The sequence below is a fragment of the Myodes glareolus genome, chromosome 25, assembly GCF_982192425.1.
Source record: "Myodes glareolus chromosome 25, mMyoGla1.1, whole genome shotgun sequence".
Lineage (NCBI taxonomy): Eukaryota > Metazoa > Chordata > Mammalia > Rodentia > Cricetidae > Myodes > Myodes glareolus.
This window is the reverse complement of record NC_142050.1, coordinates 46,103,792-46,173,806: the sequence shown is the minus strand read 5'-3', so window position 1 is coordinate 46,173,806 and position 70,015 is coordinate 46,103,792. Positions and strand designations below refer to the sequence as shown.

Below are 70,015 nucleotides of genomic sequence, written 5' to 3'. Positions count from 1 at the left end.
AAGATTATGATGATGGGATGCCCCGGGCAGCTGGCAGCCAGGCAGAGGCTGCCACCAGAGCAGTGCAGGGTCCCCGGGCGAGCGGCAGAGTCAGGCGGCTGCATGCGGTGGTCAGCAGAGTAAATGGACATAAGGCTATACATAAAGCTAAACATAGACAAACATAGAGAGAGACAGAAAACACGTGTGCACATGGCAAGGGACAGACAGAAAAGGGGGAAGCCAAGATGGCGACGAGGTCAGAAGTGGCTGTGGGGTGGGCATGGCTAGCTCTTAAAGTGACCGCAAAGGAATAACATTCTCATCTTTGCGCGACCCTACTGGACCCAACAAAAAGAATTTTTACAACCTTGCCCTGACCCTTGGGTTGGTCAGCAGAGACCCTAACGAGGGGAGTGAGTGCTAATGTCAATGGGTAATTTAGGCAGGCATCATGAAATATGTTTTAGGGGAGATTACAACGAAAGCCACTAATTGTGAGAAAACAGATATCTTTAGCAATTAGTCAGAATAGGGGCTGCTTGTAATACTAGAAGGTTAATATATTAGGATTAACTGGTTCTTAGACTGAGAACTTAGGAGATAGCAGAAAGCTTTTCACATTATCTCAAGGTAAAATTCAGATACTGACTGCCATATTTTATAACCTCCATTATCAAAGCTCATTAATTTAAACCATTGTATTTGTCCACTGTCTCCTTGTACCTCCGGGTGTAAAGTCTTATATGGTATGTCTTATGTCTTATGGAATCTTATGTCTCTCCTCTGGTGGTGCCAGTTTCCCATAATGGAGACAGTGTCTAACCCAGAGGTCACATATCTCTGTCTCCTAAAGGTTAACTCAGTTCACATCTGCCGTTTATCAAGGATGGCCAGGACACTACTCTCAATTTGTAGAGAGAGACACTCTGGCCTTGTAAATAAAACAGTCAGTTGTAAATTGACCTAAGCTTCCCAAGCATCTGAGAAAATAGCTCACTGTGAATGAATGATCCTTGATCTGCTGAGATAGCTGCTGACAGTCTGTTCTCATTCTCCTAGACTTATAACTTTATATTTCTTTATTTCTTCATTCTTATTTTTGGAATCTACATTTTTATTTTCTTATTCCTGGACTCTTCAGTTGTTGGTGGTGGTATTTTGTTTTCTTGTTTTTAGAGACAGGGTTTCTCTGTAGCTTTAAAACCTGTCCTGGAACTAGCTCTTTCTTTGGTTTTTCAAGACATGGTTTCTCTGTAGCTTTGGAGCCTGTCCTGGAAATAGACCTTGTAGACCAGGCTGGTCTTGAACTCACAAAGATCCACCTGTCTCTGCCTCCCAAGTGCTAGGATTAAAGGTGTGTTCCACCAGCACCAGGCAGAACTAGCTCTTGTAGACCAGGCTGGCCTCAAACTCACAGAGATCTGCTTGCCTCAGTCTCCAAAGTTCTGGGAATATAGGCTCCAGGCTAGATTTTTTTCCTAATTCTTAAATGGGGTAACTATCAAAGGCATTTCTTCCTACTTGGTTTGTGTTTGATTGTTTGCTGTTTTGAGTTTTTAGATCATCTGTTCCCTGGGCCCTAAGCTCCACACCTGTCCCCTGAGGGCACCTGGTAGGAGTGAGACTCAGACTAGTAAGATTCAAGGTCACCACCCCTTGCTCCTGTCTTGAGCTCTTGCTTGAACCATGAAAGGGTGAGGCTACAACTTGACTGGTCTGCTTAGATATGCTGGGTTTTTTGGCACCTCCTAATAGTGCCACACCCTGTGGGTGTCAATTTCTATCAAACCACCATAATGACCAATCAATATGTCTAGAAGAATTTTGAGGAATTGGCAGAATGTTTTTAGAACTGGTAATTCAACAAAATCACAAAAACAGGCCAACACAGGTCACATAGAAGGAACTCACCACACAGCTGCACACCAGCCATGCACAGGGAGGAATCCAGATGAGAGCATCAACTAAAAAGCACATCAACAGGAAAATATGCAGATACAGCCATTCAAACAGTCATCATTCTGTTACATGCCTTGTCCCTGCTCTCCACAGTGTACCTTATCTTTTCTCCAGAGAATTTTAAGGAAACATCTACTTAATAGGTAAGACAGATAGCAGAAATCATAACATGTAGCTAAAATGAAGGAAAGTCAGTTGATGTAGAAATGGCAGGTTTGTGGATAAAGGACCAGACTTTTGAAATTGTCCACACAGGACTCAATCAGCACATCCATTCCATTACTATGGGCAGCAGTAGGAATGCTCATGTCACTGTCCCTATTCAGGTTTGATGGACCCTGAAAACAGTACAGATCAAAGATAGGGAGATGGCCGTCCATGAGCTGCCTGCTGAGAAAGCACGGAGACCTAAAATGGAAACCCCGCATTCATATTTTTAAAAAATGGCACAGTTGAATGCATCTGTTACCCTATATGCTAGAAGTTTCTATCTTTCTTTCTTCCTCCCTCTATTCTTTTCACTCTTTTTTTTTCTCTCTTTCTTTCATTGTCTTCAGCTCAATACAAAGGTCAGTAGGGAAGAGGGAACCTTAGTTGAGAAAATGTATCCATCAGAGTGGCCTGAAGGGAAATATGTGGCGTGTTTCCTTGATCAGTGCTTGGTTTGGAAAGGACAGCCCTCTGTGGGTGGTGCCTACCTGTAATGGTCATTTTGGGTGATATAAGTAAGCAAGCTGGGCAAGCCATGAGGAGCAATCCAGTATGCAGTGTTCCTTCAAGACCTCTGCTTCTGTTCTTGCCTCCAGGTTTCTTTCTGAGTTTCTGTCCTGGCTTCCCTTTATGGTAGACATTTATCTGCAATTTAAAAGAAATGTCTGCTTTTCTGAAGTCAGTATTCTATCACAGCAAGTAGAATGCAGGCAAAGACACCTGACAAGACAGCAGGGCACCAGAGTTCACTGGTCAGTTTTCCCAATTGGTGAGCTGTTCAGTGACAGAATGTGGTTCATTGAAAACTAAGAGCAGACAAAACAGCCAATTTTAGTCAGTGCTCACCAAGGACAGAGCTACTGGAAATAATACGCATGTATACAGACACAGACACACATACAGACACCAACACAACATGCATGCATACACATAGCCTACATCCACAAATGCAGAAACATATATACTTAGGGCTGTTTATATTAGTCGTTCACAAGCAGAGGTCCAGCTAGTCCTACACATGTGGTCTCCAGATGGAAAGGACAAGCACATGGCAGATCTTCAGCCTAGGAACCTGAATGTCTCAGCAGTCCTTGTCAGTTGCAGAACTCCCAAGTGAGTCCCAGAGAGCTGCTGGAATTCAGTGTGCATTGAAATCCCAAAGCAGGGTCTAACACCAGTGAAAGAATGCCTCAGGAGAGATGGATTTGAAGAGAGTGAGGACAAATAGACAAAAACACAGAAGCTTCCCTCTTCCATGTTCTTTTCTGTGGGCTGACTCCAGAAGGCGTGTGCAAGATTTTTAGGGTGAGTCTTGCCACCTCAAGTTACCCAATCAATAAAATCCCTCACCAGTGCCTGAATGCATGCATTAGAGATGTAGTGGAAATGACCACCAAGATTAGCCTCCACAAACCCACACATATGAAATAATAAGGAAATTTTAAAGACAACTTCAAGGTTAAGCAAGGACTTTCCATCTAGGTGGAGACTTGCCCTATCTCTGCCCTTAAGGATTACTCCAGGGTGGCAGGTCAGGGGGTCAGCTAGGAGATTGCCTGTAGGAATGCGGGTTCACCTGCTGATCATGCACTTTTCTCTCTCAGGAGACCACTAGCCACCTCCCCACCTCTATCCTTACCCAGTATAGTCCCTACAAGCCAGTCTGTCACCATGAGGTTCTGTTGGGTGTGCTGCCTTTCTGAGTGTTGACTTTGTAAGGCACAGCTGTCTTCTCCTCCCATGTTCTTCTTTAGGTTGTTGGCCAGAGCTCAGTGAGCTCTTAAAGTCCCCCAACTGTTTGGCCTTCTCTTTTTCTAAAGTTCTATTCACCACCAAACAAACCCCTCCCTAGACAGGATGACAAGGATGTGGGAACTTGCCGAGCTCTCCTTTCCCTGCACTTCAGCCACGAGATGCTCCCCACAGCACAACTGGACCCACGGCTGCATCCCACCAGCAGGTGACCAATACTTAGGAATTCATGAAAGCACAAAGGCAGGCACCCCTCTAGTGCATATCTAGGTGTTTTCCAAAACAGCTGAAGCTGGAACATTAGCCACCTCGCAGGGTTTACCTGGATACTTCCTGAGAGAATCTGTCCAGCACACTGACTGTAATGCATGCCATGGTCAGCAGAGGGCACTGACACTCAAAGAACTTCTGAAAGTCATGCTAGTTAGATAGGAAGGAGTCTAATACACCATCAAAACCACAGGAAGAAAAGAATTCCTAGTTGACTCACAAACCCACACACACAAATGCCATGCAAAATGGACTGCACAGAGGAGCCATTGAGAGAAATGTCAGGCCAGCCTGCCAAGACAAGTGACAGGCAGCCAACCACCATATAGTGGGTACAGCACCCTGAGGACATCAGCAGAGATCACTATTCAGACACCTGGGGGACTGCTGCTTATTTTCAAGGGTCACCCAGGCATTCTGTGTGTCTCTTATTTAGTATTTTTGTAATAACAGGAAAAGATACATCAGAGCCAGGACTGTATTAAAGATTGTGTGTTTCTATGGGTTGCGTTCATCTCCTATGTCCCTCCCCTATTTATCTTAGACTCTTGTTGGATAGAAGAACCAATGCATGGCCTGCTGTAAAAATTCTTATTGAGACTGATGAGTCATGTTCTTGCTATTTCTTTTCCTATGAGTGCCTTCTCTGGGTACCATCCACACACAAAACTGGGCAGAGCTCTGTCAATCTCATCGTGAAGTTTCTTCTGCACATCCTGATGGGTTGCCAGTATAACATAATAAAGGAAATAGACGTTCTGGTGGGCTTACGGCCAGGGAAAATAAAAAAAACTGATTGGGCTGTGGTCTCAATATCAGATTGAGATAAAAGTAAAAGAACATTGTAGATAATGTAGATCAAATCAGAACATCCCAGTGGAGATGAGAAGAAATTCAAATGGTGCCCTCAGCTGTCTAGGGAAGAACAGAGGAAGGAGGTCCAGAGTCACTGGGACTGAATTCCACTCAGATGCCCACCTGTGACCCATCTGTCCTGTTAGATCAGACTCAACCACAACAAATGTGTAGCTCTATCCACCACACCCTGTCCTCATACATACTTATAAACATAAAGAAATGCAGTGGTTAATACTGACTGACAACTTGACAGGATCTAGGATGGCCTAAGAGTCAAGACTGAACATTACCATGTGGGATTATATTCATTGATGTGGGAAGACCCACACCACTAGAAATGAATGAATATATTTTTGAATGACTGTTTTAAAATGTCATTTTTTTAAAAAGCAAATAAATAAGGCTTGAAAAACTTCCCATACTGGAAAATAACTAGAAATATGGGATAAATATGAGAATTTTAAAATCCTTCTGTAGTTATAATACTAATAATAGTTGTGTCACAGACCTAGAATGGATGATGTTATAAACCAGGGTCCTGAAAAATAAAGAAGAGCAGGGCATATAGTTTGCTGGATGCTGTTTACACAGAGCAGAATAAATTGCAGACTAAACTGTTAATCACAGTTCAATCACTCACTCCCAGAGATCACCCCCACTGCTGGAGAGTGCTCTTCCTGTTTGGAGCCCAGATGCAAATTCCCAGGTAGAAATCCAGAATCAGTGTGATTGGAAGGGACTGAGAATCAGAGAGATGACCTAACACCACTGAAGACTCTGAGCATGAAATTGTCTCTGTGACTGTTCTAGAAGCTCTGGTTCATTTACACCAGTGGACATCTAGAAAGCTCCAGTGGACACCAAAGATATATCCCTGTGCACACCTTTCTGGAATTTGGCAGAAGTGCTTCCATCCTATAAACCCACCCCATACATATCTCCTTACAATCTCTTCTTTCTGGACTCTTTTATGGGCTGAAAATCGATTTTTAATAATGAAACCTTTCAGCCAGTCCTCAAAATTAACATAAAAGAAATGATAAATTCTAGCTTCATTATTACCACCACTGTGTAACAAGCCCTTTTTACAACACCCATCTACTGTCTCCAAAACATCCAATAGATGTTTTGTCATCTAATTAACTACCAACAGATGAAATTTTAGGCAAATCTATACCAGAAAACTGTTACCAGGGATATGTCAATCACATAGCTGAAAATATGGAGAAAGGACAGGTAAAAAAAAATCATTAACTGGTAGTAGTCTTCTTGCTCTTTTAAAATTTCTATAAAGTACACCAATTTGTGAAAGTAAAGAATAAAATGGCATGTTGGTATCAACTCACACAGATGAAAGCTGATGTCCACTCTTTTTCTAACTAAAGTCTATGTCTCCCAAAGTTATTATGTTATCTGGATATCCTAGTAAAGTATCTTTTGATTCAACACAAAGTAATGTAATATACGGTGATTTTATATTACAAATGGTTAGCAGGAATGATTCCTCTTCCAATCACATTACACCTGCTTTTAAGAAAATTGAATCCCTTGCCTTTACTTGATTCTTCAATTCATGTGACTATTTCCTAGAAAAGGAAAAGGTATGTTGACTTCCTTACTTAACTTACCCACAGGAGAAACTTGGAACAGTTCTTTCCCTTGTTTTGTTTGTTGGGCTTACCCCCAAGATATTTTTATACTACATATGGATATTTTAAAGGGTATTCTTTCTAGATTTACTATATTTCAAAATGTTTGAATATGTAAAATATGTGTAACTTTAATATTTGTAAAATATTTCATGTTGTGATTTAATATTTGTGTAGTCTTGGAAATGAACAATGGTGAAAATATAATGTTAACTCTGATATCTTTGTGTGTCAAGTTGATAAGGGGTAAATTTTCCTGGACAGCTTTTATGTTACTTTGACATAAGCTAGTGTCATTTGAAAGAGAAGAATACCGATTTAGAAAATGCCTCTATAATATTTAGATATAGGGCATTTTATTTTTTAATTTCATTAAAAATATTTTTTTCTAATGAAATATATTCTGACTACAATTTCCCCCTTTTTCCCACTCCTTCAAGTTCCTACCCACAACTCCTCCCATTTTATTTCTTCTATCATTAGAAACAACAGGCTTCTATGAAAGTAACAAAATAAATTTAAAAAAAAAGATAAAGCAAATCTGGCACATCCAAATTGGTTAAAGTAAAGTTAAAAAGGAAAATAATCCCAAGAAAAGGCATAAGTATTAGAGACCTGTTCCTTCACACACTGAGGAGTCAAATAGGAATACTAAACTGAAAGGTATAAAATATTTACATAAGATCTGGTACAATATAGACCCTGTGCTCACTGCTTCAGTCTCTGTGAGTTCATATGGCATTTGTAGAGATTATTTAGACATCTTTGCTCTCCTGGTGTCCTACATTCCCTCTGACTCTCACGTCCTTTCTGCTTCCTCTTTCATAGGGTATCCTGGAAGCAGAGTAGAGTAATTTGATAGAAGTAGTCCATTTAGAGCTGTGTATTTAAGTTTTTGTTCACTCTCTCTCTCATCCCCTTTCACTGCATATGTGTATACGTGTGTGTGCATGTGTGTATATGTGTGTTTGTCTCTTTGCCTAATATTTGATATGGGTTTCTTTATTGATTCCAATCTACTGCACAAGCAAGCTTCTCCAATGATAGCTGAACATGGCACAGGTATATGCATATGATTTGGAGTCATTTTTATCACATTTTACACTAGTTTTTGATGGAGTAAGTCACAAAACAAAACAATCCCACGCAAACTCAGAATTAAGATTAATAAAAGGGTTATTTATTTAAAAGGAAAAACTTACAGATCATCGTCCTAGACAACACCCTCCTGCAGGAACAGGAAAATCATCTGGTAGTCAGAAGCGGAATCCAAAGTAAGCAAGAGAGTGCAAGGGCTGCCGTTGCTTTTTTTTAAAGTGAAAGACACCACACCCCAGTGGGCTGGTACCTCAAAGGCTATTGGTTGAAGTAGTAGAAGTAGCTCCTGCAGCAGTTTTTATTCAAGGTTCCTGGCCTCTCTAGTCTCATGTTCTTGGTCATTCAAACTGTGCCATATATTGGTTCCATCTCCTGTACCTTAAGTCAAATCAGTTCTTTCTTCCTCCCACATGCTTTGTAACACCATTGTCCTAGCATATCTTCCAGGTAGAACACCATTGTACATAAAGAGTTTGTGCCTGGCTTGTTATTTATGTGTCTCTTTTGAGAGCATGCACAGTATTTTCCTATACTAGAGACACTGGGTGAAGGTACTATGTAGGAACAGCTCAGTATATGCATGTTCATCCTCTGCAATGGCTCCCTGCTGCCAGATTTTGGAGAGTAACCAATCTTAGAAACAGTCCAGGAAGTTTGGGGATTCCCTTGGGTCACCTTTGGCCAAAAACACAGTAATATTTGCCAAATCTCAATAATGAAAACTTGGTGTCCATGGATGACCAGTTTGGACTCTGTCTATCCCATTATATACAATTTCATTTAGATTGTCTTCATATACATAAATACACACACACACACGCACACGCACACACACACACACACACACACACACACACACACATCTTCTGTGATGATTTCCAGAGGCAAGTCAAATTTCTGCCTTCTTATTGGTGTTTATCTGACAACCAAGGGAGAATCTGGAGGCAGTATTGATCCAAAGGTCAGAGAATGGGAAATATTCAACTTCCTTTCTGGTTTCCATTGCAGGAACGTCAGGTTTTACTTTTGTATCTCCCCTAAGTATGTTTGTGTGGTCTTGTTTATCTGTCCTTTACTGTCAGATTTGTTTTTGGTTTTACTTCTGTGTGTTAATCTCTGTCCTCTTTGAGATCATGGGACCAGCTTCTTTAACTTCCTCTATAGTCCTAGACCTTGTCTTGCAACATTTAAAGGATTTCCAAGAGAAGGTAAACATTTAAGGAGCTACAGTCTTTCCAGGGATGATGCCTTCTCTGCCTCTTGGGCTCTGCTAATAGAGAAGTGAGATGTCTGGTTCCTGCTGGCAAGATATTTTATTCTCTCCCATCTCCTCTCCCACTCCATTTGATGTCCTTAATGGCATGCCAGTCTATCCATGTCTGTCAGGTTTTGTTTCATTTAATTGATTGCTTGTTCCTCTGAGTTTCATATTGTGCAAAAAAATTGGTTCCTGTATAAAAACTTACAATAAAATAGATTAATTTATAATTTCAAATGAGTTAATAATCAGAGGGCTACATAGGTAACCTTAAAACAAAGATCAAATATATTAATATCTATTGTTCTGGCAAATATACTTACTGTTCTTACTTTGCTTTTTAACCCTTTTTAGTTCTGATTCTTACAAACTGTCTTTGTTAACTGAAATATGTCAACTCAAAGCATGGATTTTATGCTTAATACCTCACCAGGAGAAAAGCTCAAGATGATTCTGCAATTCCAAACATCCAGTATAGTCATGGGGCAACTAAAATTAATTGCACAGCTAAGCACCAGATACTGAGATATTTCTATCTTTTTTTTATTTTTCCGTTCAAATATTTACACTTCCTTCCCTCCTCCCAATCCCCTCCGGCTCCCCCACACCCTTCCTCCCTCTCCCTCTCTGCTTGAGAGAGGGCAGGGAACCCTGCTCTGTGAGAAGTCCAAGGCCCTCCCCCCTACATCCAGGCTTAGGGAGCTGTACATCCATATAGACTAGGGTCCCAAAAAGCCAGAACATGCCGTAAAAACAAGTCCCAGTGCCTTTATCAGCGGCTTCTCAGTCAGCCCCAATTGTCAGCCACAATCAGAGGGTCTGGTTTGATCACATGCTCATTCAGACCCGGTCCAGCTGGATTTGGTGAGCTCCCATTAGAACAGACACACTGCCTCAGTTGGTGGACCAACCCCTCGCGATCCTGACTTCCTTTCTCATCTTCTCCCTCCTTCTGCCTTCAACTGAACCTTGGGAGCTCAGTCCATTGCTCTGATGAGGGTCTCTGTCTCTATTTCCATCCGTCGCCGGATAAAGATTTTATGGTGTTATTCGAGATAATCATCAGTGTGATAGTGGGGCAAGGACAGTCCAGGTACCCTCTACTCTGCTGTCCAAGGACCTAGCTGGGGACCGCCCCATGGAGACCTGGGATCCCCTCTAGAGCCGGGTCTCTTGTTAAGCATAAATGGATCCCTTAATGTAGGTATCTTCTTCCCTGCTCCTATATCTGCCCTTCCTCCATCTCCACCCTCCCACTCCCCCAAGCTCTCGCCAGTCCTTCCCTTCTCCCTTCCCTCTCCCCCTCTCCCCTTCCTTCAACCTCACCCCCACCCTTGCCTCCAGCCCCAGGCTTGCAACTTTTGCCTGGCAATCTAGTTTGCTTCCAATTTCCAGGAGTATCTATAAATGTTTTTCTTTGGGTTCACCTTGTTATTTGGCTTCTCTGGGCTTTTGAACTATAGGCTTAATTCCCTGATTTATGGCTACAGTCCACAAATGAGTGAGTACCTACCATATTCATCTTTTTAGGTCTGGGTTATTTCACTCAGGACCTCTTCTTGTCGTCCTGGGCATCAGGCATACAAGTAGTGGACAGACATATATAGAGGCAAAACATTTACACATAAAGTAACACTGATACATTAAGAAAAAGTTTACATTCATTTTTGTTCTTTTATTTATGTATTTATCTTTTTAAAAAGAAAGCAAACTTATCTTTTTTCATTATACATACCGGTCCAAGTTCCAACTTCCTCACCTCCTCCCATTCCCTCTACATACCCTCCCACCCACCCAATTCAGTCCTCAGAGAGGGTAAGGAACATTGCTTTGTGGAAGGTCCAAGGCACTCACTACTCTATCTAGTCTGAGCAAGGTATCCATCCAAAGAAACTAGGCTCCCAAAAAGCCAGTACATGCAGTGGCCTCTCAGTCTGCCCCAGCCATGAAGTTGTCAACCGCATTCAGAGGGACTAGTTTGGTCCTGGGCTTGTTCCTCCCTAGTCCAGCTGGAGTTGGTGAGCTCCCATTAGCTCAGGTAAACTGTTTCAGTGGGTGTATCATTGTGGTCTTGACCTCTTTGCTCATATTCTCATTCCTCCCACTCTTCAGCTCAGTTCAATGCTCCAACGTGGGTCTCTGCCTGTTTCCATCAGTTGCTGGATGAAGGTTCTATGGTGATATATAAGATAATCATCAGTCTGACTACAGGGCAAAGCCAGTTTGGGCACCCTCTCCTCTTTTGCTTAGGGTCTTAACTGGGGTCATCCTTGTGGATTTCTGGGAATTTTTGTAGAGCCAGGTTTTTTGCTCACCCTATAATGGCTCCCTCAATCAAGATACCTCTTTTCTTGCTCTCATCTCTGTCCTTCCTCTGTCAAAACTATCCCATTCCCTCAAGCTCTCATCACCCCTCCCCTTCTCCCCTCCTCTTCCCCTTATATTCTTTCTTCTCCCCCCCACCCATACTCCCAATTTTGTCAGGCGATCTTGTCTGTTTCCAATTTCCAGGTGTATCTATATATGTTTTTCTTAGTGTTCACCTTACTACTTAGCTTCTTTAGGATCATGATCTATATGCTCAGTATCCTTTGTTTAGCTAGTATCCACTAATGAGTGAGTACATACCATATTCATCTTTTTCGGTCTGGGTTGCCTCACTCAGGATAGTGTTTTCTATTTCCATTCATTTACATGCAAAATTCAAGATGTTTTTTTTTCCAGTGAGTAGTACTCTAATGTGTAAATATGTCACATTTTCTTTATCCATTCTTCAGTTGAGGGGCATCTAAGTTGTTTCCAGGTTCTGGCTATTACAAATAATGCTGCTATGAACATAGTTGAACAAATGCTTTTGTAGTATGATTGAGCATCTTTTGTGTATATGCCCAAGAGTGGTATTGCTGGATCCTGAGGTAGATTGATTCCAAGTTTTCTGAGAAACCGCCATTACTGATTTCCAAAGTGGTTGAACAACTTTGCATTACCACCAGCAATGGATGAGTGTTCCCCTTACTCCATATCCTCTCCATAATAGTCTATCATTGGTGTTTTTGATCTTCGCCGTTCTGACAGGTATAAGATAGTATCTCAGAGTTGCTTTGATTTGCATTTCCCTGATCGCTAAGGATGTTGAACATTTCCTTAAGTATGTTTTGGCTATTTGAGATTCTTCTGTTGAGAATTCTCTGCTAATTTCTGTATCTCATTTTTTAAATTATGTTGTTTAGAATTTTGATGTGTAGTTTCTTGAGTTCTTTATATATTTTGGAGATCAGTCCTTTTCTGTTGTTGAGTTGGTGAAGTTATTTTCCTTTTTGTCTTATTGACTGTGTCCTTTGCTTTACAGAAGCTCCTCAGTTTCAGGCAGTCCCATTTATTTATTGTTGCTCTCCATGTCTGTGCTACAGGTGTTATATTTAGGAAGTGGTCTCCTGTGCGCATGCATTGAAGGTTACTTCTCACTTTCTCTTCTATCAGGTTCAGTGTGGTCGGATTTATATCAAGGTCTTTAATCCATTTGAACTTGAGTGTTGTGCATAGATGGATCTACTTTTTATTCTTCTACATGTTGACATCCAATTATACCAGCACCATTTATTAAAGATACTTTCTTTTTTCCATTGTATAATTTTAGCTTCTTTTTCAAAAATCAGGTGTTCATAGGTGTGTGGATTAATATCTGGGTCTTCCATTCATTTCCATTGGCCAATGTCTCTGTTTTTATGCCAATACCAAGCTGTTTTCATTACTGTAGCTCTGTAATAGAGCTTGATGTCAGGGATGGTGATGCCTCCGGAAGTTCCTTTATTGTACATGATTGTTTCTGCTATCCTGGGTTTTTTGGTATTCCATATGAAGTTGATTATTGTTCTCTCAAGGTCTGTGAAGAATTGTATTGGGATTTTCATATGAATTTCATTGAATGTAAAGATTGCTTTTGGTAGGATTGCCATTTTTATTATATTGATCCTTCCTATCCAAGAGCATGGGAGATCTTTCCATTTTTTGGTATCTTCTTCAATTTCTTTCTTCAAGGACTTAAAACCTATTCTTGTCAAATAGGTCTTTTACTTACTTGGTTAGTGTTACCCCCAAGATATGTGATTTGTGGCTATTGTGAAAGGTGATATTTCTCTGATTTTCCCCTCAGCTTCTTTATAATTTTTATATAGGTGGGCTACTGATTTTTTTGAGCTGCTCTTGTGTTCTGCCACATCACTGAAGGTATTTATCAGCTGTAGGAGTTCTCTGGTAGAGTTTTTGGGGTCTCTTATGTATACTATCATATAATTTTCAAATAACAAAGTTTGACTTCTTTTTCAATTTGAATCTCCTTGATCACTTTTTGTTGTCTTATAGTAAATAGCAAAAACTTCAATAACTAAGAAATGATGTGGAGAGAGTGGACAGCCTTGTCTTGTTTCTGATTTTAGTGGAATCACTTTGAGTTTCTCTCCATTTAATTGTTGGCGGTCACTTGCTGTATATTGCTTTTATTATATTTAGATATGTTCCTTGTATCCCTGATCTCTCCAAGACCTTTATCATGAAGGGATGTTGGATTTTGTCGAATGCTTTTTCAGCATCTAATAAAATGATCATTTTTTCTCTCAGTTTATTTATATGATGCTCTCTTCTACTCCTCCTTGACCCAGGTGTGATTCAGTGGCTCATTGTTCAATTTCCATGAGTTTTTAGGCTTTCTGAGAGTAGTGTTGTTATTAAATTCTAACTTTAATCAGATAAAAAGGGGATGCTCCAAATTTTTTGTGTCTGTGGAGGTTTGCTTTGTTACCGAGTATGTGATCAATTTTAGAGAATATTCCATGAGGTGCTGAGAAGAAGGTATATTCTTTTTTTGTTTGGGTGGAATGTTCTATAGATGTCTGTTAAGTTTATTTGATTCATTACATCTGTTAGTTCTCTTATTTCTCTATTAAGTTTCTGTCTGGGGAGAGTGGAGTATATTGAAGTCTCCTACTATTGGTGTGTGGGGTTTGATGTGTGATTTATGCTTTAGTAATGTTTGTTTTACATTTGTGGGTACTCTTGTATTTGGTCATAGATGTTTGGGATGGAGACTGCATCTTGATGAATTGTTCCTGTTATGAGTACAAAGTGTCCTTCTCCATGTCATCCGATTGATTTTAGTTTGAAATCTATTTTGTTAGATATTAATGTAGCCACACCCGCTTGTTTCTTTGGTCCATTTGATTGGAAAAACTTTTCCCAACCCTTTACTCTAAGTTTGTGTCTATTTTTGAGACTGAGGTGTGTTTCTTGTATACAGCAGAAGGTTGGATCCTGATTTTGTATCCATTTTCTTAACCAGTGTCTTTTTATAGGTGAATTGAGTCCATTGATATTAAGTGATATTAATGATCAGTGGTGGTTATTCTGGTTTATATTTTGATAATAGTGTTTGTTTTTTTCTTCTTTGGTTACACTGGTGGGGGGTTGTATGTTGCCTGTGTTTTTGTGGGTACAATTAACTTTCTTGAGTTGGGATTTTCCTTCTAGTACTTTCTGTGGGTCTGGGTTTGTGGGTATGTATTGTTTAATTCTGTTTTTGTTATGGAATATCTTGTTTCTTCCATTGATAGTGACTGAAAGCTTTGCTGGGTTTAGTAGTCTGGGCTTCCATCCCGTGGTCTCTTAGTGTCTGTAGTACATCTGTCTAGGACCTTTAGGCTTTCAAACTTTCCATTGAGAAATTGGGTGTAATTCTGCTAAGTCTACTTTTATATGTTACTTGACCTTTTTCCTTTGCAGCTCTTAATATTTTTTCTTTATTCTGTGTGTTTTGATTATCATATGTCAAGGCGACTTGTTTTGTTTTGTTTTGTTTTTGATCCAGTCTATTTGGTCATCTGTAAGCTTCTTGTACTTTCATAGGTTCTTTAGGTTGGAAAAGTTTTCTTCTATGATTTTATTGAATATATTTTCTGTGCCTTTGAGCTGAATTTCTTCTCCTTCTTCTGTCCCTATTATTCTTGGGTTTGTTCTTTTCATAATGTCCCAGATTTCCTGGATGTTTTGTGTTAAGAATTTGTTGGGATTAATGTTTTCTTTTGCCAATGAATCTATTTTTCGATAGTATTTTCAACACCTGAGATTCTTTTATTTCTTGTATTCTGTTGGTTATACTTGTCTCTGTAGTTCCTGTTCATTTACCCAGATTTTCTATATTCAGAATTTCCTTGGAGTGTGCTTTCTTTATTCAGTCTTGAAGTCTTGAAGTCTTGAAGACTTGAAGTCTTGAAGGACTTCAAGTCCTTCACTTGTTTGATTGGTTTTTTTGGGGGGGTGGTTTCTTTGAATGATTATTTTCTCCCAATTTTTTGTTTGTCTTTTCCTCTGTTTCATTAAGGGTGTTTTTAATTCCCTCTTTAAAAGTCCCCATCATTTTCACAAAGTTAGGTTAAAGGCGTTTTCTTCTGGGTTAGGATGATCAAGTCTTCCTGTTTCATTTTTGCTGGGTTCTGGTGTTACCATGTTTTTTTTTTAAATTTATTTATTTATTAAAAATTTCTACCTCCTCCCTGCCTCCCTTCTCCCTCCCTCCTCACACCTCCCCATCTCTCTCTAGTTCTAAGAGCAGTGAGGGTTCCCTGCCCCATGGAAAGTCCAAGGTCCTCCCCCCTCCATCCAGGTATATAAAGGTGAGCATCCAAACAAACCAGGCTTCCACAAAGTCAGTCCATGCAGTAGAATCAAATTCCAGTGCCATTGTCCTTGGCTTCTCAGTCAGCCCTCATTGACAGCCACATTCAGAGAGTCCAGTTTGATCACATGCTTTATCAGTCCCAGTCCAGCTGGCCTTGGTGAGCTCCCATTAGATCAGTCCCACCGTCTCAGTGGGAGGATGCACCCCTCGTGGTCCAGACTTCCTTGCTCATGTTCTCCCTCCTTCTGCTCCTCATTTGGACCTTGGGAGCTCAGTCCAGTGTTCCAATGTGGGTCTCTGTCTCTATCTCCATCTATTGCCAGGAGGAATTCTTGCATTGGTGCCTACCCATCTCTTCCGTCAAACGAGGCCTGCAGTGTCTTTGTGTCTTTGTCCAATCTTTGGAGTGTTTGGGAGTTTTTCTTGGTTTGCTCTGTACAGTCAGTGTCTGTCTCAGAAAGCCTCTGAGGTCTCTCTGAGCCTGCTTTCTTGGTCTTCTCTCTTTGTTCGCTCTCTTGGTCCTCTCACTTGGTCCCCTCAGTACTGTAGCAAGTTCTTAGCTCATAGGCAGGGGTCCTCTAAGCTCATAGCTTAGAGGGCCCGGTAGATGGAATTGGTTTTGGGGAGCCTACCTGCAGGACATTCTTCTGTTGACTGGCTAAAAAAGCCAAGGGATTTGGGGAAGGGACCCCGGGGTTTTGTCCTACTGTGGATGCCCTAGAGAGTGGGGTGTCCCACCGCATGGCTGTTCACCCACCTCTTAAGTTCCCTTAGTATTGGAGCAAGCTGTGTTTCAGAGTGCAATAGAGGTTGCAGGAGGATAGGTGTGTTTGTCTCGGGTTTTCATTCTAGTTGGTAAAAATTATCACAAAATGATAGAGAGGCAACATTTTGAAATGTGCCATAAAGTAGGCTGAAAATCAGTACTCATTAATTGTCATGTTTTTTTAGACAGTGGCATTTATCCCAGGCTCGTGTAGAACTCTTATTTTTAAAAAAATTAAATTTATTTTTGTGTGAATGTTTTGACTACTTGTATATATATATGTACCACTTGTGTACTTGGTGCTGTGGTGGTCAGAAGAGACATTGGATTCCTTAGAACTGAAGTTTGTGGTTGTGACCCATCATTTAGGTGCTGGGGACAGAGCCCTAATCCTCTGCTGTAGCAACAAGTGCTCTAGCCCAGTCAGAGCTCTTGATATTCCTGTCTTGTCCTCTCTAGTACTGATGCTATAGGGATGTTTGATCTTTTTCTGTTATTGTTGATATTCAGATTACAGTGAAAAATTAAGTGGAGCTCGTAGCAATAGATCCAAAATTTAGTTCTGATTCTGCTTTTGATCTTAAAGACCTCAAGTTTGCTCATCTAGTTTCATTATATTTCTATTTTCTCATCTGTCAAATTGGAAAAATAAAGTAACATTTATCTCTCAAAGTTGTTGAGGAAAAATAAATTTGTTTTATTGACATTTACATTAAAAGTAAGGAAATGTTGTTAGTATTTTTGTATCATAATTTATGTTGGTCTTTATATTTATAGTCAAGGGTAGTTTTTCTCTCTTTGGTGGTAATGAAGCTGAGCTAATAAAATATCTTAGGTTTTAATCTTAATTTTCAGATTGCCTTTTAAGTAAGCATAGTGTTTAGTTATTTTGAATAATAGTATGACTTTTTATTTTCCCTAACTCTAAACCAACTTTGTTTTGAACCTTTGTGATGCTTCATTTCCTGATGTTGCCCTTTGTCCTTCTAAATCTGGAATATGTATACAAAAAATGATGAAGTCAGACACATGGATTTCCCTAGGAGAGAAATACAATTTATGGGTTAACTAAGGGCTGGGGAAATGATAAACATAGGATCAGGTGGGGAGGGGAGTGTAGATTTGGGTGAGGGATAAAATGCAGAGAGAGGCAGCTGAATTTGAGGGACATTTCAAGGTGGTATGGAAAATTAGTGCAGGAAAAACTCCTTCAAATAAATGCAGGTGATCCTAATGAAGTCTAGTAAAGAAGACAGAATCCCAACTGGCCATCCCTTGTCACCAAACAAGACTTCCTGTACCTAGACCTTTTTCTATTCAATTGACTTGTTGGTCAACGGGTACCATAAAAATTCCCCAAAACAACCCAAGCTGTTGCCAGGACTATATGTTGCTCTCCACAGACTGACAACAAGGTCCCATTGCTGAGGTCTACTCCACATAACTCAGTGGATATGGAGAATCCGAGCTGCTGACTACATGGAGCCTTCACCTTACATTGAGGTGTCTTTGGTGCAGGAAGGTGCTCTATAAGCTACTAAAACGCAAACACAACATGGCCACAAAACATTTGACCTAAATCTGTTCTGTCTGCAAGATGTGTTAGGGCAATGGGGGCACAAAATTTGTGGGAGAATCCAACCAATATCTGATTTGAATTGAGGTCCACTCCACAATCTAGAACCCACACCAACCACTGTTTGTGTGACCAACCAGGAATGACTAGATAGCCCGGGGTCATTGGTAAAGCCAAACACTACTAGTCAAAAGTAGGGGAGCAGTGGGGGGCATATGGCAGAAACATGGAGCTTTAATCCCAGCAATCAGGAGGCAGAGGCAGGTGGAACACTGAGTTAGAGTTCAGCATGATCCACACAGCTAATTCCAGGAAAGTCAAAGACAGAACATGTCTCAGAAAAACAAACAAACAAAAAACACCCAAAATTCTTAAAGAAAGAATCAGTTTCTATAAAGAAAAATGCATTCTATAAAATTGTCTTTGTCCCTACAGTTTTAGCAACTGTACTGACTTACAAGGAAGGACAGATTCTACTTGTAGTTTTGTAAATCCCATCAGCCATGGTGTTTGCTTGGATCACTAGAACACTGCAGAGTTGAGTCTCCAGTATCACCATGCCAAGGATATTTCTCCTGCACAAAGACAGGCATTAGTATGCAAATCCCTGTCCTGTAAGGCCCAAGGGGTAACAGAAGGAAGAATGAATCTTCTTAAAACTAAGGAAGGAAGTTCACATGACTTCCAGTTTTTCATGTTTCTTTCACATTCCTGGATGCTTCACAGTCAGGACATTTACTCCACAAAATAGAAAGAAAATCAAACGGTATCAAGGATTTCCTTTTGCCAGAGATGATGAAAACATTTTTTGAAAGTCTCAATAAAGATCACAAGGCAGTATTTCACATTTCCTGAAAAAAAATAAAAATGGTTGAAAATCATAAGTGAATGAACTGAGCCCTGCTCATCACCTGGATCTGCAGACAAAATCTTCTGATTCAGAGGACAGATGTGGGAGCAAAACACAACCAGCCATGGAGCAGCCAAGGAAGAGGACAGGACACTGAAGGGCTAAACCCAATTGCTGGGGGATAAACAGCCAGCTGATTATATTAATCAACTTTGAAGGATTTGTGCCTGAGAAGTGAGTGTGGCTCAGATGAATGCCCAGAGTGCTCATATTCTAGAGAAGTCCCAGGTACCATCCAGGGGGTCAAAACATGGACACAGAACATACCCGGCCCCAAAACAACATGGACATACAGTAAAGAATATCACTACTGTTGGGTGCTGTGGACCCCAGACCTTGAATTTTCGATGATGCCCAGCTTGGTGGAGTAAGCAGCTTATTTTCCTATGCTTGCAGCTGCCCTGAGCAAACAACCTGTTTTCCAGTTGCTCTGAACATGAGACCTGCAGGAGTTTGTGATGGCAGGTTAGTGGTTTCTGGTGGGCTTACATTTGAGAGTTAGGCATGGCCATTAGTCAAGGAGACCATGTATAAGCTGCACCAGAGCACAATAAAGGGGGAATTTCTGGTGTTACAATCTTGGCCTCAACTATACTACTCCTTTTCTGAGCGTACTGGAAGTTGACATGCTCAACAAGAGGTGTACGGATTGAACCCACATACTTCATTCGATGCAGACTACACCCTCAACACATGGAACCATGTATGAACCACCGCCGTAATGTGCCATGGGCTCACGGAAATGATATATCAATCTAGACATAGCATAGGAAAAAGAGAGTCATACTGTGCCTGCAGCTGTCTGAGGCATAACCTTACCTTGAACTAAAGGGATCTAAAACTGAGATCTTTAGGAATGAACAGATCTCAGATGTAACTCACACAACAGCCTGTTTTCTAAGAATTGCTGCCTAATGCATATTTGGTCTTCTTCTGAGTGACTGACTCCTGGACACATCATATCTCCTGAGATCCAGATCCCGGTGATGACCTGATTCCTAACCTAGGGGCCAGGCCATGATCAGACCTCAAAGGAAACCAATCTGCTCCCGAACCGCAGGTAGCCTGAGTGATCATCTTCAAGGGTGTGTGGGCCGCACCCTTGCTCTCTGCATTCCAGGACCAAATCCCACCACGCAGGAGCCAGGCCTTAAAGGGACCAAACCCCATCATAAGGATCAAAGTAAATGGATGCCCCAATAACCAGGACCTGGTCTCAAGCCAGACATTATCTTCATGTCAACTCTTTTGACCGCACCACAGCCTCATTTGTGACCAAGGCCATGCCATGTTCACCAGGACATTTCAAATCTTCACCAGTGAGGAACATCAGATCATAGGCCATGAACTCTGATCAATAATGAGATCATCTGAAAGCTCCTTTTGGTTCTGTTCTGGCTTGTGGATTGTACTTGTGATCGTCCCAACACAGGCAAACTACTCACAAATGTGCCAAGGCAGCATCATGGTTTCGAAATAATCTGGGCCACACATTAATGTCAAATGATGAGGACACAGCTTGGAATGGAGGGTGAGTGGGCCGCACCCAGGAAATCCTCTGTGTCTAGGTCAAGAAGAACAGTTTGACCTTTGGTCTGGTTTGGACATGTACACACTATAACACCATGAGTTGGTTGTCTGAAAATTAAGGTAGTTCAAAGGCCATAAACTGATTATCAGTGGGGCCCTGCAACCTCCCTAATTACCAGTAAGTCAAGTCAATGTTAAATTTTTGGTGTATGGGCCACTCCCTCTCTTTACAAGACCCAATACTTTTCTGACAGTAAGGGAACCGAGACTAGAAACCATGACTCTAATGTGAGAAGGACTCTCTCTCCTTAGTGATAAAACCATGATCATACTAAATATCAAGAGTGATTACAAGGCACCTGACCCTATAATGACTTTATCTGATTTTTATACGAGTCTAGACTCTGTTCACCAAACACATGAAATGCAGAAATAAGGCTACCTGAGTTGATGACAGACCCCAAATGGACAGCTATGTGGGCTGTGGCTCACTTTCCACCAAGAAGCCTGTGTCAAATTTGTAGTCTCTTCCTCAAATCCAAGAGATATTCTAAACACGGAGAGGACTCAGGAGTACAAAACATGGCCTTCATCATGTATGATAGACACCAGAGACATAATCTGGACAATTTTGGCAAGATGGGTGTGTGGGCTGCACCCAGAAGCCATCATGTACCCAGCTGTCTCCAATAGATCCAGGACAAGGGATCATGTTTGTGTTGGCCAACACCACAGTCAGAGAAAAATGGAATTACCAGAGTCGGTGTTGTGGTATGTGATATCAGCCTCACAAACTTCCAGAATGTGGCCTCAATCTTCATTTCCTGATATAGCAGTTTCCCCACCTTCTCATTGCTGACTTTGTCCTTCAGCCTGACCTGATTAGAAACATCAAGTAATCCATTGGATTAAGATGACATGACCCAGGAATACAGATATAACTTTAATAAACACGTGTAATGAAAAACCCTGAACTTCTTCCTCTGGAGGCATATTTGGTGGCTATTCAAAGACTAGACATATGTTCCTATGTTTCTTCACAGGAGTCCACCTAGAAGAAGCCAGATTTATAACCTGATGACTATAGATCCCTTATAGGTCTAAGGCCTTGTAGTCATCAGTCTTGCTGTGAATGTCGTTCCTACATTTTATATATAGTTTTGAATAAATATGTCGATATACTATTATGGTTCAACTTGAAATTTCTATTTGGCCCTTCCCTTTTCCTGAAGATTGGTGAACCTCCACCAATGGTTTGTGTTTTTGTCATTTGCAGGAATTGCTTTAAAAACCAAAAATTTAGTGAAAGGGGCCAAGTAGGCCAGATCCCTGACCTAGCTATAAAATCACTGGGATAAAATTTCTAATTTGGTGGGGCTGCTCCCAACCCCATCTGGTGCCAAAATCTGATTCAAGTTGCTGAGGAAGGTGTGGGAGGCAGAGGAGTAACTGAAGGTTCAGTGTGGATCACAGGACACCAGCATCTGGAAATTGTCCTTCAGTGAGACTCCACATGAGGATGAATGGACTCCCACTGACATCCTCTGCATGGTGCCACAGCACAGTCAGGTACAGTCCCTGTCAGAGGAACAGTAAAATGTGCTCTGCTCCTTCCATTAGAGGCCCTAGAGGCTGACCTGTCTCATCTCTGGATTTGCCCCTCATGGTCTTTGGAAGCACAAGTTGCAGCTTTGTTGGTGAGTTCCATACTGTCATAGACACAGTGAGGGTGTCTCCTAGAAATGACATGGTATCTACACCAAGAAACCACAAAATATGGGAGCCAAAATGAGGCAGAAAGACAGATAGTCCTATTGGACATGCTTTTGTGGGTGGAGGAAACCTCATGAGAACACAACCCAACACAGAGAGCTATAGGCAACTGAGGATTGCTGATAGAGGGAGAATTAGCTGTCCCTAGAGATGAGTCCTCCACCTGGTTATCCAGTATCTAGTACTCAGAGCTGACATCTACACATGCAAGCATCACTGAACAGGCACAGCCTACTGGAGTCATACACTTATGCATTTTTCTAAAGATATATATCAGTAAGAAAAAAAATCAAAGCGGAGGAGAAAGATAAGAGGGCAAGAAGGATAGTGACAATGGTGAGTTTTTATATTCAGTTTACAAATTAAAATTGTAAAATTTTAGGAACTATTTAATGGGAGATTTTGACCATGTCATATACTGAATATTGTAACATTCATGCAGTGAATCAGACTTCCTGTGTAGGTATTGTATTTCAACACTCTTGTCTCTACACCTAGATCTCTCTTCTCCCAAGGAGACACAAACACAGACATTGCAGCATCATGTTAGACATACGGGTTTTATGGCGACAGGGAGAGTCATCTCGAGCCTTTAAATCAGCTGACATTAGGGCATAAAGCTCTATCCTCTCCTACAACCCCTCCACCCATACATTTCCACAATCCCATCTCTCATAGTAAACCAATGGCTACTATGCTGCCTTCATCTGGAAGGAAAGCAACACAGAGAGAGGACCACAAGCACAGTCAGCTTCTCACTGGAGCAGCAGAACCATGGTCGGCCTTTTGTTTCAGATTTATACAGGTACCTGAGTGAGTCAGATTTCAGAAAACCAGGAGTTATATATATATATATATATATATATATATATATATACATATATATATATACATATATATATATATTCTTTCAATTTCACTTTGATATTTAGATATACACACACCTCAAATACATTTACAATGCTTTTGTATTATCTACAAAGAAACTAAACCATTTTCACTTTTTATGCAAATGAGTTGAATAGGTAGTCCATGTCAGGGATTAAACTTTTGAGACCTATGTAATTCACTCAGGAGAAATTAAAGAAATAAGAAACCCTGGGTATATAAAGAACTTGTTTATATTGTTACAAGTTAAGTGCCATCTATTACCTGAGTGCCCAAATCGCAGAAGAATTTTTAAAAAGTAGTTTTCAGTATCCAGAACATCAGCCTCTTCATTCAAACACTACGCTGTCAGTATGTAATCTCTGGTCTGAAATTTGACACCAGGTCAGAAATTGATTGCTAAACAAGCAGTTCTGACCTTGAACTCACATCTCTCCTCCTTTCTCTGACTCTCAAGTTATGAGATTCCCCGACCACCACATGAACACACAAGGCTTGCAGTCTTCACACCTGACATCAATGTGGAGGCTTTTAAATGGTTCTGCAATGACAAGGAGGATCAAGAACAAGTGGAGTAAACACCAATACATCGTGAACCAAGCCCCTCTGCCTATCTACCTAAAGGTTACATTGATGAGTGGCACTTATGTTGTACACAGAAGTGTTGAATATCAAGAATATTAACTAAATTTCACATAAAATCAATGAAAATTAAGCTTGTACATACAGTTCTACCTTACATAGGAAGCAGCTTTAAAAATCATTTTGTAAAATTATTTTTTACCTACATTTTCTGTAACTATACTGATTCTATAAGGAAGGGTTGCCTCTATTTGTAATTTTGCAAATCTAATCAGCCAGGGAGTTTTTATTGGAACACTGCGGCATTGACTTTCCACTCTTGCTGGGCCTAGGCTGTTTCACCTGAACCAACACAGGTGTCAACAGCCACACAGTAGTGCTGAAATGCAGCACTCTGTCACATAAGGCACACAGGGTAGAGAAGTGATAACGAATCTCCTTAAAACTAAGTAACAGAATCCCATGACTTTTCATTTGATCTTGTTTTAATTGGGTCCCAGGCTACTTCATAATTTAGGCATAGAAATAGAAAGAAAATTAATAGCAATTAAAATAACCTTTTCCCCAAAGATGAAACATTCCTCTCGGGCCTCAGTAAGATCCACACGGCAGGAGTTCACATTTCCTGGAAGAAGGATATAGTTGAAAAGCATAAGTGAATGAGCCCATCATCCGACTCTGCAGCCAAAATCCTTCAGTCCAAAGCCCATAGAGCTGAGCTGCAGGGACAATGACTTCCACTGTACATAGAGAAAAATTCAGTAACAGTGAATTCTCACCCTGTTCCTTTAAAACATAAAAAGTTTTTATAACAATTTTAGCAGCATTAATCAATGACTTTCAAGTAATACATTTAGTTAATTTCTGAGGATTTCATACATATAGTGTATTTTTGACATTGCCTCTTTAATCTCTCCACATCCTCCCTGATCTCAGAACCATCTGTGACATCATTTCATGTTCTTATTCTCGTGTGTGTAGGGCTGTCCACCAGATGCTGCTCAACTTACCCTTGCATCAGCACCATAAGGAAAGCCGACTCCTCCTCCTCTAGAAGCCACCGTCAACATCTTTCAGTTAGGGGAGGGGCCAGTGAGCTCCTTTCCCTTCCATGCTAGAATACTGACTGGCTTGATCACAGTGTTCCTAAACACAGCAAGACTCTCATATTTAGAAGACACAACTTCATTGCAATTCTTCGATCTCTGGATCTAAAATCTTTTCATCCTTCTTCCTGGATGGTGTCTGAGCCTCAGAAGAAGGCACAATAGGAATAATACATTTATGCCTGTGAATTCCACAGACACTCCTCTGAGTTTTGATGGTTTTTTTTGTGTGTGTGTGAAATACAGATTCCTACATTAAGAAACTTCTCTGATGAGGACAGAGAGCTCCCTAGCCTATGAGTAGAGAGATGTGAAGTCAGGGGGCAATTTGATGTGGCCATTTAAGATAATAATTGTGGTAGGTCCACCATGGAGGCCTGGGAGTTTGCCAGACATAGGTTTTCTACAGATTAAAGTTATAAGATTATATATAATTATGTGTTTCCAAAAAGCATCATACATGAAAAAATTACCAAAATATAAAGAACCAGCAAGAGGAAAGAGAGTTCTGCAGGTGGAAAGATAAAGAACAAGCTGCCAGCAACTGGATTCCAGAGTCTCAGACCATTTGCTGTTGTCCTCTCACATAGTGATCGATAGAAGAGACGTGAGTGACAGGCACCATGTCATTACATGGCACTAGGGTGACACATTCACTCCAACAGGCCCTCATTACAATGACGCCAGTCCTCCATGAGGATGAGAACAGGAACCTCTCCCTGAATGTTCACCTCCCAGTACTAATGCTCTGGTGAGCAAACTACCAACCCTTGTCTACTTGTGGACACATGGGGGACATACTTGACAGATGGGAACATACACGTGGATCTATTAAATAGTTGAAAAACTCAAAAGCTTGTGATATGGCCTCCTGTCTCCTCTGTTTCCAGGACCAGCTGTTCCTGAAAGAGACTGAAGATCATTTATAGTCTCCTCAAAACTACGTGGCTGTTAGGGCCAAAGCCTGGGTTTTTTTGTTTTTTTTTGTGTGTGTGTGTGTGTGTGTGTGTGTGTTTTGATTGTTTGTTTCTTCCCCCCATGATCGGCTGCTAGAGCAATGCTTTCCATCAGTTTCCTTCCCTGGAGTTCCCAAAGGATCTCCTGTGATCCTCATGTCTGGGACTATCTGAGCCCATGTGTTTTGGTCGAGCTTTCTGTTTGCCTCATTCCATAGCTGTTCAGTCCCAAAGAAACACACAGAGGCCTACATTAATTATAAACTACTTGTCCTATTAGCTCGGACTTCTTAATAATTAACTCTTACATCTTACATTAACCCATAATTCTTGTCTAAGAGTCTTGTCTAATAATTCTTGTCTAAGAAAAAACAGCTCATTAATTTGAGGGAGAGAGAAGGAAAAAGATAGGAGTTAGAGCAAGAAGGATAGTGCAAACGGTGAGTTTTTATTTTCAGTTTACAAATTATAATTGTAAAATTGTGGGAACTATTTACTGGGAGACGTTGGCTGGGTCAGATACTGAATATTGTAGTGTTTGTGCAGTAAAACAGATCTCCTGTGTAGGTATTGTATTTCAACACCTAGATTCTCCTCTCCCAAGGAGACACAAACACAGACACCGCAGCATCATGAGGTACATGCGGGTGCTATGGCGACAGGGAGAGCCATCTCGAGCCTTTAAATCAGCTGACATCCAGGGCTTAAAGCTCTATCCTCTCCTACAACCCCTCCACAAGCCCATCTCTTATAGTAAACCAATGGCTACTATGCTGCCTGCATCCGGAAGGAAAGCGACATGGAGAGAGGACCACAAGCAGTCTCAGCTTCTCACTGGAGCAGCAGAACCCTGGCCGGCCTTTTGTTTCAGATTTGTCCAGGTACTTGTGTGAGTCAGACCCCAGAAAGCCAGAAATTGGCCTATAATTTTTTTAAATTTCCTATTTCAGTGACCTGAGAACAACTGATTCAGATATGACATTCAACTATTTTCCCATGCTGTGAATACACTTAAAATGCTTTTTTAAATCTTTCTGTATTTTAATCACCTTTATAGCTGTGAAATACACAGCTCTTGTGTTTTTGTCTCTGACTAATGAAATTGTCTTTTGCAACTTACAGTCACAACCTCTTTATTAGGCTGGGTCACCTGCCTCTCAAGCTCACTCGCTGGCCAGTATCTTTACATTATATTTTATCTTCTGATACCTCCTATTGGAAGAGAACCTGCATGTAAATGAGCAGTCAGGATGTATTGTACAAGAGAAGAGTAAATAAAAAGAAAAAAGTTCCTGCTTCTACCATAGTATATTCCAAAAGTTGCAGGGACAGGTCATTCCATGTAGAATCATATTTCATGCCAAAATAACAGCAGTCATAGTCTAATGACTTTTTGATCCAATAAGTTTTTTTTCATTTATTTTAATCCTGGTCACAGTTTCCCCCCTCCGTCTTCTTCCGTTCCTTCCCCTCTATCTGTCCCATCTGCTCCTCCTCTGTTTCTGTTCAGAAACGGGTAGGCCCCCCCGTAGGTGTCAGCAAAATATGGCATATCCAGTTGAGGTTGGACTAAGCTCCTCCCTCTGTATTAAGGCCGGGAGAGGCAACCCACTATGATGAATAGATTCCCATGCTCTAGTGCACGTGTTAGGGACAGGCCCTGATCTCACTTCTAGGTGTGGGACCAAGTGTAGAACATGCTACACAACTGTCATACATGTGCAGAGTGCCTAGGTCAGTTCCATGCAGCCTCCTTAGCTGTCAGTGGAGTCTGTGAGCTTCCAGGAGCCCAGGTTATTTGTTTCTCTGGGTTCCCTTGTGATGACCTGAACCCCCAAGGCTGACACAATCTTTCCTCTCTGTCATCAACTGGATTCCTGGAGCTCCTCAGCCCAGGGCTTGACTGTGAATCTCTGCCTCTGCTTCCATCTGTTTATTGGATAGAATTTTTTCTGATGGCAATTAGGAAAGTCACCAATCTGCTTACAGTAGATGGCCAATTCAAGCACTCTTTCCACCATTACTAGGAATCTTAGTTGGGGTCATCCTTGTGGGTTCCTGGAGGGTTCCCTGGCAGCAGGTTCCTCCCTAACCCCTAAATGGACTCCCCCATCAAGAAATCTCTTTTGTTATTCTCCCCTCTGTCCTGCCTCCACCCAGCCTCTTGCACCCAGCCCACCAAACCTGCTTCCTCTAGTTCCCATCCCACCATCCCCCAACCACACCCCTCCCAGTTAGCCCAGTAGATCTCTTCTATTTTTCCTTCCCAGGGAATCTTCTCCTCTGTTCATTTCTCCCTCTACTTCCCCACGCCCCTGACAACAGTGATCTTCGAGGTCTTCACAGTTGCCATCTCCAAAATGCGGCTGAGTTGTGGTCCAGCCCAGAGCCTTTCCAGAGCAGCTTCTTTTGCTTAGCAGCATGCACATAGGTTTCCTCTGGGTCTCCGTGCGTCTCTTTCTGGTTTCTGCTGTCTGGATGTGTCACCTCGTCTAATTATCCATTCACCTAATAAAAAATATCTGTGTTGCCTATACATTTGGACATTGTGAACAAAACTGACCTAGGCATTCATGTTTGGATTCTTGTGCAGGCATAGCCACGTGCTTTTAAACAAGGGATGAGAAAGGACTCCCTAGGACAGCAAGTCACAAAGAAAACATTGTTGGGGCTGGAGAGATGAGGGCAGGAACCCTTGCTGTGCACAAGTATGGGCACCTGAGTTCGAGCTCCAAGCACCCAGAGAAAGTCTGGGTGTGACTGAGTGAGCCTATGCTCCCAGCACTGGACGTCAGAGACAGGAAGACCCTGGGGCTCCCGGCAGCCAGTCTAGCAGAGAACAACGATTCAGTAGAGACCCTGTCTAAAAGCCAAAGGGTGGAAGAGTGGTAGAAGACACCTTCAGTCAGCCTCTTCCGGCCTCCCTGTGTTAACTCAGGAGTGCACATGCACACATGCGCACACACACACACACACACACACACACACACACACACACACACACACCCCTCAAAATATTGTTTAACATTTCCAGACTGGGCCAAAAGCAAAACAGCAAACTTAAGAGGTAACCAGCAGGGGGCAGTGTTGACAAGACAGTGACAACAGTTACTAAGTAGCCTATTTGAACTTAAGAGTTTCTAATTCTTTAATTTCTTCACTATATCACTTAAAATTTTTGAAATTCTCTCTCTCTTCCCCCTCTGTATGTGTGTGTGAGAGAGAGAGAGAAAGAGAGACAGAGACAGAGAGACAGAGACAGAGAGACAGAGACAGAGAGAGATAGAAACAGAGAGAGAGAAACAGAGAGAGAAAGAGAGAGAGAGAGTGGGAGAGAGAGAGAGAGACAGAGAGAGAGACAGAGAGAGAGACAGAGAGAGAGACAGAGAGAAAGAGAGAGAGAGAGAGAGAGAGAGAGAGAGAGAATCTATAAGGTCACATTGTCAAAGAAACAGCCACAACAGCCTGGTTAGAGCAGCGAAGGCCTGGACCAAAGGCAGCGTCCCTAGTGCGCAGACAGGTGTGGCTCGAGGTCATAGGCTTCTCTCTGTGGCTCTGACGCACAAGGATTAGCCTGCAAGTGTCAAGGCTGCTGGACTTGACTTCTCTGAGGAGGCCCTGTGAGGCCTGGGTGGCCCCGGAACTGTCAGTAGCATTCCATTCCCTTCTCATGTATGACATATTTATAAAACACACACAGAGGCGGCTTTGAAAGCTGGCCTTGGTGGGGAACATGGTCGTGACAACCCACGTACATTATTTCAATTTTAGAGATGATCTTTATTAATTGGCAAAAATAAGACACTAGACAACGTTCTGGAACTTGTTGTGGGATATTCTGATCACACGCTGACATTCCCGAGCCCACCAATAAAGCTTACTTTGAATCAAAGAGCAGAGCTAGCTACTAGTTGACTAAAATTAGCCATAAGCATTTTAGAGGACAGAGGAAAGAAAGAGAAAGAGAGAAGGTCACTGACTGCTTCTCTGCCGCTTCCCTGTTCACTCAGGTTCTTATCCTGATAGCTGACTATCAATTTTTTAATTTTTACCAAGTTTTTGATAAAAATAATTAGATAAACATTTCAACAGCTAAAAGGAGAAATGCTTTCTTACTGGGTCACAGCCTACATCTCACTCAACATAATGCCCACAATGATCTCAAAAGTTAAAGTTGTATTCGAGAAGGCGTGTGGAAGTCAAGCCTGGCTTTTCCTGCAAAATGCTACTTGTGTGTGCTCCTGCATTGGAATGCCCTGCTCTCTACACTCAGCTGGGGGTCCGAGTCACTCACATCCCACCTTCCTGCCTAGACTTTCTTAAACCATCTGAACGTGGTACTGAAGGGATGGCTCAGTAGTTCAGATAGTCTTTATCACTGTTGATAGCTCCAGTTCCAGGGGATCCTGCAGCCTCTCTGTCTTCTGCAAGCACTAAGCTTGTGTAAAGGGCTTTTACATACATGTAGGCAAAACACGCAGAAAAAAAGACTATTATCTGAACTCAAACATACCAGAAAGAGGGGGGACCTGAATAGTTCTCCAGAGAGGAGATCTGGCTCACCCTAACAATCCTGAGCCCAGTAGAACAGCAAGAAGGGACAGGAGGGACCGGGATTCCCTAAACGCTTGTTGCTTTGCCTAAGTCAGACCATTGCTTGGGTCACTAACTCCATGGGTCCCGTGGAGACGAGATCTGCCCAGGTGAGAAAATCTAAGCTCTGTCCTCCCACATTCTCCTCAGAAGCCAGGGTACCATAGCCTGGCTCAATCGTGGCACCTGCTGGTTTGTCCAGTGGGCCCCAGAAAGCCCCTTTAGTCTCCATTGTAGGGCAGATGTGAGTGCAGGGGCCGGGAGATGCACGCTCTCTACCTGACCCAGAGGTGAGAAGCTGGAGGCTTGGGATGGCGTGCTTCTAGGCTTCTCTACTCTCTTAGTCTTGTAGAGAATGAGTCCTTCACAAGAGCATCTCAGCGGTGTGGGCGACGAGGGTGGGGCAGGAAAGAGAACTGACTTTTATTTAAAAAAAAAAAAAAAACCTCAAAAAACTCTTCCCTGGTCGCTTTTTTAGTAGCCCTTTGAGCACAGCTTTGCCAAGAAACCTGTGCACACTGCTCTTTCCTGTGCCCCACGGATGCCATCTTTCTCCCTCCGGCAGACAGATTTTGTGAGCTGTTTTTTTTTTTTTTCTTCTCATAGCTCTTGTATTTTCATGAAGACATTAAAAACCAATGTGAAAGACTGCCTGGGACAGGAAGTTGCTTCACAGTGCATGTAGACCTTGAATTGAAAGATCCTCCAGCACCCACCAGGTAACGGGGCTTCTCTGTGTGTGTGTGTGTGTGTGTGTACATGTGTATACGTGTACATGTGTGTGTGAGAGTGCATGCAGCACGTGTGTGTACTTGTGTGTGTGTGGGTGTGTGTGCGTGTGTGTGTACGGTGTGTGCACTTGTGTGTGTGTGCGTGTGTGTGTACGGTGTGTGTACATGTGTGTGTTTGCATGCGTGCACACACTTTCCTCTCTCCGGCTTACCCTTAGATCTCCAGGTAACAATTAGTGTCGACCTAAAGGGCAAGGCAAGGCACTTGATCTCTTTATTAACTTTAGGAAAGTTGGGGAAGCCATAGCATCTTGTGCCCCAAGGATTCTCCCAGAGGACTTCTAGCCTGTCTGAGGCATCAGTGAGTTTTCTCTCTCAAGATGACAAGCCTAATACCCGACTAGGGGCTCAGGGAGGTGGACTCTTAGAGACTCTGTTTCCTGCCAGGCGTTTCCAGGGAGGGAGAGGAATGGACTTAGTTTTAAAGTAATTTCCCCATGACTGTTCAGCCAGGCTGTGTTAAGTGTCTGGAGGCTAGGGAGGAGCTGGCTGAGGGGAAGTCACTCTTCAGGACGGAGCAGCCCTACTTCCTGTGATCTTGGAAATTAGTGTTGGGCTGGAAGATGGAGCACTGGTCTCATGTGTGATTTGAAATTCCCACACTACCCATGGTCCAGAAGGAATTCTAGACTCCCTTAGGAACATCTGCTCCATCCAGTCCCAGTCAGGAGCACTTCCATGGGTGAGAACTGCCCTGCTTAGGTTCTCACTGCAGGAGAGCAGGGACATCTCACCCTGTCTTCTATCACCCTCCACATGCATTTGACACAGGGTCTCACTCGAGTGGCTTCACCCACCACTGCCTGGGTTGGCTAGAGGGATCTAAAGGAGCCCCAGGAATCTGCCTGCCTCTATAGCACCTCGTCCCCCCAGTGCCAGGGCTAGAGATGAACACAGTCACACTCATCTCTTATGTGGGCTCGGAGAACACAAACTCCACTCCTTGTGTGTGAGCCTGAGGCGTCTCTCCAGTCTCTCTGTAGTGTCTTGAAACAAGGGTCCATGAATCCGGCACTCACTGATTGGCTGGACTGGCTGTCCCATCGCCCCGTCCCCTGGAGTTTTCATCTTATTTCTTTCCCATTGCTTTCCTTTTTCTTGGTGAGTGTTCACAGTGCTGGACAGGAGGGAAATGGCTTTCATTTTAAAGACGGAGAAGGATGTCAGGGTGCTACTCGGGTTGATCTGTTCACATAAAGCATTCGATTTTTGTGTTTTGGATAAAGTAATATACTAAAAAAAAAAAAAAAAGATCAGGCAAAGCAAGCAGAATGAAGTTACAAGCAGGAAAGGTTGTTTCTGGAAGTGACCCCTATGACCTTTGCACAGTGGTTTGTCTTCACAGCCCGTCGTGCTTTTCTGATCAGGGACCATTTCTCTTCAAGACGCAGTGGTCAAGGACATGGGAAAGAATAGTATAATTCCTTTTGTCAGATGAGACTAAGACAATCCACTCAAGGCCAACATTTGAGACCTTTCAGAGGGTTTCCAAGCGTGGCCTAAACCTGCTCTCTCCTCCAGTCTCTCCCAGTCCTGCACAACGCCAGGGAGCGCGCCCTAGGAGGGGCACTGGGAAACTCTTCCAGTTTTGCTAGCTCTGAGGTCCAACCAGGGGCAGGAAATACCTGATGCACACCCACCAATCCTTCCGCTGACCACTTAAAAGTGAGCGGAAGGCCTGATGGTTGTGAGGTGGGGAGGGGGTTGATGTCTGGCTTCCAGTGGGGGAGGAAGGCACAGAGCTGTCCCAAGAGGGTGGTGGCTTAAAATAAGATCCCCGAAGGGGACAGAATGCAAAGAGGGTGCAACCTGGAAATAGAAAAGGCGACAGGCACTTTGCTTGAAGTGTGTGGGTTCCAACTAGAGAAAGCACAAGAGAGGGAAACTCTGAACCTTTGAGAGGTTCTCAAGTCTAAAGAAGGTTTAAGAAATGGGAAAACCCCTGATGCTCTTGACCTTGCTTTCATTTCCCTTTCTGATCAGACTGGATCCTAAGATAGCAGCAGTGTAAGGCATTCACTTTGGGAGAACGACCCGCTACCTGTTGCTTGGCCAAAGGACTACCTGAGTAGTCATGCCTGAGAGACCGCTGGTCAGCACCTAGGAGCAACAGGCAGCACAGAGGGAGACCCCATCCTATCAGCCTAAGTTGGGGACACACTGTCCAGGAAGCTGTGGTGGTATCACCCTTGCTCTTTCGTGCAGTGTTGTGTGGAAAGTCTTGGTCTCCTCACAGGACTGTAAAGCAGCACAGGGCCTCCAGGGTACCCAGATCTTGGCTTAGAAACATCAACACCACCCCCTTCGCTCCTTTCTGTAGTTGGCTGCACATGCTCCCTCCTACCCTTTGAGGTACTCGCCTCCCCAGCCTCTTACCTGGGCCTTGTACTTCCCAGCACAACTGTAAGGTGATCTGCATACGACAGCCCTCATAGCAGCAGCATCTGCATTCCTGTGTGCTCAGATTGCTGGCCCAGCAGCTGCCATCAAGCTGAGCTAGACTGACTCTCTGAAAACCCCTGAAAGGGCAGGAAGACACTAATGCTCAGGGCCAGGTCTCCATGTGAAAGCCCACACCAGAGATACACAACTAGCAGTTTTTCTGAGACCTGTGAGGGTTCTGGGCCTCTCTGTGAACCAGATTACATTAGTTTCTGTGGGACTGGCTACAGAGCCAAAAGGCCAAGGGACAGGGAGTTGCTGACCCAAAGGGAAAAGACCCAAGAAATGGGGACGCGTGACGTGGTCACAGGGACAGACTCAGAGTCACTGCTACGTCTCTCCTGGAGCCATATCTTCATGCAAACATCTTCAGCATGAACGACAAAGAAGTTACTGAGATGAATGCTGTGTTCTGGCATTCAGTATCAAAATGAAAAGATCCCAAACTTGCTTATTAATTTATGTTTCTTGCCCAGTTGGTGTCTGGCCAGTCTCATATGTAGAGGGCACCTAGGAAATGCATCTATTCCCAAACGTGTTTTGTTCTAAAAATTGTTTTGGCTTAACAAAGACCCGAGATTCTGTAATTAGAAGTTCATTTTCAGGCCCATTTTGCTGATTCTTGGTTGTCAACTTGACGACATGTGGGATTAATAAAACTCAAATTGCTGGGCACTCCCGTGAGGGATTCTTTTTTTCTTCATTAAATTCTTTAATTTAGATCTGATCTGGATCTTTGAGGTGGGAAGGCCACCTTTAATCTGGGTCACCCCTTCTGCTAGCAAACTATAGAAAGGACGTGGAAGAAGGAAGCTCTCTCTTCGCCTGCTAGACCTCATTCTGACCTAGTGAGTCCATCCCTTCGCTGGCATTGGAGCCTGCGGCTGGATTCCAGTGTGTACCGAAGACCAACTGAGACCCCAGCCTCGTGGACTGAACAACTAGTGACTCCTTGGGCTTCCCACTGTTAGACAGCCATTGTTGGAGCCCAGCATGTAAGCCATTCTAATGAATTCCCTTTTTATTCCACATATACATAATATATGGGATAGAATATATGTTTAATGTGAATATGTTTGGTAAGTTCTGTTCCTCTAGAGAACCCTGACTAATACAAGGCCTGCTCCTGGAACCCGGTTCAAGGAAACACCTAGAAGCTTTGACCAAGCAGGGCCCTGCATTGCATTTGGAGTGTCTGTGCAGGTACCTTCCAGCGAGGAAGCTAGGAAGTCGTTTTCCTGTGGATCCCCTGCCTGGTACAGGAGGTAGGGAGAGTGGGGCAGGACAAGGATCAAGAGAGGCTTGTGAGGAACAGGGCAGAAGGAAAGGAAGGGCCCTGCAAGAGAGGTACCCTTAAGGTGTCTCCAGTCCAGGACTGAGCTGGAAGCAGGGCCACTGTGACCTTGGGAGCACAGGAGCCACTGTGACCTTGGGAGCACAGCACACTGACTGTGCAGCTGCAGGGCTTAGCCCTTCCTTCTGTTTCCTGGGTACAACCATTACTCCCCAGTCTGGCCCCACAACAGCCCCCTATTCCTGGGTGAACAGCTGGTCCTGGTTTGTCTGGGGCTTTCCCAGTTTGGACAGAGAAAGCCCTGTGGTCTGGACTCAGCTAAGCTCCGGGCAGGGCAGGAGGGACCAGATATCCATGTGCTCAGTAGGAAATAACTGGCCAGCATCATTAACTGTTATTGTGGGTACACAGCCCACTTTCATTCTGCTGGGCTGAAGACAAGTCATGGTGACGACGCCATGTGATCACATTACACGTACCCTCTTCTTGGGTCTTTCTCCTTTGGGTCATTTAGGGCTACCCCTAAGGACATGCATGTGACTTCAGCAGTTCCTTCTTTGGTCTGAGGTCCCTTTCTACAGAATATTGTGTTTGGTGTTGCGTATCATATCCAAAGCCAGTATGAACACTCTTTGTATATTTTCCTTTCTAGAAATAAAAAAAAAAAATGGAGATGCTTCAGACAGGTGTTAAAGATACCTTCCCCACAGGTAAGAATCCTGCTAGGGGTGGGACTCTTTCTTTTCAACAGTCAAGGACCACAGCTCAGTGCTTAGACAAGGACAAGCTTCCCTCCAGACACCTACAGCAAGGCAAATGGACCACCAGATAACTGAGCGCCTTAGGCCATTAGCTGCCATGCTTCCCAAGCAAGTTCCCCAAGATAAAACCCCACCATCCTGTAAAAGAGAGACCAGGGACAGTGGGAGGAGATGAAGACAAGGGCAGACAGACAGAACGGCCAGCGCTAGACTGCCCTGAGCCATCTGCAGGGGCTTACCGCTTTAGACCTGGACAGAAAGAAAGTCCCGGAAGAACGGTAGGCACTGGGTTGATGAATCCCTAGGGGAAATGCCCTGGCCTCTGACCGCCAGGAGCACTTTATCTTACAAGTGTGTGGTGTGTGGTGGATGTGCGTGGTTAAAACAGAGCGGCGAATCCTGGTTGGTTTGCACTATTTCCTGTCGGTTTTTTTTTTTTTTTTTTTTTTTTGTCCTCTTCTTCATGAATCATTTCTGACGCCTGAGCTTCCCTTTACCCCCAAAGGCAGAAAGGAAGATGGCTGCATCCCAGGGTCAGGGCCACTGAGGATCCTCCTGGTGGGTAAATCTGGCTGCGGGAAAAGCGCCACAGGGAACAGCATCCTCGGCCGACAAGCGTTCGAGTCCAGGCTCAGAGCCCAGTCAGTGACCAGGACCAGCCAGGCAGAGATGGGCACATGGAAGGGAAGGAGATTGCTAGTGGTAGACACGCCCCCCATCTTTGGGTCAAAGGCCCAGAACCAAGACATGGACAAGGACATTGGAGATTGTTACCTGCTGTGTGCCCCAGGACCCCACGTGCTGCTGCTGGTGACCCAGCTGGGACGCTTCACAGCTCAGGACACCCTAGCCGTGAGGAGGGTGAAGGAGATCTTCGGGGCAGGAGTCATGAGGCACATGATCGTCCTCTTCACCCACAAGGAAGACCTGGCAGATGAGACTTTGGATGAGTTTGTGACCCACACCGACAACCACAGCCTGCGCAGCCTGGTGCACGAGTGTGGGAGGAGGTACTGTGCCTTTAATAACAGGGCCTCAGGGGAAGAGCAGCAGGGACAGCTGGCAGAGCTCATGGCCCTGGTGAGGGGGCTGGAGCAGGAGCGTGAGGGCTCTTTCCATAGCAATGACCTCTTCCTTCATGCCCAGGAGCTCCTTAATGGTGGTTACAGTGAGTCCCAGGAAGCCTACAGGTGCTACCTGGCCAAGGTGAGGCAGGAGGTGGAGAGGCAGAAGCGGGAGCTGGAGGAGCGGGAGAGCAGCTGGATCCTCAAGCTCCTCCTCAGAGGCAAAGCGTGGATGGTTTTGCACTCTGGGGCTTGCGCTTGTTTTGTATTGGGCGTAGCAATCCTCACTGTTATTTTTATGCTCATATATTCTAATGTTTGATGCTTTGTACTTTAGAGAAGTTTCTAAAGCGTCCTGCAGGATTCCCAGCTATCAGCATCACCTACAGAAAACCATGCTCCTGGTCTGCCAGACTTTGCTGCCCTGAGCCTCTTCTGTTTCCCCTTTAGAATTCTGGTTGGGATTAGGCAGAGTTGGGGGAATCCTGCAGAGCAGGGGCGGGAAGGATCAGAGGAACCAGAGGAGTCAGGAAACACAGCCCATAGAATCAACTGACTGGGATTCATGGGGGCTCACAAAGATCAGGGAGCCTGTAGGGGTCTGACCTACTTCCTCTGTGTATATGTTATGGCTACATAGCTTGGTGTTCTTGTGGGATTCCTAAGAGTGGGAGTAGAAGCTGTCTCTGACTCTTTTGCCTACTCGTGAGACCATTTTCCTCCTGCTGGGTTGCCTTGTCCAGCCTTGAAATGATAGTATGAGCCCTGGTCTTACTGTTGCTTACTATACCATGTTTGGTTGATGTCCTTGGGAGGCCTCTTCTTTTCTGAGGAGAGGTGTGTGGGGATCTGGAGGAGATGGAAGGTGGTGGGGGGAAGACTAGGGGGAGGGAAGGGAGGGGGCAACTATGGTTGGAGTATACAAGAAAAGAATAAAATAAATAAATGACGTACTTTTAGCATATCCCCATATTCCCTACCTTTCTCCTCCCATTGGTTCCTCTGCTCCCCTAGAAAATGTCACTTTTTCCGTGTCAGATAGACACACATGATTTTTATTTATTTACATAAAAATTTAGAATCCACAAAAATGATATGCAATATTTGTCTGAAACTGACTTAATTTAATTAATGTAATTAACTCCAGTTGCATCTACTTTCTGCCAACGACATAATGTCATTGTTTTTCATAGCTAAATAAAATCCTATTGTGATGTCCACAGGTGTTGTGTGCAGGTCTTGTTTAGGTAATCATAATGTACTAAGAGAGAGGCGGTCTCCTCCAAGGATGAACTTCCCAATAGGTTATCAATCCCATGTGGTCATCCCTAAACACATACACATATTATCTATGATACATGGACTCGACAGGTAGTATTTATGTATACATATGTGTACATGTGGGTATATAGGTATAATACAGGATAAGTGGTCATGAGGTTGGGAGGAAATAGGGAAGACATGGATGGAGTTAGAGGGGTTAGAAATGACTTAACTATAGTTGTCATACTAGAAATTCTCAAAAATAAAATAAACGTAAAAGGGTTCCATTGTGCCATATATTATCACATTTATTTTTCCAGTCTCCCATTTTAGACCACTTAGGTTGTTCCATTGTTGATCTGTTGTTAACAATGCCGCCACAAACACTGATGTGTGGCTGTCTCTGTGGTGTGTTGACCTGAAGTCTTGGATGAATACGCTATTGAATATTTCATGTTTCAACTTCCACCACACTGTGACACACAGCAATCATTCACATTCCCAAAGGAAGAAGAGGAGAACAGTATGGGAACACTGGACCAAAACTGGGGAAGTCGGGTGTATTTTCATTCTATATGCTATAGCTGGATTACATGCGCTATCTATTTTTAGTGTCTTGAAGACACTTCATGCTGACTTCCGTGGTAGCTGGACGAGTTTACATCCCCACCAGTATCCGAGGGTGTCAGGTCCCATGGCCCTGGAGCTACAGGCAGCTGAGAGTGAGTGCTGGGAAACCATGCTGGTCCTCTGAAACATACACTCAGCTGTTGAGCCATCCTTCCAACCCCCAAGAAATTTGCATTTCTCAAATGGTTAATGATGCAGACATTTTTCTTATGCTAATTGGTCATTTGTAGTCCATCTTGAGAAGAGTCTGTGTGTTAGCTTTAGCTAATTTATCAGCTGTGCTGTTGGATTTCTTTCTATCAAATTCTAGCTGTTTCTAGGTATTCATCTGATTTCTTTCTTTTTTGAGTTCTTGTTATATCTGGATCTCAGTCCTATGGCAAATGAATAGCTGTGAAGGTTTTGCCCCACTCAGAAGGCTGTCTCTATTCACTCAGTGATTGTTTATTATACTACACAGAAGTTTTTTAATTTCATAAAACCCCATCTGCTAATCATTGGCACCATTTTCAGAGTGACTAGAGCCCTTGTGGAAACCCCTTACTTGAATCTTGAACTAGTTCCTTTGCTTTTTCTTCCAACAGTTTCAGCTCTTACATCAAGATGATACAGTTTGAGCTGATTTTTACAGAGAGGCAGGGGTACAGCTTCATTTTTCTACACAAGGACACCCAGCTTTCCCAGCATCCCTTGCTATCTTTTCTCTGATTTTTTTTTTTTGCTTCTTTGTCAAAAGTCACAAAGTCACATGTGTGGGTTTGTGTTGTGGAATATTAGTTGATGATGTGTTACATTTGTTTATGCTACGAAACATTTGTTTAATGATGCAAAAATATGTTCTTTTATGTTGCATTTGTTTAAACCTGGGATGCTGTGTTAGTTCACCTTTCTAAAACATCTGATTCATTTAATAAGGAGCTGAATGGCCAATAGCTAGGTAGGAGAGAGACAGATTGAACTGCCAGGCAGAGAGATTAAATAGAAGGAGAAAAAGAGAAGAGATCAGAGAAAGAAAAAAGGAGGAGAGAAGATACCCAGGGCCAGCCATCCAGCTACACAGCAATGTAACATGAAGGGGCCTGCTTGTACCCCACAGCAAGCCCCAAAGAAAATCACACAGAGGGCTCCATAAGATTATAAACTGATTGGCCCATTAACTCAGGCTACTTATTAGCTCTTGTAGCTTATATTAACCCATTGTTCTTATCTATGCTAGCCACATGGCTCAGTACCTTTCTCAGCTGGGCAGATTACATCTTGCTTCTTGGTGGTCTGGGCAGGAATGTGAGGAGTAGGCTTCCTCCTTCCTAGCCTTCTGTTCTCATCGCCCCACCTCTACTTCCTGTCTGGTTGACCCACCTATATTTCCTGCCTGGCCAATCAGTGTTTATTTAAAACATGATTGTCAGAATACAGACAATTCTCCCACACCACAGCAAGCCACGGACTAAGAAGTAAAGAAAGTTATGTAGACTAGAGAAAGATAAAAACCCAGAGACAAAAAGTAGATGGAATAATTTAAGAAAAGCTGGGTAGGGCTGGAGAGATGGCTCAGAAGTAAAGAGCACTAACTGCTCTTCCAGAGGACCCAGGTTCAATTCTCAGCACCTATAAGGTAGGTCACAGCTGTCTGTAACTGCAAGATCTGACACCCTCACACAGACATACATGCAGGCAAAACACCAATGAACATAAAATAAAAATATATTACAAAAAATTTAAAAAGAAGAAAGAAAATCTGGTTAGAAATAAGACAAGTTAAGGCTGGGCATTCATAAGAAAGAATAAGTCTCTGTGTAATTATTTGGGAGTTGAGTGGTGGACCTCTCAAAGAATAAAGGAGAAAAATAAATCAGATTTGTGTCTGGGTCCTCTTTAAATTCCATTGATCTGTGTATCTGGTTTTATGGTAATACCATGTTTGGGGTTTGTAGGGTTTTTTTTTTAATTATTGTTGTTACTATGCTTCTGTAGGATAATTTCAAATCAGGTTATTGAAACCCCCAGCACTGTTCTTTTGCTCAGAATTATTCTTTAACTCACCAGAATCTCTTTCCTTCCATAAGAATGCTATTTTTTTTCTATTTCTTTGAAGACCACTGAACTTTTGATGAAGACTGTATTGAACCTGTGAGTTGGTTTTGGCAGTATTGACATTTTCACGCCATTCATTCTCTCAGCTTATGGATATGATCCATCCTTTCACCTTCTGTTTTTTTCAGTTTCTTTCTCTGTTTTACAGTTTTCATTTTATTGGAGAGCTTTATTCCAAGGCATTTTTCTCACTGACCATGGAACTGCCATTTCCATGAGACTGACTGGCCAGAGAGCCCCGGATCTACCTGTCTCCCTTTTCCCCCCAGTTCTGGAATTACAGACGTGTACCACTGAGCTTGGATTTTATGTGGACACTTGCTTGGCAAGCACTTTGCCCACCCACCCTGCATCTGTACTCCCAACCTGATTTTCACATTTTTAAGTTTGTGTGTGCACATATGACTGCAGTGCCTGTGGAGGCCAGAAGAGGGCACTGGATCACCCAGAGCTAGAATCACAGGCTGTTGTGAGCTGCCTGGTGTGGGTGCTGGGATTCAAACTCCACTTCTCCAGCAGAGCAATATGTGGTCTTAAACCCTGAGTAGTTCTCCAGCTCATTTTCACCTTTTTCTAATGGCTGAAGAATTCAGGAGAATAATGTTCTAGTTTCACACATGGAAATTACATTTAATTCAAAATTCAGTGCTCATCAAGTTCTATGAACACACAGCCTCTTTAGCATGGCTTTTGCCTGCATGTGGTGTTGAGCAGCTATACCGTTCTCTCCAGTCTTCCAAGCCCAAGATACCCACCCACTGGCTCTTTGTATTGCTGAATTTAGACTTTCTGGTTTCTGTGTTTCTTGACTGATGACCCTGCATTCCCTGGGGTGAGACCCACCCTGATCCTGTAGCCTCTTCACTCCGTTCCCCACTCATGCCCAGGCCTCTTAATTCCACTCTCTTGTGTGCCTTAGAGCCCCCTGCTTCGTGAACACTGTCCTTACCCTTTCTTGGGGCTGGAAAGAGGACAGAGACCTGACTTTTACAGCTATAATGAGATCAGGGTGGACTTACGACTAAAATAAGATTCTGTCCTCAGCTTTGTGTGTTAACATCCCATCTGTAGGGAGTGGGGCACTAGGTGAGACGCACCCATTGCTACACAGTCCAAACACCCTCCTTTGTGCAAGTCCCCAGTGTCATAGTTTTGAAAACGGCGGGAGAGAGAGTCACACCATACAACAGGGCTCACATGAGAGGTTTATTGGAAGAGGAGAGAGAAGGGCAGAAAAGGGGATAAAGAAGGGGGCAGAAAAGGGGACAGAGATCTGTTTCTGGGGGCAAGAGTGGCAGAAGAGGAAGTGACAGGAGGTGGATAAGGCCTGCCTTTTATAAGGAAACTTAGCCAATGTGCATGGGGGTGCTCTTAGCAGCTGTAGCTGAGGATGCATCCTGTCATGACCCCAAGGGCAGGCCAGTCCAGATGCCTGAATACTAACATTCCTCCCTTGCTACGGACCGGCTCAGGGAGCCACTCAGACCATGGGGGAATCAGGGCGAAGGCACAGGAGAAATCAGGATACGGCAAGGAAAGTGACAAACAGACCACTCTCAATGTATTTGAGACATGCTGTTGCGCTTTACTTTTTCAGTGCGAGGTTTTTATATTTTTACAAAGAACTTGGCAAAGGCATACATCATCAGATCATAAAAAAAAGCATAAAACAGTTTACAAAAAGAATCTTTGAAAATGCTTTGACTTGGGCACAAGGACTTTTGCCCAGTCTGTACCAGGAGGCCGGCTGGGCTAAGTGACCTTGTGCTCAGAATATCTTGGGGTGTGAGAGGAGAAGGCCACTATCTTCCTGGGAAAACTTTCTGCTAGGAAATTTTAAAGACATGATCTCAAACTTGTCTGAAACTGGTCTCATACCATAAATCTCAACTTTCTTCCCTCCCCGACACTCAGGGTCAGATGCTGTAATTAGCCTAGGTTTATTCTGGTCATAATGAAGGCTGCATAGGCCTCCTGCACGTAATTCTCAGGCAAACATCTAGTGTTGCTGCAGCTGTTTTCCTACAGAAGGTTTCTAAGGTTTTTTTTCTAGTAAGATTAACTCCTTTTATTCCACATCATCAAGGAATTATCCTAATGATGACCCTGCCAATTCCCAGAACTGGCTACTTCTTTTAAGGCTTTAATTAATAGTGGAGCAGAGCTCAAAAATGTCCTCAGCAGTCTTGTTTGTATCCGCAACTGCCTGGAATAGTCTGATCTGTTAGCAATATGCAAGGATCACAAAGAACACAAAGACAAAGAAAAGGACACACATATGGCTTCCAAGGACAGCCAGGTCGAGTCAATACAAATGGCGACTCAGGTGGCATTACACCACAACTGATTACCAAGGGACAGCCTGGGACTCATCTCCATGGAGTGCGGATCCCATTCCTCTGACAATATTTGCCTGCCTAGTCAGCATTTCTGCTACACTGGTGAGACAGCCGTGGATGTAGCACTCTCTCTTGTTTATTATAAAAAGGTGGAGTTAGAAAGGGGTAGCAAGTAAGGCAGGGATGAGGATGCCGTGTTCTCGTGACTGCTTCCTGCTGACCTGGGGGGTGTCGGTCATCTGGGGAACCTGGGATATCTGGGGTGCTGCCCATGTCCTGGGGTATCCGTCTGCTTCACTTCAGTGTCCAGTCTCTGTATAACAGTCAGGCACCACATGGACCTGGCAAAATGCTTTTTGAAGTGGGTTCGAGGCAACTTGCTGGAGCTCACGAGAACTTTAAATTTACACAGAGATATGTTTTAGATACATTAGAAAGCAACCAAAGAGAATTTAAAACCCTGAGCTTGTGGCTGTGACACTATAGTGGTAGAGTATAATGTTTAGTGCTCCGCCAGAGCTAGACTAATGGCTTACCAGAATTCCATCAATTAATGTCAAGACTGTGAACAGTAACAGAGCATGAGAGAGAAATCAGGAACATGCTTCGTTCTTTTCTACATCTCAGATCGCGTTCTCCTCGTCAGCACTTAAGCTTTCCTGGCTGCACATAAACAAACCTAACGCACCTGGTCCTTCCCATCACCGCAGCCTCACCTCACACCCTCTTCCCAGCCGAGACCAGGACACAGGTGGTTGATGACTGAGGGCCGTCAATAGTAAAAAGTGAAACAGAACAAATCTGTACCACACTGGTAAGGCTGTCTCCTGAGAAGACAAGGAAAAGGGACGGGAAAGATCATCAGGGCCACATGGAAACAGGAGAAGGGGGCCTGTGAGCAGGAACTGAAGGAGCACAGAGGCCAGCATTGCCCTTGGCAAGCCATGGGCCCTCTGCCCAAATGCCCAACTCTGGAAAAAGGACCCTCTTGGGGGGACCAGAAACTCCATTATAGAATATATATCTTGTTTATCAAATACCTTATTTATCAAACATATGTCATCACTTATTTAAGTTCTCTAGAAGCTTGGTGTTGAACACTTGGCAAAGATGTAAGTACTTAGGTGTAAATCTCTAAGTCAGATTTTGTTAATCTGAATAGACCTTAATTTTTTTAACTTCTTTTAAAGTTGTATTTTTGCTGTTCCTGTTAGCATATATAAGTTATACATAATACTTGGTTTATTATGATATGTTCATGCATGTATATAATACATTTTGTTCATTTTCAGTCCCCAACACCATCTCTTATCCCTCTCCACTCTTGTTCATATCCTTCCTCTTCTCAAATAGTTTACCTCCTGAATAGACCTTTATAACCTTAAATTTTATCACAATATAGAGTATATTCTAAACCAGAGTTGAATCATATATAAGTTTACATTTCTATCATCATACAAAGTCCTTACCAACCCCAAATGTTTGAGGCGTGTTGCTTTCTTAGTCTAAAAGGAGATAAAATGAACAGAGGGTTCATTAGGATTAATAAGTGTATTCTTTAATCTTAGTAAAAAAAAAATGGCTCCCAGCCATGTAGCTGCTTACAACATGATAATGTCACCAGTCAAGGTGAAGGCGAGCCACATGGCTGCTGTTTAAAACATATTTTTTTAAACAATAGTTTCGTGCACATATACATAGAATTGAATCCAAGTTATATACACATACATGCAGAATTAAACCCAGCTTACATTTACAAATAACGGGTTAAATACGTGTCCCAAGCATTTAACACCTTATATTAAATAGGAGTTGGGCAAAGAAAAAGAAAGGGAGAACTGGTGTGTCTGAGCAGGAGAAAACAGGCTTCCTCATCTGACCCACAGGACATTTAGAGAGGGTGAGCAGACAGACACAAGCAGGTCTTGTAGCAAAGAAAAAAAAAGGGGGGGGGGATTCTTTCTCAGTTCCCTGACTGGCCGGTTCACTAGTTGGTGAGTCTCCAAAAGTGAGGAGGTGTATGACACAGTTCCTAAGAATGAGACAGATCCAGGAATCCAGGGAGGATCAGATTGAGTGGGCACAAGTTGTCCAATACATCGTGTCACAAGAACAGGGGCCAAGGGCTATGAGCCGTGAGAGACACAATCACACTGTGCTCAAGAAATGAAACCTCACGTCCGGGGGGGGGGGGGTCAGAGGCAGGGAGCCCTGCCAGAGACCCAATTGTTGGTACTGAATAGAAGACAAAGCTGTCAGTGAATGAGAAATCAGATCAGAAAGCAGATTTGTTGCAGGTGGAAGAGAGTGGATCTGTGCAGGTGGAGCAGGCGGGTAGGCTCCTAGCATGAAGTGGCTACCTCTGGAGGACCCTGCCTGGTATGGCCCTAAGCAAACTCGCCGCATGCAACAGGATTAGTGCAAGAAGTTTACTGGGAGGCGGACAGTGAAAGCGTAAAAGGCTGCATCGGAGTCGGGGACTTGAGAGAGGCAGGCAGACAGGAGGAAGAGAAGCACGAGAGAGAAAAAGGGGTACGGGAGGAAATTGGAGACAAAGACAGGTGTAAGCGACAAGAGGCAACGGGAATGCGCTCTGCCTGGCGGGCACTTTTAAAGGATGCACATGTCGCATAGCTGATGGCTGAAAGGTACCTAGCAGCATAGAACTGCTTTGGCGGCAGAGGCGGACTGTTGCTGCAGAAACTAACTTGGGAATTCTTAAATGAAAGAAGCAGAGTTAGACGTATAAAACTCCAGTTTGTTGTCTGTTTACTCAATGGAAAGGGGGAATGCATCTGAGCAGAAGAACCGGGAAAAAGAATGCAGAGAGGGCTTGAAGTGGAGATAAGAGAGAGTTTGAAAACAGGGTACCCCTTCCATCTATTGAATCACTCAGAGAATGTAGCGAAGGTCCCTTAAAATATCGGGATATAGGGTGCTGAGAAGCCGTCATTTGGATTGATTTCTAAGGGGCATTTGGGCCAGATTTAACAGCAAATACAGATGAATTTAGAAGCTCTTAAAAGCCTGAGCGCTTGGAGGTGTAGACAATGGTGTAGTTCCCATGAGTGAGGCAGGGAAGAGCCAAGGGTCTGCAATTCTTAGCGTCCCAGGAGTTCCGAGAGGATTGATTGAGAAGGCAGAAGCTGGTCAGTGAGTCATCACCCAAAGGTCCAGGGGCCATGGCGTGCTGAGCCCCAAGAGACACGTGGGTTGTCTGATATCAGGGCTTGTTCCAGGGGTAAGAAACCACGGCGGAGAGACGAATCCTCACTCGTGGGGAATGGCCAGACAAGGGGAGGTTCACCAATCATGCCCATTTTGGTTAGCGGGGCTCAGCAATCTGTTATTTGGACAAGTGAGGCTGTCATATGTGGACCGGGATCCAGGGTCTCGGCATGCCTCAGAGGAATCGTAGAAGAGCCTGCCGAGGGTCCGACACCAATATTATAGTTTAAAAATCAGCAGGAAGGAATAAAGCCATACAACAGGGCTCACAATGGAGGTTTATTGGAAGAGGAGAGAGAAGGGTCAGAAAAGGGGGCAGAGAGAGGGCCAGAGCCTGGTCCCTAGGGACAAGAGTGGTGGAAAAGAAGGAGACAGGAGGTGGACGAGGCTTGACTTTTATGAGGGAACGTGGCGAATGTGCATGGGGTGTTCTTAGTGGGCGCAGTTGAGGAGCATCCTGTCAGGACCCTAAGGGCCGGCCAGTGCAGATGCCTGAATACCAACACCCGGACCTTTATGATGTAACTACTTGATTCACCCTCACAACTTAAGAAATACGTGTTTTTTTTTCTTTCATACTTGATTCAAGGGAGTCAAATGAGAGTGAAACTGAGGTACCCCAGTGCAGACAGAAATGCGAACCTTGGGAGAGGGCGCTGACAGCAGAAATCACCTGAAAAGGCTCAGTTCCACTGGTTAACATACAAGTTAATTAAAATGACAATAAAAATCAAACCACACCCAATAAGAAGGGCAGCTGCTGCTACTTGGGAGCACGAGCATGTCCTGACTCTGCAAAGCATCCTAGCCACCCAGCTGCCCTCCCGCTCCTCCAGCTCCCGCTTCTGCCTCTCCACCTCCTGCCTCACCTTGGCCAGGTAGCACCTGTAGGCTTCCTGGGACTCCCTGCAGCCATCGCTAAGGAGCACATGGGCATGAAGGAAGAGGTCATTGCTATGGAAAGAGCCCTCACGCTCCTGCTCCAGCCCCCTCACCAGGGCCATGAGCTCTGCCAGCTGTCCCTGCTGCTCTTCCCCTGAGGCCCTGTTATTAAAGGCACAGTACCTCCTCCCACACTCGTGGACCAGGCTGCGCAGGCTGTGGTTGTCGGTGTGGGTCACAAACTCATCCAAAGTCTCATCTGCCAGGTCTTCCTTGTGGGTGAAGAGGACGATCATGTGCCTTATGACTCCTGCCCCGAAGATCTCCTTCACCCTCCTCACGGCTAGGGTGTCCTGAGCTGTGAAGCGTCCCAGCTGGGCCACCAGCAGCAGCACGTGGGGTCCTGGGACACACAGCAGGTAACAATCTCCAATGTCCTTGTCCATGTCTTGGTTCTGGGCCTTTGACCCAAAGATGGGGGGCGTGTCTACCACTAGCAATCTTCTTCCCTTCCATGTGCCCATCTCTGCCCGGCTGGTCCTGGTCACTGACTGGGCTCCGAGCCTAGACTCAAATGCTTTTCGACCGAGGATGCTGTTCCCTGTGGCGCTTTTCCCGCAGCCAGATTTACCCACCAGGAGAATCCTCAGACAGCCCGATTCTGCTCCACAGTAGGCTTTCCCGCTCCCTGTGGACGAAAGTAGGTTTGTGCCTCACTCAGACAGTCTTCTGGCTTCGACGTCCTCGGTCCTTGTGGATATCTCCTGAAATCAATTTTCCTCATTCCCAGAAAAATAGGTGCCATTCAAATGTTCCCAACTGTTTGCCTGTAAGTTTAGGTGGTCCTTGGCTTTCGTGAAGTCCCTTTCTAAGACACATGGGCAGGGGGTGGGACTGCCACAGGAAGGAGAGGCTCTGTTCCATCTGGACCACAACAAATGTGTCATTTCTGAAGAAAAGGTCCCTGTGCTCTCCCCTGGAGGATGCTCAGGGCAGCTCCCCAGAAAACTGGTTGTGAAATAAGTATGAGTTAGCTAAGGAGGAGGCAGAGATGAAGTCATGGATGACAGCCACCTCTTTTACCCACAATGCTCCAGGCATACTGTGTGAATGTGCTCAGTATATCCGACCCCCCCTCACCCCGAGGTTATTCCAGGTGGAAGAGCTGCAGTGGCCCACACTCAGAGACAGCTGGATTAGCCCAGGAAGCAGAGCTGCAGTGGCCCACACTCAGAGACAGCTGGATTAGCACAGGAAGCAGAGTGGGTACTTGGATTTTAGGTGAAGGATGATGACAGTTAACATCGGAAATAATACAAAGTGGGTGGCTGCAGAAGGGTGGAGGAGAAGATGGTTAGAATCAGAAGCAGACATGCTAGAAAGGCAATCTATTTGCTGGGCGTGGCCCAGGGCCTATAACAAAAGGCGTGGTGGAGGGACACCATGAAGTCAAGAGCTCAGATCTCCAGCCTTGAAGGGATGAGGACCCAGGGCTGTCCTGTGAGTCCAAATGAATTTTAAGTGCCCTGACACTCCTAAAAATTTGTCATGGGGGAAAGCTGAGAGTGGCTCCATGGTAGCGTGCCCATCCGGCATTGTAAGGCTCAGGGCTCAATTCTCAGTATCACAGAAAACAAAATTGAGCTTATTCCCTTTACTCTGTGCTGGTTTTAATTTCCCTTAGAGTTATGGGGTGTTCTGTAAGACATAATCACTTTAGGGCAACTTTCTCTCTCTCTCTCTCTCTCTCTCTCTCTCTCTCTCTCTCTCTCTCTCTCCCTCTCTCTCTTTCTCTCTGCTGAGAGGAGAGGGAAGAAAGAGAAACTCTGTCGCTGTTTAGTTGTAGACCCTTCTAACCCTGAACTTTCTAATCACGTTTCACCACATCGTGTGGAGGAGAGCGTCACAGTGGAGTGTGTGTGTGCATGTGTGTGTTTGCAAGCATGTGAGTCTGTGTGCATGTGTGTCTCTGCGCATGTGTATGCGTATACCTGTGTGTATGTAAGTGTGCATGCCTGTGTGTATGTATGTGTACATATGTGTGCATGAACACAGCAGTGGCTTGGACACAGAGATCTGGAGACACGGGGAACAAGCGGCAGTTGTCTTCTCCTTCTTGATCTTGAGTGTCTGAACCTGTTAGGGGTCTCAGTCCCTTTAGGACCTTGGTGCTTTCTTACCTTCAACTATGGCTCCATATGTGCTCTTCTGGAGGCCTTCCATTTTCTTCTGGAACCAAAACAGGAAAGAATTAAAGTCACGTCCACGTGGGAACTGGCGAGGTGTTTTGACTCAGGTAGCTCAGGGTAACTGTCCTCGCATGGCCATTTCCCTGGCTAACTCTCGCACCTATGTTGACTGCAAACATCTGTAAGTAACTGGCTGTGGTGAGGCAGGGGCATTGCAGCACAATGTGCTATTGCTTCTCCTCACTCGTGGGAAAGCAGACGTTCCTGCAGAAGAGCGGATGATCTCCGCCAGGCTGGAAGTGTGAATGTGTGGAGCATTCCTGTATGAGCAAGAACTAGACAAAAAAGGACAAAACAAAACAAAACCTGGACCAAAGTAGATGAACCTGCCAGGACAGAGAAGATGATTGCTGCGAATAACATTGGTTTGAAGTATCAGGCATTTCCAGCATGGGAAAATATTCCAGAGGCAAAGAGGCAAATGCAGCATGCTTTCCCTGGGAAGATGGCAACCACTCCAAGAACTGACCTGGGAGGAAGGAGAGCAGGAGGACTGGCTGTCTGCCCACACCTGGAGACGGTGGAAAGAGACTGTGGTACCATGATGAAAAGAGTCAATATACAAGACAGGGTAAAATTCTCACTGGGGATTTAATTACGCATCTTTCCTGCTTAGTTTTGAGGTCCTGCTCTGCCAAATAATCGTGGTTTTTGTACTTTAGTACATTCAGCCAGAGATTGGGTGACCATGGCATACATACTCTCTGGTTTCGGTGTGCGTGGTGTAATGTTGTGTCTCTGGTTTCATCGTGATGGAAAGAGAAGCATGCAGCAGGAAGGGCTAGCCTGAGACACCAGCCATCCTTGCGTGAACTCTCAGATCAGATTAGTCACCTGGTTTTTAAAAGTTTGTAGTTTTAAAACATATTTGTACTTGGAGAAATGCACATGAAAAAATATATAATAAAAATAGATAAATAATAAAAATAAATTTTTAAAAACATAGACTAAAAGCAAACAGCTACCATTTGCAATGAATGGGTATAAATGGTTTATTGTTCTGCAGTTGCACCACGTATAAAAATCAAAAATCACAGATGTACTTCATGAATTTTGGGTTTTTCTTCTCCTAACCTCCTGTCTCATTCTCTCATTCTGGCCTTCACAGCAATCAGTATTAAGATGTTTTAAAGTATTTGAGTATTTGCATATATATTTACATCCTTAGACAATTCTCAGTCCTGTTTTTTGCATGTTAAACTTTGACATGAATGCCCTTTTTGCAACATCTTATTCATATTCTATTAACAGACATCAAAACTGTTTTGAAATAATTTCTTTCCATACAAAGAATACTGTAAGATAATCCCCATAAGCACCCCTTGGCACTTCTGTTGAATCACTAGTTTATCTGGGGTACAGATTTTCTGATGGCTGGATATGGCCAGGTTTAACTCTTGAGTGGATCGAGTCAGTTCTTGCTTACCCAGTCTCCCAGGAGAACCCCAAATCTCCATAAGACTCCATGATGGTCACTGCATCTCTATGGCTCTTAGGACTTAGGACTGGTCGTCCACTGAATTTGGGACATGGCAAGGCTTATGTGCTACTGATAGTGCTTCTGCTATTTTGTCTTTCACAATTCTATTTTGCAAAGAAAAAGGCTTTTCTTGGGCCTCTTCATAAAAACCCATCCATTCTTTCCCCATTAGCAGAATATCTTAAGGCATCTCCCTCTCCTCCTCTACCCCCTTCTTTTCTTCTGTTCTGCTCTGCCTGTCCACCTCTTCATCCCCCCTTCTCCCTACCCCACTCTTCTCCCCCTCCTTCCCTTGCACCCAGAGAAGAACATATTTCTCTTAGCTCATACCGTTCTTACCACTGTAAGCTATACCCTGTTCTTAGGAAAATTCTTCGAGTCATAGAGCACCGTTTCTACTCATTGTCCGAGACTTGACTGTGAAGGACACAGTGCCAGTGGCGATGAAACTGAGCTTCCCCGCCGTGACTTCCCCTGCAGACACTCATCGTATCCAGGCTTTTTGCATGCACATCTTTTTCTTGTGTTCCCTGTGCTGTTAGTGACAGGCCACCAGAATTTCTACTAAAGTTACATGAGCTGCCCAGAGTCACATATTTGCCTTATAGCTAACTCTCCCCAAATAACTTTTTTTGTCTGTGTTGTCTCTTGGACTTCTCACCCACTGGGTAGTTGGGGGGACATAATCCCCAGTAAATCAATAAGCCTGCTGTCCTGGAACCTTGTGTATGATGCTGCTGTCCCGTGCTTTGGACACAAGGTAGTACTGATTCCTGGAAGTCTCTCCAATGCCAACACAGAGAAATAAGCAGACTTCTATATCTAAGTTCATGTTTTCACAAAACAAAAATACCACTTGCCTCCTCCCCAAGAATCGCTCAAAGATAAGACCGCCTGGGGTGTCTGTTCTGTTTGAAGGATTTCAGTTAGAACCTGGCTTCGTTCTCAGCATCACTTGCATGTGTGCAATATGGCGGTCACAACCGAACTCAGCAACATTAGAAGGGAAGGTTCTGAATTGGTTTCCAGAAAATCAGATTGACTATGGGAGACATATGTCCCACAAAAGGACAAATTCGTTGACAGATATAAGCAAATGCCCAGATGCCCAGAGATGAGACAGGGCACATGAGAAGGAGACACTGAAATGGTCACACAGGAGAAGAGACTGACAACAGCCTAGGAAAAGGGAGGGGAGGGGAGGGGGCGTGTGAGGGGCACGAAGGGATGCTGTGGCTGTCAGCCGGCAGCGCACACAAGCGTGGGGCGATGGAGAACGGACACAGATCTCTGCTCCAAAAAGAAAATTCTGCTAATTTTCCGCAGCGTGGGTGCAGAGGCCACGGGAGATTGGCAGGCGGCGTGTGAGCGACAGGGGGATGACCAGGGGGCAGGTGTCACTCAGGGAGAAGGCAGAAGCAAACACACGAAGTAAACATCCTTGTCTGAAACCAGCCGAGCAGATTCACCACGATGCTTTATTTTACCCAGCAGTGAGAACACAGCTCGGGGAGCCACTTCATGAGAGACGGTCTCTCTGGCTTCCTGATGCGTAAGAACCAGGCTGGCAGGTATGACACGGGGGGGGGGGGGGGGCAGAGCAACGGCTGCACAAGGTTGAGGACTTGACTCTGAGGCCCAGAACGCTAGTGGAAAGCTGGAGATGCTTGCCTGCGACCGCAATCCCAAAGCCCAGGGCGTAGCAGAAACAGGAAAGAAGCTGTTTGCACCAGGTAGAAGGGTAGAAGTTGCTTCAGAAAGTTGTCCTCCTACCTCGACAAGTGTCTCCTCGCACCAGTGTGTGCTGCACTCTCTGACACAACTAAAAATAAAGACATCTTCACTGATATCTGCACCACCCATCGGCCTCTCCCCTGGGCCTTTATATCCAGGTCCTGGAGTCACAGAGCAGGTTAGTGACCAAGAGTCCAGGAAAACCCACCCTCTTCCGTAAGATTCAGCTAACCAGGGGAGCGCTCACACGAGTCTTGAACTCACGGCTGTTGGCCTGCCACAGTGTCTTGGGCTGTGTTATAGGGAAGGTATGGGCTACGCAGACTGTGCTGAATAGGGTGGTTTCAGAACAAGGTCAGGAGACAGAATTCACTGACTGGTCTTCTTCTAGGGGAGGACCGGATCATAATGGAGGGAACACGGAGATTCCACCCTGGTCTGTAGAGCCTTAATGCCCCATGCTGACCCCCTAGAGGTGAAGCCTGTCTGACCTGAGCAGGCTTTGAGGAGTCTGCGGTAAAAATGGAGAAGAGTTCGCCACCTGCTGGGGGTCTTTGGAAAATCTGCGGGCGCTGGGACTTTAGTTTCCCATCTGCCTAAGAGGAAAGAACATCGGTTCAGCTTTGTTAAACCGAGGGTTTCAGAAAGGCGCAGGCAATGGGCGGAAAGTCCCAGCATCCCCAGGGGCCTGGGGATGATGACACGGAAATTTCAGGGCTCTGCCCCACCGTATGCTGTCGCTGATGCTCACTTCACTGTCCAGGGCACCCAAAGTACCAGAGCTCGCCTGGGGCCCGCTAAAGAGGAGCAGAACAGGTCCCCGTTGATCCTCCCAGCCCCCAAGTGGCTGTCAGAGCCTTGGTGGGCTCCTCCTTACCCGGGCCAGCAGGGCTCAGCCTCCAGTCACCAGCGTGAGTCACTTTCAGGCAGGCAGAGGACCTGCGCCTGCTGGATGATGCTCTCACAGAAAGGCCTTTCTCCAGAGTCAGGAAAAGAAGAAAAAACCACTGTGACGCAGCACACGCCACGGCCCCGCAGGCTGTCCCCTAAAGTCGGGGGGAACGGCCTTGAACGCTGATCTGAAATCTGCCAGAACACAGCAGAGCTGCGGTGGTAAATGGCCGCTTCCTGTGGAAAGCTGACAGGCCGCCCTGCCCGACTCATTTCCTCTTCAGGAAGGTCTGAGCACACAAAGCATTGGGAGTCAGATGCTGGGCGGTGGAGGACAGCCCCGTCCCCCAGGTTCCAGAAAGCCCTCTTATGACTGGAAAGTGCTGGGCCCCAGATTCCCACCCCCCAGCACCCAAGGTGAGCATCTGCACTCCCCCATGTGACCACTTTGTCTTTAGAACGGTCCCCTAAACGCGGGCAGAAAAGCACTGCTGGTCCCAGAGAGCCTGGACAGCCCCCTCAAAGGGCAGCTGAACTCAGACATGAGACTGGGTGCTGACTGCCTCTTCTCTGCTGTGAGGAGCATTTCTTTACTTGACTGCACCTGTTAAGTATTGAACCTTGAGCATAAAACCCAACTCTGGCTTATGCAGGTGGTTCTGAGCTCAGAATTCCCCCATGATGCTTTCTGTTGGCAGGAGAGTGTGCTTGGATTTAGATTATGGATACTAGGATTTCAAGGGAGCTAACAGGGTGACACACTAAGAGACTACAGTGAGGTGGGGGGGGGGGGGTGATGGGAAGAGTTTAAAACCAGATAGATACAGTCCTCTACATCCATTTTCAAGAGGAGACATGACTCAAGCTGAGCACGGTGGCTTTTTCTTATCATTGTTTGTCAGGGAGCTGAAGCAGGAGGATTGCCTTGAGTTAGAAGACAGCCTAGGCCACCGAGTGAGACAGTCTAATAAGAAGCCATAGCTCTTCCCCCAGAGGATGTGGTAGCACCTTTATTAGTGTCACTGTCCTTTCTCCTAATCAGTAGTGACCAGCTGTGCCTTTATCCAGAGGGAAATGAGCTCCCTGCATCCTGAGGGCAAGAGAAAGGTCTGTGATGGGAGGAGAGGGCTTCAACCTAAGTTAGAGCCGGTGTCCCTGAGGAGCAGGGTCTGACCTTCCCTGATGTTTGCATTCCACCAGCTCCTTCTGCTCTTCACCTGGAGAGGCAAAGGGGATTTAAAAAGCTAAACATCTCAAAGCAAAGGGGGATAGGAAGGACAAAGGGGTCTAAGGACTTATGTTGGTTTTTTTTTTAAAGAAAGAAAGAGAAAGAGGAAAAGAGAAAGAAAGAAGGAAGGAAGGAAGAAAAGAAGGAAAAGAGAAAGATTTCTGAGGGATGGTTATGTTCCTCTTAGAGAGAGTTTTTTCCATTTTGATTTTTATTCACCCCTCAGCTTTTATATTTTCACACGGTTTCAACCTAGCAGACAGCGCTGGGGTGAGTTCAGTTTGGTTTGTTAGGGCAGGGTGGGAGGTGGGGAGAAATCATCAGACCTTGATCCCTCCTGGCAGGTTGTAACTCTTCAGACAAAGCCAGAAACCTTACTGCCAAGAGTTCACATATTAATACTCTCCCCACCCCCCAAACTAGGAATTGAACCCAGGGCCCTGAGCTAGGAACACTTGATCCTCCTGCCTCTGCCTCCTGAGTGGCAGGCATGTGCCATCAAGCCCATCTTGAAATAATTTCTTTGTTTAAAGAAAAAAATGAAAATATACTTGATAGTTTACAAACTCAATATCTATTTTCATAGAGAAACAGATTAAGCCCAAGGAAGTCACTTGCCTGTGTTGTCTAGAAAGTGGGCAGTGACTCTTCTGTCCTTGTGACTGTTCATTAGGGAAGATAGTTTCCAGACGCTGGGCTTTGGTTTGAGCCCAGGAAAGAAACCCCTGGCCAGCTATCACGTTAGAGATCTCTGTGGGAGGGAGGATAAGGGGACCCTAAGAGCCTCAGGTGCGGGGTGACTTCAAGAAAACAGCTTTCTAGACACAACAGGGCAACTGCACACGTAATCACAGAGGCTGTGGCGGCACGCCCGACACCTGAGCAAGTGCAAGCCAGACATAAATCCCCCCCCAACCAAGAAACTAGTCACAATTTATAACTCCTGGGGGAAGGAAAATTGATTCTCTTCAATGAAATGACACTGGGTATATCAGCCACACCCCAGGGCAGGCCTCATGTTCAGGAGTATTGGCCAACAAATCCAGCTTCGTGTTGCTGTTAAGACATAAAAAACAAACAACAACAACAACAACAACAAAACCCATGAAGTTCTGAGAGGAGGGAAGTGGTGGGGACTTGGGAGGACTTGGGGAAAGTGAGAGAATATGACCCAAATTTATTATATGAAATTACCAAAGAATACGTTTTTAAAAGAAAAGAAAATGCTTGTTCTCTTTGTGCTGTGATTTTGTCCCCATTTACAAGCTACCAGGAGTTTTTGCCGTTTTAAGGGAAGAATGAACCACAGGGATGATGAAAAGGTCTAAAGGAAAACTTTAGTTAAACAATTTTATTTTTTTAAAAACTCTGAATTATATAGTTAAAGTTGAGACTCAACACCTTCGAAGCCTTTGCAAAGCTGATACCGTGTTTCCCGCAGTACTGCGAGCTCTGAGCAGAGATCTAAATATTCCTTTTTAAAAAGATTTTCTTCCTAGTACCCCGATACTGGTCCCCCAATGGCCTGAGGCGCCTTTCTGTAGATCAGCAGGTAGATCAGGAAGGCCACACCCAGGAAAAGAGCCACGCCCTGTCTCCAGCTCTTCCTGTGAGATTTCTGCCAGTCCCACAGCCCAGTTAGCAGCCTGGTGTGCAGGGGCCTTTGCATACGTCTTGCCACCAATTCTGCCACCTTGGTGAGCTGGTCCTGGGGGTTAGAGCCCCACAGGGTCCTCACCAGATCATACACTTCATTGGAGTAGTACGCTCCCCTGTGCTCCCTCACCAGGCCAGCAACCAGGCCCAGCAGCTCCTCAGCCTGTGCCTCGCGCTCGGAGCCAGTGGTTCGGTTGTTTAGGGCGAACACGCGGCCCCCGCACTCAGCCACCAGCTCCCGCAGCGCGCGATTGTCTGTGCAGCACACGTAATCCTGCAGAGACTCTCCTGCCAGGTCCTCCTTGCGAGTGAACACCACCACAGTCCGCGCCATCACCTTCTCCCCAAACACCCGCTTCACCCCGGCCAGCACCTGGCTGTCCTGAGTGGTGAAGCGACCCAGCTGGGTGACCAGGAGCAGCGCGTGCGGCCCGGGCGACGTCTGTAGGAAGCACTGGGCTGTCTCCAAGCACGCAGGGTCGGTCTGTTTGACCTCAGAGCTGAAGACATCGGGGGTGTCCACCACCTCTACATACCAGCCGGCCCATTTCCTGTTGGCCCAGGAGCAGGATCTGGTAACAGGCACAGCCCCCAGCTTGGATACGAAGCACGTCCGGCCCAGGATGGTGTTACCAGTGGCACTCTTGCCGGTCCCGGTCCTACCTACCAGGAGGAGCCTGAGTGGGGGCCCCCTTGGGACATGTGAATCCTCCTCCAAGCCTGAGGACCAGATAGAGCAACAGTGAATGGGAGACACGGCTTTTCCCTGGGACTCGCCTGTGTTCTAACCTTCAGCCCAAAGGGGGACAAACCGCGGTGCCTGCTCCCTTTGGAAGCTGGTGCTCCCATCTGCTCTGGGCTCTCAGAGCTCAGGCTCCTCCCCATCTTCCCTCTCTGCCTTTGTACTCTCTGCACCTGTAGCTGCTCCCGCTGCCTTTCAGAAAGAGTCCATTATAACTCCTGGGTCTACCGGAATCTCTGGTCCTGCACACACAGGCCGACCTGATGCTGATTTGACCCTAATGTTCCCCCCACAGATGCTGGTCGTCGAGCACAGGGGAGCCCCTCAGTCCCAGGCACAGGTTGGATCGCAGCCCACCAAGTGCTTGGGAAAAGGCAGGAAGTGCTCAGCCTAGGGTACACCTCTCCTAAGGAAGTGGAGACAATGTGGGCCTTTCCCTGTTAGAAAGTTCACCTGCTTCCCTCTTTCTTCTCTCTTGTCTTAAGCTGGCTCCTTAAAGAGAAAGCCCCCATTTTAGATAATATTTTGTTGCATCTTATCTATGGGGGTGCCATATCACTGTGTCCTATGGAGGCGAAAGGTCGCGTTTCAGGGGTCAGATCCCTCCTTGCATCACGTGGGCTCAGGGGTTGAAGTCAACTCATCAGGCTTGGCTGCTTGTGCCTTTGCCCAGAGTCATCTTCACAGCCCTCCAAAATACTAAATACGCAGTTAGTCTTCTATTCTAACACTGGAGAGCTGGGGAGCGAGGCTCACTCAAGTACTGGGTTTCCCAGCCTCTGTGTCATTTTTGTGGAGACCAGAGTAGGTTTAGGATCCTCCTTCGTGCTGGTGGGAACCAGTGACAGGGGGTCAAAGCTGTGAGCTTCTCTCAGCAGGGCAGGGACAGAGACACAGTCAAATGGTCCTGCTGTTTCATCCCAGGGGCTTCCAGATCTGAGGAAGCTCCACCCACTTCCTACCCTTAGCGCCCACCCCAGCCCGGATGCATTGAGAGAAGGGCTGTTACCATAGGTGCTTTCCTCGTCTCTTGCCATCTTCCTTCCTCCCATGCTTCTCAGGACTCTCGGTCACAATTTCCTCATTCATGCGCTCATTCCTGCAAACGGTCAAAACCAGCCACAATGTCAGGCTGAGTCTAAAGAGCAGGGGACACTGCTATGGGAAAGCGGGGCTTTAGGGGCCAGGTGAGCAGAGACATGGTGGGGGCCTTCTGTCACCACAGGAAAATCTGCTGTTCATTATCGATAGCATTTGGATTTTTGAAGAACAGTTTCCGGGGGGACCAGAAAGATGGTCGCAGTGCTAGCTTGACAACCCGAGCTTGCTCTCCCGAGCCCAGTAAAGACGACGGAGAGAACCAGCTCCACGAAGTTGTCTTAGGAGTTTCTGAGCCCTTCTCTTTAAGCAACTTCCCTTCCACCAAAGATGTTCTGCCTGGACAGTTATTTCATACAACCAAGCACATTCTGGTCATGTGTGCCTGGTCCCAGGAGTCCCTAAGCACAAAGCACAGTGTCCCCCCAGTCTGCTGCTCCAGCCTCATTTCCAGTGAACAGGCCTCAGTCTGTGACTGAGATTCAGTCTCTCCAGCCCTCTCTGGCTTTTCTCTGGTGAGAGCTCTGCTCCCGCCACCTTTGTCTGAGTGCTTATCTGCATTTCTCGGCCATTTCAGAATCTCTCTCATTGTCTCCACTATGGGTGATGGGTTTCCTCCCACACTCCCTCCTGTGGCCACCACACACACACACAAAAGGAAGATGTTAACTCAACACCCTGTGTCCCAAAGAGGAGCTTTGGGAATAGGTTGGGTTAACCTCTTCCCTCTCCCCAAAGCCTTGAGTAGAACTCACTGTGTGGTTCTGTGTCACTGTTCTGGGTGCAGAAATCAGCAAATTCCCACAAATGATGCAGAAATGAAGAAGCAGCCACAAGACTGAGAGCAGCGAACAAGACTTCTGCAGGAGCTTGAAGACCTTGTCCTGGGGGGAAATGAGGAAGCATGTGCATGGACTCAGGGGAGGCCAGCGCGGGCCCCCAGGGCTCCCTGGAGCTCAGAGTGGAAGCCAATAGTATTTTCAATGCTTTTTTTTAAAAAGAGAAAAACAAACACTAAATGAAATCTTGGGTGACAAATGGCTTTTATTATCTGGGAATATAAAGCAAGAACAATTCTACATGCTTAAGAGAGCTCAGGAGTTATCTAGTTTCTTGCCTTGATGTTTCTCGGAAATATTTAGGTGTTCCCCTAGACATCGCATCTCTTGGACCCATCCTCGGTGGATCATTCTTCATGAGGTTAATCCACACCCAGCATTTGAAAATGAGATTATTTCTCCAACTCTTCACTGTAGACATGAAAAAACTGTGGGGTCCCTATAGTTGGAGCAGGACAAACCAATCAGGAAGCAAAGGTTTAAATGACAGGTGGGGACAGGGCTTGATGGCCAAGTTCCATCCCTCTGAGGTGTGTTAGATCCCCCCTCCACGCACACGCACACAGGTGTGAGAATAAAAGACTTCAGAGGGGCGCAGACTTGGCACATCAAGATTGGCCTTGAAGGCATGGTTTATAGAGACATAGAAGCATCTTCTGCATTTGTTGAATGTGCGGTTGAGGAATGGTATCTTCTAAACCGCGCTTTGCTTCTGAAATGGGATCTAGAATACGTTTCTCTTACCGTATGAACGAAGTTTGGGAAGAGACAAGATCTGCCCACCAAGAATTTGTGTACTCCTAAGACTTCCTCTGAACTTGCTCAAGTTGAAACCCAGGCCACCCCTCAGGTATCTGGATGCCCACTCTTGCCTGAGCCGCATGTGCGCATGCGCTTGCACGGTATGCTCCTGCATAGTGCTTTGTAAAATGCCGGTGTGTAGGCAGCAGACACCTTGCTCTCACAGCCCAGCCCCCTCTCTACCCCGCTCACAGGCTCAGGCTCACCTTTCTTGGTGACAGACTTTAAAGTGGCCCAGAGAAGCCCCAGAGAACTCCTGTCTTCCCTTCGGCCATGAGTAAAGAGGTCTCTCGGTGCTGAGGGCGGAGCAGAGAGGAAGTCACAGGGCGGCCTGGGTCCCAGACATCAGGAAACTCAGAGAAAGGCCGGATGAAGACGGCTTAAAGAGACAGAAACATTTGCTATGCAGTTGTGGTCTTGGCATTTCCCTATAGAATCAAGCACTGTGACCAAGAGGTGTCTGTGTCCAGATATTAGAATACCTAATATCACTGAGGCTGATATTGGTTATTAGTGATTAATTTTTAAATCAGTGCATGCAGACTTCATTCATTCCTATTTCACTAAGTAAACACTTTTTATCAGAGGTGTGAGATATTTTTAAATCTCTTTTAATGGCGATTGAAATAATTACATGATTTTTTCTTTTCATCTATTAGCATTGCAAACTATGTTGTTCCTATATGTGTATTGTGCATATGTGCATGCGTGTGTGCGCGTGTGTGCATGTGTGCGTGTATGCGTGTGTATGTGTGTAAAGACTGGGTTCCAAGGCTTGTGGACTATTGAGGTGGGAGACAGAGCGGTGGTGAAACGAGCCACTAGGGAGTCATCTTGAGATTTATGGCTGAGAAGGGAAGGAAAGAACAGGATTGGGCCAAGACAAGTTAGACTGAGACACCGTCACAACAAATGGTGACTCCACATGGCACTCTACAGTTTGCACAGATCTTGAGACGGAAGAAGAGGGGACTGGATTTTATAACTCTATCAGCTGGTTATTAAATGTAAACCTCCCCTGGAGAAAACATTTAACCTAGAGGCATCTCCAGCAGATGCAATCTCTGAGCACGGGCAATAGCCAGACACTGGGGACTGCCAGCTGACCAGCTGGAGGCAAAGCCAGTCTCTGGGTCGTTCCTATAGGTTGGGCATGCTGATATTTCTCTTGTTACACCCTTTGAGCCTATGTCTCAGCATAGCTTTAAAGATGTCCCCAACAAACACAGACATGTCCAACTCAAGGGAGATTGAGGCAGGAAGTATCGTGAGTTTAAGGGCAGCCTAGGCAGCCCTCAAAATAAAAATTAAAAAGGGGTCTGGGGATATAGCACAGTGGCATAATGCTTACCTAACGTGTGAGGCCCTAGGTTCATCCTCACTGGAGAGGGTGGGCACCTCCTCAAGGAACCTTCTTCTTGGCCCACTCTCTCCACTCTTGCCCTGTAACACCACACTTAGAACGAACCTTGTCCCTGTGTCCTACAGCATCTGGCCATGTGGCCATAGAAGTCGGCACATACAAGAGAGAAGTGAGGAAGAAGAACCAGACCGCAGCTGAAATGAGTCAGCAGGGCCTGCTGTGAACTACTGATTCACAACAGTTCATTTTATTCTTGTGGCGTAGAGCAATTCTGGGAAATGATTCAGACCACAGACATATTAAGATATTATTGACAACCGTCTTGTGGTTTCTTACACAGCCCTTGTTTGTGAAGAATTTCTGCTTTATCAAGAATTCTGCGATGATAGCAACGTTCCCAGGACTCGTGAGGCTCCGATGTTTGGCTGTGCGACTGGACTGACAGGGAGACTATGCTCTACATTTTAGTTCAGATGATTAACGATTGCACTCATGTGGCCGGTAGCTACCGTTTGAGCAGCAGTTATATTTATTTTTCAGTGCTGGGGATGGAACCCTGGGCCTAGCACATGCATGCTAGGCAAGGGCTGTAGCATTAAACTGTATCACTGACCCTCTTTTTACCGCTCATTTGAATACAATGTCTCACTGAGTTGTCCAACCCAGCCTTGAATCTGCTCTGTAGTGGAGGCATGCCTTTAACCTGCCACCTGCCTGCCACATCCTCTCCAGCTAACTGGTATCACAGGCCCGCATTTCAGGCCTCCAGGCTTGGTGAAGGCATACTTTTTAGCAGAATGATACAGAATACTAAAGATGTGATAAAAATTGCAAAGCAAAAGGAACAAATGGATTTAATATTTTTAAAAATCCCAAGCTGTGGTGGAGGGGCGCGTTATTGACAAGTTTTACAGGGCTCTCCTGTAAGCTTCATTAGCCTACTGTCCTTTGGGGAGGTTTAGACTTGGCATACTTTGTGAGGATTATGAGTTAAGAGGGTATTTAATCTGAACACACCCTGAAAATATCCAGACTCTCACAATAAGATCAATTGCTATAAGTTGCTCTCCCCCACACCCACTCTTTCAGAAGAAACGCCACAGCAGCCAGGCTGGCGGTGCTCTCCAGAGAAGGCGGCTCTGTTGCCTGTGACGGGAAGAGGAGGCAGAATGCACACAGTCATCCCCCTGCTTCTCCTGCGAAGAGTCTGCTTCATGTCAATTTGCTTTGAATCCTGAGACTTTGCACGCTGGGAAGTAAAGCAGTTTTTCTTTGACAGCTTATTGCTGTCTGTCAGAGTTTCATGGGAGAGACAGGTGCAGAGCCAAACACCCCAGAGGCGATTGTGAGAACACAGTGATGTCACCGAGAGGCGGGTGCCGTCAGCACGGGAAGCACAAAGATGTGTCTCTTGTGAGTTTTCCATCTGTGATGTCGGGTGTCGGTCACTGTCCTTTTCTTGAGGGTAAGGGTCATGATGTAACGACAGTGGCCACTTCCTTGGATCATTCATGGATGAAGCTTGGGCGGGGACAGTGTGCCGTTCTCACGCTGCACACACAGCCATCTCCTCCTCACCCCAAACCTCTTTTCAATGCATGCTCAGGAGTGGATGAACACATATTCTGTGGTCCTTTTTATATGTGAGTTAGGGGCTGGAAAGACAGCTCATCAATTAAGAGCACTTGTTACTCTTGCAGAGGAGTTGGGTTCATTTCCCAGCACCCACATGATGGCTCGGGCCATTCAAAACTAACTATTCACTTCCAGAGTATCCAATGCCCTCTCCTGCCCTCTGCCCTCTCCTGACCTCTGACCTCCATCCTCTCCTGCCCTCTGCCCTCTTCTGACCGCTTCCCTCTCCTGACCTCTGACCTCCACGGGCACCAGGCTTGCATGTGATGCACATATATACATGAAGACAAAACACTCAAACACACTTTTAAAAGTCTTTATTTGTGAGTTAATGTGATGACATTCTTCATAAGAACCCACTCTCGTATTGACTCTATTTTCTGGATGCTTGCAGAGGGGTAAGTAGAAAGATGAAGGCATTTCAGCCATCACCCACTGCAGGCAAACTTACGAGTTTAGTGCTCATTCGATAGAGATAAGTGGTAAACTGTTAGACTGACATTTAATTGCCTTACACTTTATAGAAACTATAAATCGTTGCTATATCGTTAGAGTTGCTTGAGACCGATTTAGAGAAGTTTGGATGGAATTATTAGGGCTTTGCAAAGGCTGGGGAATGCAATGATGTTCTCTTTCCTTGAGACTACAATGTAGGTCTTCTCAGTCTGGAGTTCTGCTATGTAGCTTTATGTTGGAAGTGTTCTATTCAGAACAAGGGGTCCTCTTGTGAGAACTATGGTGTAGTGGGAATGGAGCAGGTTTGGTGGGAGCTGTGGATGGGTCAGGGCTTCTGTCTGCAGCGCTTGCAGACAAGTCATTAAAGGCATATGTGAGGTGGTGCCTCTTACAGTCCCATCTGAGCACGTTCGGAGCCCTTACTTCAGCGAGTGGACATGGCAGAGCTGCTATGATGACGCAATGGGCTACTAAAATGAAGTCTCTGTGTGTCTGTGAACTCAGGGCTCACACAGAATTCGCCTTCTTCCCTGTTATTAGCCCGGTAATAAACAGAACTGACCAACACTGCCTTTAGGCTCCTCTGACTTTACAATGCTCTTCTGGTCTTGGGGAAGCAAACTCACCAGGGGAGGAGTTCTGCCGCCTTGGGAAGGTGTGAAGGAGTCCACTCGTGTCTCCACAAGTGCACCTCGGTGCTGTGGAATAATCCTTCTGTATACATGAGTATGCATTACTCTCATTGTTAATAAAGAACTGACTGGCTGATAGCCAGGTAGGAATTCTGGGTGAGACAACCAAACTAGAAGAATGATGGGAAGAAGGGTGGAGTCAGAGGAGACATCAGCCAGCCATGGAGGAAGCAGGGTGTGTAGAAAATGAGGTAGCAAGTCATAAGTCACGTGGCAAAGCATAGATATGAAATATCTAATTTAATTTAAGTGTAAGAGTTAGCTAGTAACAAGCTTGAGCTATCAGTCAAGCATTTTAATTTATATTAAGTCTCCGAATCAATTATCTGGGAAACAGCTGTCCATTTTTTGGGAACTGGAAGGTGAGACAGAAACTCTACCTAGACCTCAGAGAACCTAGAAACAGGTGAGAGCCACAGGCTCAAACATGTCCCCTTATTTAACTGTCTCTACTATCTGTGGTCGTTTGGACCACTCTAGCTGAGCTCCAGCAGAACTCAGTTGTACATTCTGGGCGTTGCTAGAACTTCTGATACAGAAAATCATGAATGTAGTAAAATATTGTATGTCCTCAGATTTCAGAGTGACTTTTAATCGAGGAACAGGCGACTCAGTTGCCTAAATTGACTTCTTCAGGGAGAACCAGTTAACAGCTGATGCAGACACTGGCAAGTGTGAGAAGCATCACTGCACTGCTGACGATATAAACATAGCAAAGTGCATCTCACCACTCTGCTGATGTGAGCGTCTCTCAAATCTCTGCTCGCATTTTATCTTTAACAATGTAAGGTGAAATTTTTCATTGTGATTTTCATAGAGATTGCTCAACGTGAAAGTAGTGAATCATTTCAAAATGCTCAGAACAATATCTATTGATATCCATCTTTTTTTTATTTTCTGACAATTTCTCAGTTGTGCTGTTGGTTATTTTGATGTTGGTTTGTAGAGGTACACTTTTGGCTCAAATGGTGGACAGATTGTCTTGTCCTCTTGAATCTAGAAAACAAACTTCTAGGTTCTTCCACTGCTCGCTTACTATAACTAGTATCTAGAAGAACGTTAATAGTGACTGTGACAGCGGCCTCCGTATCGCCTTCCTGGTGTCCATGGCAAGACATCAATGTTTCTTAATAAACAAGATGGCAACTGTGGTTGAGATGGAGAACTTTGCTACAGGTAGGAGGGTAACGGTCTATCAGAGTTTTAGCCTCTTTAACTACTGTCTGGCAGCTAAGGAGGTGGTCAGTCTGCACTAATTCACGGCTCTGGAATGCTTTAAGTTACATGGAAATATTTTCAAATGTTGAATCTTGTTTGCCCCCATAAGACATCTCAATCGTTTAAGACTCTGCTAGACTCTGTTGGTTGTTTATTTAGTTTTTGGCAATGATATTAATAAGTGATCTTATCTACTAGTATAGAGAAATCCTCTACTTTTTAAAAATTTAATTGATTGTTATATGTTTGGTGTTTTTCCTGTATGTCTGTGCTCTGCATGCATACAGTACCCATGGAGGCCGGAAAAGGGCATCAGACCCCCAGAACTCGAGTTATAAATGATTGTGAGCTGCCATGTGGGTGCTAGGAATTGAATCCAGGTCCTTCACAAGAACATCGAGTGTTTTTAGCAGCTGAGCCATCTCTCCCGTCCCCAGTTCCTCTCTCTCTGATCACCTTAGTTGCATCTGAACCTGCTTTAGGAAAGCACAGATTTCATGTCTAGATATCTCAACCGTAGTACTTCTCTGACTGTTCTTCCACCCTGGAGGGATTCTGCTGCCATCTTTCCAGAAAGTAAGACTTTCTTATCACAACCTCCCCCTCTGACTTTCTCGGCTAGGCATAGCATTGAAGAGATTTCACCTTGGTGAATGTTATTAGGAAGAATTCTGGGGTGCACTGGGAGTTACAGGGGCTCCACTGATGGTGGTGGCAGTGAAAACAGTTCTAAGAAGAGATAATATTGTTTGCAGTGAAGCTGAACAATTAAAAGTGAGTAGGGAAAGGGATTGGATGTGTTTCTCGAAAGAAACAGAGCATACCCCAAGATAAGTGGCAGCAGGACACTCTCAGGTCGTCAAAGGAGTCGAAGGGCAGTGAGATCTACAGCGAATGGCAGGACACGGAGCTGGGTTTGGTCAGACAGGTCCTGACATTTTTCTTATGGAAAATAAAAAATCACCTCTGGGTTTGTCATGTCCTTTCCCCTCACTGTGCTTCACAGAAACTGGTTTCTGATTCTCTTACTGGGACCCTCCTCCACTTCTTGGCTTCTTCACCCACCTCCTCAGTGCATGCAAACAGGTGATTGTGGTCTAAGTGAGCAGAGGAGCCTTAGCTGAGACCTCTGAGGATGCTTCTCGCCTGCTCTTTCCTCCATTCAGAAGCACATCAACAACCACCGCTTCCTCCCCAAACATGCTGTGAGAGCCCCCTTCTATTTTGACTTTTTATCCTTCCTGAGTTCAACTATGTTGTAAGATGAACTCTATCATTAGGTGGTTGGCCACACGTGAAAAGTAACTGTTTCCAGTTCAATGTGTGAAGAAAAGCGTAAGATGGTGGCTACAAAGTCCTCACGGATGGCAGAGAACTGTCCTTTTCTGTGTGAGCAGGGGGCGAAGATCCCAGCCACTCACTGGCCTCAAGTTCCTGAGTAAACATTTTCCATGAACGATGACAGACAAAGCAAAAATAAAGCTCGGGTAGGGACTGTGAGAAAACTCAAAGCAGCTGAGTAAAATGAAAGGGAACTGACCTAGGCTTCAAGGACTCAAGTCCCTAAATGGTGGGCGTGGCTGGAGTCCTGCTGAGACGACCCAGGGCCTATGACTCTTGGATACAGAGCACCTAGCGAAAGAGATGAGACCTGCACATCTAACACTAAGAGCCTGGGCTTGCATCCCACCCATTTAAGCAGGGCTCAAATAAAACACTCTAAAATAAAAACGCCTGGGAGATCATTGTTTCTTTGGAAAGTGTGTAATTCTATTCTTGTGTTTCATCAACAATTACCGATGGCCCTGTTTTCATATTCTAATTGATCTTCACAAAGGAGACAGAAACTGAGCAAATATTGAAAGTGCCATCCTGTCTGGAAGACCAAAGACCCGAATTCACAGAGCAATGGGCACCTAACACCCTCTCGTCAAGTGGGATGTGGTATTCACTAGAGCATTGACCCTCAGACATGAGGTCCAGGGCAGTTTCTCACAGCAAGTATGGGGAGATGCTTTCTCCTCTCTCCTTATCCTTGTGTACCAACCCAAAACTATGCTCTGTGTGTCAGTAACTCATTTCCTGTGGGGGACAGAAGCTCTGCGGAATTAAGCTTAACCAACCCCAGGTGAGTGAGTCCAAAGAGTTACCAAAGAAAGCCTGGAGATGATTCCTCGGGGAGACATCGATGTGTGATGGTCATACTGGTTAAGAATTTGATTCTGAAATCCAGAACGAATGTGTACCATCCTAACACTATAGATTCTCCTTTAACAATAAAATCAGAATTACAAACTGATAAAGGACTATATTTTGGCTTTTCTGTTAGTGTGATAAACATCTCACAGAAGCAACTTAAATTAGGAGCAGTGTTTATTTCGGTGTCATCACAGCGGGGAAGGCAGGGCAGGCACAGGGAGCTGAGTGCAGAGTGTGTGGCCCAGTCTGGGAGCCCGACACTGAGTCTTCACTCTGGTTCAGTGAATTCCTGGTTCTGCTCTCTCTGAAGTTTGCTGGTGGCTGTAGGAATGGGACAGCAGGGAGGATGGGAGGGAGGGAGATGAAGAAATGCTTAGAATGAATGACAAAAATACACAGACTACTTCCGAAAAATATGCCACATTTTCAAAAGAATTTTCTTAATTCCTTCAACAATCTGGCTGAGTATGCTATTCTCTGCTTCCTGTCTTATCTTTTGGTCGTACTTTTCCCTAATTGCCTGCATCATTTCCTCTTTTTCCTGAGCGCAAAGTTTCCCGAGAGTGTACTCTTCCTCTACTATTCTCATTTCATTCCGTTTTTGCTCAGAGTAAAATCGCCTCAGGTGCGCTACTTGGCTCTCCAGCCTTTGCTCTGCATCCTTGTAGATGGCTTCAGAGAAGTAGACTCCGCCATTGCTCTGCACCATGGCTTCGACCAGCTCCACCAGCTCCTGCACCTGCGTTTCCTGCTCAGCCTTCCCTGCTCTGTTGTTGATGGCCAGGCAGCGGTAGCCACACTCCTTGATGATGCTTTTTAGGCTTGTGTCTGAACTTTCTAGGAAGTCCTTTAGGCTCTGGTCCTCCAGCTCGTCCTTGCGGGTGAACAAGACAACCATGTACTTCATGGCTGCCTCCCCAAAGATTGCCTTGATCCTAATGACAGTTTCTTGCTCTTCCTCCGTGTAGCGACCCAGCCGCAGTACCAGGATGATGGCGTGAGGCCCAGGGCAGGACTGGAGGACACACTTGCTGATTTCAATGCAGGTGGTTTCCAGCTTGACCTTGGTGTCAAAGAGCCCCGGGGTGTCAACAAGCAGGAGTTCTCTCTCCTTCCACTTGCGGGATGCTTTCTGACAGGTCTTAGTGACAGCATGGGGTGCGATTCTAGAATCGAATTTCCTTTGCCCCAGGATAGTGTTCGCTGTGGCACTTTTCCCACTCCCTGTCTTCCCTACCAGAACAATCCTCAGAGAGTTGTCACTGGGCTCAGCCATGATCTTCTCAGAAGGTTCTGGACTCCAGGGGTCTTGAGCACATGTCAAAGGGAAGAAAGTGGTTTAGATAAACTGGAAGCCACTCTGACCCTTCCGACCTTTCCCATCTGTAAAGGTTCTCATACTCAGGGGCAATAGCAGATAACTATGGGGTTTGGCAACACAAAGTGTTTGGAGTCGACTAGCTTGGGATTGTAAGTGACCATCCCATTCTAAGGAGAAAACAGAGACGCTAATGTCTGGATTTTAAATCACAAGTGTAACTGTGCAGAAATATGCCCTTTCAGGTTTGAACCACGTGGATGCACACAGTGAGAGAGTCCAGGGAACCATGAAAGACATTGCAAATTACTTCTTAAGCACCCTCATCAAAATGCTCGGCTTCCCATAGTGTCTCAGAACAATTTTATTAGTGATATTGAGTCTCGGGTGACTGGAGAATTCCAATGCTATTCTACTCTCCAGAACCCAGGGAAGGAAAGAGCTTCCACATGCTTTCCGGGAGGCCAAGGAAACTCACAGGCCAAAGCTGACAATGATTGAGGAAAAATGCAAGTATATCTCACATACAATTATCGTTGCCAAATCCTAATAGAATATTAGAAAGATTCCTGTGGAATTTATAAACATGGCTTATTATGGTGAAGCAGGGTTTCCGTAGAGTGCCTGGACTCAAGAGGAGGACATTATTATCATAACCCATAGCCTGAGTTCTCATTGTAGGACATTGTAGGAAATGTGGGATGATGCAAGTTTCCCATATGTTTATCCCTCTCTCTTTGTCTCCGTCTCATCCACTGAGTCCCCAAGCTAGCAAGTTAGTGGGGAATCTTTTCTACTAGAGTCCAGAAGTTTCCGCCTCAATTTCCCTGAAGTATCTGAAGAATTACACAACTCAACTAGAGAGAATGAGAAACAGAGAGACAGTTTCACTATCCTCTGGAGAACTGTAGATAAAATACTCTATCAAATAGAGAGAACGAGAAACAGAGAGACAGTTTCACTATCCTCTGGAGAACTGTAGATAAAATACTCTATCAACTAGAGAGAACGAGAAACAGAGAGACAGTTTCACTATCCTCTGGAGAACTGTAGATAAAATACTCTATCAAATATTAGGCTGTATTCAGCATTCTGTTCCTTGCAGGTATATGAATCAGCATACAAAAAATAGCATTGAACAAATGCCTATATAATCTACAAATATAATGAATAACAATATCATTAAAAAGTACAAAAGTTAAAGTCAACCCTGAGCACTAGAAATTATATAAATACAATACT

At 44.8% G+C, this 70,015-nt stretch overlaps 4 protein-coding genes and 1 long non-coding RNA gene across 13 annotated transcripts in view; 1 reads left to right on the top strand and 4 right to left on the bottom strand.

The window, feature by feature from the left end:
• Positions 1–17,235: 17,235 nt before the first annotated feature.
• LOC125404428 (uncharacterized) lies at positions 17,236–24,793 on the bottom strand. 2 transcript variants are annotated; one of them, XR_015002480.2, is made up of 5 exons: positions 24,742–24,793; positions 24,289–24,356; positions 23,414–23,690; positions 21,244–21,366; positions 17,236–18,899 (listed from the first exon to the last, which is right to left on the bottom strand). It is a non-coding gene; the product is annotated as an uncharacterized LOC125404428 (long non-coding RNA). The 2 variants fall into 2 exon arrangements; XR_015736687.1 differs by lacking the exons at positions 17,236–18,899; positions 21,244–21,366 and having other exon boundaries at positions 23,367–23,690.
• A 6,052-nt stretch (positions 24,794–30,845) lies between these two features.
• On the top strand, positions 30,846–37,960 carry LOC146894411 (GTPase IMAP family member 3-like). 2 transcript variants are annotated; one of them, XM_087901655.1, is made up of 5 exons: positions 30,846–31,105; positions 34,402–34,614; positions 34,704–34,884; positions 35,566–35,623; positions 36,180–37,960. In XM_087901655.1, exons 4-5 carry the CDS (start codon positions 35,581–35,583, stop codon positions 37,058–37,060), a joined length of 924 nt encoding a protein of 307 aa, XP_087757781.1. In that variant the 5' UTR covers positions 30,846–31,105; positions 34,402–34,614; positions 34,704–34,884; positions 35,566–35,580; the 3' UTR covers positions 37,061–37,960. The 2 variants fall into 2 exon arrangements, with proteins under 2 accessions (XP_087757781.1, XP_087757782.1); XM_087901656.1 differs by having other exon boundaries at positions 34,341–34,614.
• Positions 37,961–42,285: 4,325 nt separating this feature from the next.
• On the bottom strand, positions 42,286–53,892 carry LOC148117916 (GTPase IMAP family member 5-like). 6 transcript variants are annotated; one of them, XM_087901821.1, is made up of 4 exons: positions 53,515–53,892; positions 53,129–53,233; positions 49,355–49,403; positions 42,286–47,862 (listed from the first exon to the last, which is right to left on the bottom strand). In XM_087901821.1, the coding sequence occupies exons 3-4, from the start codon at positions 49,395–49,397 to the stop codon at positions 46,976–46,978; spliced, it is 930 nt and encodes a 309-aa protein (XP_087757947.1). In that variant the 5' UTR covers positions 49,398–49,403; positions 53,129–53,233; positions 53,515–53,892; the 3' UTR covers positions 42,286–46,975. The 6 variants fall into 6 exon arrangements, with proteins under 6 accessions (XP_087757947.1, XP_087757948.1, XP_087757949.1 ...); XM_087901822.1 differs by having other exon boundaries at positions 53,129–53,229; XM_087901823.1 differs by lacking the exon at positions 53,129–53,233 and adding an exon at positions 52,677–52,725.
• Positions 53,893–56,092: 2,200 nt separating this feature from the next.
• LOC146894413 (GTPase IMAP family member 1-like) lies at positions 56,093–60,255 on the bottom strand. Of its 2 annotated transcripts, none has more exons than XM_087901826.1 (4): positions 60,099–60,255; positions 59,008–59,136; positions 58,164–58,253; positions 56,093–57,132 (listed from the first exon to the last, which is right to left on the bottom strand). In XM_087901826.1, exons 3-4 carry the CDS (start codon positions 58,204–58,206, stop codon positions 56,252–56,254), a joined length of 924 nt encoding a protein of 307 aa, XP_087757952.1. In that variant the 5' UTR covers positions 58,207–58,253; positions 59,008–59,136; positions 60,099–60,255; the 3' UTR covers positions 56,093–56,251. The 2 variants fall into 2 exon arrangements, with proteins under 2 accessions (XP_087757952.1, XP_087757953.1); XM_087901827.1 differs by lacking the exon at positions 60,099–60,255 and adding an exon at positions 59,836–60,029.
• Positions 60,256–67,611: 7,356 nt separating this feature from the next.
• Positions 67,612–70,015, bottom strand: part of LOC146894414 (GTPase IMAP family member 7-like) — a 4,846-nt gene continuing 2,442 nt past the window's right edge. The window contains exon 2 of the mRNA XM_087901716.1: positions 67,612–68,763. Coding sequence (XP_087757842.1) covers positions 67,856–68,731 — 876 coding nt within the window. The 5' untranslated portion in view covers positions 68,732–68,763 and the 3' untranslated portion in view covers positions 67,612–67,855. The remainder of the gene's footprint in view (positions 68,764–70,015) is intronic.

What these genes read in the sequence shown, in the direction of transcription:
- LOC146894411 (XM_087901655.1), top strand. Translation starts at nt 35,581, where the DNA reads ATGGAGATGCTTCAGACAGGTGTTAAAGATACCTTCCCCACAG. An exon ending in TAAAGATACCTTCCCCACAG is followed by an intron (nt 35,624 to 36,179) that starts GTAAGAATCCTG and finishes TTACCCCCAAAG; the next exon opens with GCAGAAAGGAAGATGGCTGC.
- LOC148117916 (XM_087901821.1), bottom strand. Translation starts at nt 49,397, where the DNA reads ATGGAAGGCCTCCAGAAGAGCACATATGGAGCCATAGTTGAAG. An exon ending in ATATGGAGCCATAGTTGAAG is followed by an intron (nt 47,863 to 49,354) that starts GTAAGAAAGCAC and finishes TTTCGTCCACAG; the next exon opens with GGAGCGGGAAAGCCTACTGT.
- LOC146894413 (XM_087901826.1), bottom strand. Translation starts at nt 58,206, where the DNA reads ATGGGAGGAAGGAAGATGGCAAGAGACGAGGAAAGCACCTATG. An exon ending in AGACGAGGAAAGCACCTATG is followed by an intron (nt 57,133 to 58,163) that starts GTAACAGCCCTT and finishes TCTGGTCCTCAG; the next exon opens with GCTTGGAGGAGGATTCACAT.